General features: G+C 36.0%; 2 pseudogenes; both read left to right on the top strand.

Moving 5' to 3' along the window:
- The first annotated feature begins 13,570 nt into the window (after positions 1 to 13,570).
- Positions 13,571 to 14,112, top strand: LOC140639455 (ATP synthase subunit d, mitochondrial pseudogene; annotated as a pseudogene).
- A 35,872-nt stretch (positions 14,113 to 49,984) lies between these two features.
- LOC140640806 (U4 spliceosomal RNA) lies at positions 49,985 to 50,052 on the top strand (annotated as a pseudogene).
- Positions 50,053 to 72,089: the final 22,037 nt, after the last annotated feature.

Below are 72,089 nucleotides of genomic sequence, written 5' to 3'. Positions count from 1 at the left end.
TAAAAATGATTCTCACTCATTTTCTAGAATATTCTTTTGAATGACAGAGAAATACATGGAGTTACACATGAAATGTGCATACCACGAATATACTCATAGAAATATATTATTTTAGCATGTGTCTTATACAAAGCAAACAAAAGAAAAACCTGCTGAGGATCTGTAGTGTAAGGACTTTGATACTTGGTTGCAAAACTCTAGGACTGCTTTCCAGTTCTCACCCCAGCCAGTCTGTTTTCACCCTTGGCTTCCAGCAATCCCTCCTGCCTCTGTCTGGTCTCTCCTCTCAGCTATCTGGGAATGGCTTTATTTTGTTCTAGCTCTCTTGTTTTGCAAAGGAAGGGACAGCTTCTCTGTAGAGCTTCTCTGCTCCAGGAAGACCTAGGTAATACCCACCTCTGTGATACTACCAATATTGCTTACCAAAGATTCTTCTTCTATCTCTTGGAGATGGATCACTAACCATCTCCTCCAGGGGCCACAGTTCCAATTCAGTATATATTTGCAGAATCAAATTAAATCCAAAACCACCGGCAAATTTGTATTTTACTGTAGCTATTCCAGAAGAAAATAAAAGACTTTTTAGCACTTTCAAACCCCATCATTCCTTTCCTGTGCCGCCAATCATGGCTAGCCAAGTCTCCTAAAGAGTCACTAGAACTTTGTAGGAGGAGTGATTATCCCTTGACGGCAGTGCTAAGTTATTTAAGATTTCTCTTCAAGTGTTTATGCATAGCTTGGTCTCCAACAGTGTGTCAGAGAATAGTGGTCGCAGATTAAATTTTTAATTTCACAATTAAAGAGAAATAAAACCTTTGAAATACAGAAATAAAGTGCAGAGTAAAGCATGTGACTCCCAAGTGCAATGAGCAAGCCCCTACACCTCTCCTTTCTCTCTGACATATGGGACAGACTCTGCCCAACTTTCCTGACTCTTATATTGTGTATTCTGTATGTATTTTCTATACTCAGTCTGAAGTATAGTAATTTCGCATGTTTCTTTGTCAGTGCCCCCAAGTCAATTCCCACGTGTGGATTTTGTGTTTAGAAGAAACTCCTTCAAGAGCATGGACTTTCAATGTCCTCTTTTATTTCTCGTAGCACTTCATCTACTGCATACTGAGTGGATGGTCAGAAACTGCTTGTTAACCAGCTTTCTTACAGGCCCCTGCTGTGCACGGGGTAGGTACTGGGTAAATATTATTGACTGCCTGCCTGACTTTTGAAGCTAATTATTCTTTTACATCTCAGGTTAAGGCTCTCCCACATCCTGTGAAACTACAACCTTGATCCAAGGATGCACATCTTCAGGCATTCCACCATATAACAAAGAAACAACTATAATGGGGAGGTCTTAGAAACATGAACTTATCATGTTGTTTATATTTGAAGGTGGGAGCTACAGATTATTTGATATGCAATAGTAACACAGTGTCAGGTATTGCAGTAGGGTTCCAATAAATAATGTTTTTATGGATTTAAATTTTTACTGTGCCTCTTCGCATATATATCTATATTCGTGTGAGTGTTTGTAAATATCCAGTAAAGCATTTCTTCTCTGTCATTGCCTTCTTGAAGTCAGGACTGAAAACAGATGATTTAATTGAAAAGAGATGATCAAAACTTAAAATATTTTGTATATAATGGTGACTGGGCTACATTAGGGATATTGCAAATAATATTTTCCCTTATTTTCTATTTCTTTACTACTTTTGAAATAAAAATAATTACCACATTTATATGACATCACCTGCAAGTTTAGTTATGTCTTCATTAGATGGATCCATAGGGTCATTATTGTGTTACATGGTCTGTGTCTGTTTAGTAGAGACCCACAAGCTTCAATCCAGTTAACACATACAACTAAACATCTATATTAAAGTATGTTTTCAAAACACTTAAAAAATCCTCTGTATGTAACTTCCTGTTTGAAAACAGCATTATTTTCTGATGTGTGTGCTGTGTTATAGTAGTTGGATTGCTTTTATAGAACACTCTCTCCCATCCTCATAGACTGGAATCTCTGAGACTTTGGGACACTCTGCGGACTTGGCCGGGAGAAAGTTCTTGCCTATTCAGTTTTTGCCACTGCCTTTGGCACCTACAAGCCTCCTTCCTCTTCCCCTCCTGGGTTTCTGTATAATAAGTGTGTCTGGGTTTCTGTTGCACGGAACGTCCCAGAGCAAGAGACTCTGGGGCAGTCAAACAAAGGCAGGATTTCATTCACCTGGCACGCTGACCCCTTGGATCCTGGCTGGAAACTGGGCACCGGGGCCCCAGGGCTGAGAGCAGTGCCTTACATAAGTCCCAGTGCAAGCAGCTGCTGCCTGCCCCATCTGCGACAAGGGAACTGTTCTCTCACACTAGCCCATGGATTTCTCATTGTTAGCCAACATATTTCTTCATAATTCAAAATATCCACTGTCTTCTGCAGATAGTATTCTCTGTGTCCCTATACTGGTAATTTGCTCAAATAAGAGAGGAAAATGTACACGTTAATAGATTAATTAACTACTAGCAAAACTTCCTTAATAATAGTCTCAGATTTTTCTCTTCTGTGCAGCTGTGGCATGGTTAAAATAGCAACAGGACAAATTTCCTTTGAGTGTGTCCTAGAATCCATATCCTTGCTATGTACACATTCTCAGGTGACCCCTGAGATACTAGAATGAGAGCTGCGTGATCCCAGCCAAGATTCACCACTGAGCCTCAATCCTTGAACCTGAGGGGGGGAAATGAAATTTCAAACAATTGTTCCAATTACTGGTCATATGCATTGTATGACCAAATCTCCCCATCAGCTCCCTGAGTAGTTAGTTGTTTGTGTAAAGTACAACTCCTAAGGCCTTCTGAAAGGACGGTACCCATCTCCACTCTTGTATATTCCCAGGCAGAAGCAAAGTGGAGGCAAAAGGACTCTTATTGCCACCTGTAGAGGGAACATCCACACCAGCCAGATGTTTCCAGAGCTTTTTAATGTACTGGGGTATGGCTCTTTTCTTTTTGGAAACTGTGAAACTCCTTTTATAAACAAAACAAAACAAAAATAATTTAGGGTTATGAGTTATGAGAGAGGCAGAGACATTGGCAGAGGAAGAAGCAGGCTCCCTATGGGGAGTCTGATGAGGGACTGGATCCCAGGATCCCAGGATCACACCCTGAGCTGAAGGCAGACGCTCAACCACTGAGCCACCCAGGCATCCCTATATAACGTTTTAAGTTCACAGCAAAAGGATTTATATTCATCAGATACTTACTGTTTTTTTTTTTTTTTCTGGCTGTTGTTCATAGGCAGTTTGTGCATGTAATTTCAACACCCTGAATCCCACTTTTCAGTGGGTAACTTAGTCATGTGGTTTTTCCCTCCTGCTGTGGAATGAACTTTTAGCCTGACTAACATTGATGCAAGCTCCATAAGGCAGGTCAATTGGTTGAGAATTACTCTTTTGCCAATAGGTAGCTGAGTGAACTTGACATTTACCTTCAGGTTTAGTTTGCCTTGAACTTTACATTTTATGTTCCTGATTTGGGAACGGGCATTGAAATCAAGGGTGAATGACATGGTGACTTATTTCCTAAGAAGTTTGCTCTTCCTTAGTGGAGAATTAAAGTTGGGGGGTAGGGGAACCCACATAGCTCCAAACTGGAAATTCAAAGAGATCAAGTAAGTTTGCCACACTGGGAGGGGGTGGAGCAGGTCTCTGTTGGTGATGTTCACTTACAGTTCACATGTCTTTGATATATTAGCAAACCAGTGGGAAAGGTATCTGTGCTATGTTTAGAAAGCTTATTCATTGCTTATTTCCCCTTATTTCCACAAACACAAAGTTAGTTTTCAAGGAGACTGGCTCAGTGATTATCTGTTGGGATATGTGTATAGGAAGCAAAATCAAACTCCAAGTAAGAAGAGGGCATATTATTGTGCTCAGAGCACATATAGAATAGTAAAATCTAGTCCTCTGTCTCTGGTTAAGGAATAAGGTGGACCTTTCCAGGCCACTGGATGAGGTGCAGTCTAAAAATAAGAAGACTTTGAAGGGGAATGCTGCAATTGGGCCAAGAATCATGAGCTCAAGAATTGGCTTTTGCATCACCAAACACTCCCTTGGGACTCTAATGTTACCCATCCTGAGAGTAGTGGTGACCCACTATTTGCACAGTTCCAGCCCTGGTCATATTTTTGACTGTCTTCATTGTGGCCTTTGGAGTGCCTAGTTGCTCTCTCCACATTCTTGCTTTCTGTCTCTGTTACAGCAGTGGGTGTCAGCTAATTAAAAAAAAAAAAAAAAAAAGTCACTGCTTTGGGAAGTGGGGACTGTGGGCGAAAAGTCACTTCCTCAGGCAAACAGAGAAATATGGGAGGAGAAGAACTATGGAATTTGGTTGAGGAAAAAGAAAGAAAATAAGTTTATTCTAGTCCCCTGGGAGCTAAATTTGACAGACTCCTGACTTAATAAGGAAACCTAAGCCTCCCAATACTCAATATTATGTACATAAAAGAGAATAGTGTCTTAGGGAAAGGCCTTCCTGAAAACTTCGTGTAGGACAATTTGGCTATTCTTGATTTAATATTTTCTGTATTTCCCTGTCCAAGTGGATTCCTCATAAAGGAAAGGATTTTGAAAATGGAAAGAGCTCTTCTTTCTCTCAGCTATCTATGTCAAGGCCATAGATTTATGATTTTAGATCCTGGAGATGACAGATAACATTGAAATAAATAAATACCTTTATAAGAAGTCCAAAAATATCCGGAGAAATACACAGAGAAGCTTGTTTAATCTGTGGCTTTCCCAAATAACTTCTGGGTAATGAGATCAGTCTTATGCTAAGCGGAATTGATAGAACTCAACATCCTAGGATGTTTGAGCAACTAGATCTGTGACCTGAACAAGAGCAGAATCACAAGATGATGACAAAAATGGTCAAAGGGGATCACGTGTATCAGAGGCTATCGACCACCTCGCTTTCTTCTGCTCTTTGCCCCTGAAAATTGGATTTAAAAAAAAGAAAAACTTGGCCACAATTCATGGGAAGTGTGGACTTTATTTTGGCTGTGACCCCAAGAAAGGTGCTCATAAGTAAATCATTAATCCACTCCAGCCACAAATACACACACTGTCACGTTCTGACTCTTAATGTCCCTTGACCACTTGGAGAATTTTCATGCACCTCAATGCCTGCTACAATGGCAATGATAATTAATAACTTGTGTGAGTACAGGTTTTCAATTTGTTAAGGGCTTTCTTATTCGCCACTTATTTTGAGCCTCATAACAACCTTTTGAAATAGACACTGAATATTTCATTAGATTTTTTTTTTTTTTTTTTTTAGGGAAGGAGATTGAAATATCTGGAAGTTAATTGACTTGCCAAATATATTGCAGATGGGGAATAGCAGAGTCAGACCCAGACTCCAGGTTTCTTGATCCCTAGTCCAATGACTTCCTATAGTTCTTAGGGGCAATAGTATGTAAGTTGGGGAAATATCCAGGTCCTTCAGGGAGCTGTATTACACAGGCTTCTCCAGGTTCCATATAACAGAAAACCCAGCTCAAGTCCTTTAAAGGGAAGAGGAGGAATTCCTTTGTTCACATAACTAAGGAGTCTGAGGGGACTGGTTGACATAGCTGTATCCAAATCCTCAGATATCTTGTCTGAAATATATTATGTCATATCATAATATTCTGGTTTGAGTAAAGAACTGGACATTCTTTTCTCCTATGTGTGTTTAATTCTTAGGCAAGCTCTCCCTTTGTAATATAAAGATAGACAGTAGCAGCTCTCAGCAGTATAATCTTCCAGTTAAGCAGTATCAATGAAAGCAGGTCCTCTTCTTTTCAATGGTTACAGACAAAATCCTAAGATTGGTTTTTATTGGTCTGGTTTGGGTCATGTGCTAGGAAATGTGATGTCTGCTAGGGCAGTCCTGGTTCATGGGCCTTCCATCAAGACAGGAATAGAGCAGCTCTAACAACATAAATCCAGAATGGAGGAATAGTGGTTTCTCAAAGGAAAGTTAGGGTGCTGTTTTACAGAAGGGAGAATAGATACTTGGCAGGAAAAAAAATACCAGCGAATGCCCTCTTAGAGGTGCTATTTCCAACCCACATATCTGGCCCAAACTCTTTACTGAGAAAGGCAAGACTCAAGGGGCAGGTGGAGATGTATATGTGTGAACAAGCACCACAGTTGTCTTTCCAATTCCTCTTCTTTCTCTGAGCCACCAATATGTACCCTCAGATCATGCTATTCTTCAGTTGACTCACTTGCCTAGAATATTCTTTTTTTCTTATCCCCTGTACTTTTACTACTCATCTTTTTTTTTTTTTTTTAATTTTTATTTTTTATTTATTTATGATAGTCACAGAGAGAGAGAGAGAGAGAGGCAGAGACATAGGCAGAGGGAGAAGCAGGCTCCATGCACCGGGAGCCCGACGTGGGATTCGATCCCGGGTCTCCAGGATCACGCCCTGGGCCAAAGGCAGGCGCCAAACCGCTGCGCCACCCAGGGATCCCCTTTTACTACTCATCTTATAAACTGTAATTCAGATGACACCTCAGATACAATGCTGTCATGAACTGAATATATATGATCCTCCCCATTCCTGTGTGAAGCCCAAACTCCCAAAGTGATGGTAAGTGGGTTTAAATGAGGTCATGAGAGTAGGGCTCCCATGATGGGATTAGTGGAGAGGAAGAGACCAGAGTTTGGGCTCATTGCTTTCTTTCACTTGCTGTCTCTCTCTCTCTCTCTCTCTCTCTCCTTCCTATATAAGGACATACTAGAAGATGACTACCTGAATGCTAGAAAAAGGACTCTCACCAGATCCCTTCCATGCTGGTACCTTGATTTTGGAATTCTTGCCTCCAGAACTGTGAGAAAATAAATGTCTGCTGTATAAACCACCTAGTCTATGGTACTTTGTTATGGCGGTCTGAGCTGAATTAGACGTGTACTGTGGCTAAAGCTTGCATTCCACACTCACCTCCTCTAGCTCCTTACTATCCTTAGTGGATAGAAAATCTTACCAGAATTTTATTTTGCCCAAACTACCAATGTCTGATCATCAGTGTGGATCCTACTATAGACAAGTAAACAAATGTCATCCATTAAAGAGAATACTGATTTAAGCAGTTTCTGTTCAGCATTCCTGATGCTACTGAGGTTCTCCAGGACTAATGAAAATTCTGATTCCTAGGTTTCAGGTGTGACACTGTATTCCAAGTTTGTTCTAAGATCAACATTATAAACTTGTTGAAAAATTTCAAGAACTCCTGTACCATTTCAATGCTTCAAGTATCCAGGTGAAGCAAAGAAGGGGGAAAAAAAACAGATGAATTCAGAAGCTTCTGTCGTTTTCTTAGTTTACTGCTGAGTGCTGCTGGTATTTATCACATTCAAGATAAAATATGTGCATTCCATGAGGCACCCATTCCAAAAAAAAATAAAAGCAATTGCTTGAAGCCTTCCTGGGGCTACTCAATTTCTGCCATGCTGTACTTCCACAAAAGGCTCCACTGGTGAGCCTCTTCATCACCTAATAGAAATAGACATTTGGTGGCATTGACTCATGACTTTAAAGTATTTGGGCATTCTCAGGAATGAAAAGCAATTATTGAATTCTGAGTCTGTTTTAGCACTTTACAATGAACATATACCATTATTTCTTACCACTGACTCATCTCTTGGAACATTTGAGATGTGTGTTGGGACAAAATGCCACATGACACCAAGGTCCCATTGACTTAGTTCTTAATGACAATGCAATCTACTGCTGAAGGACAATACATTAGCACAAATTTAGAACCCATATTTCCCCACATTTCTATGTTTCCAAGACAGGGTTAACTTTAAGATCTTCATTAATAAAAATTAAAATTATCTACCCTTTCTCCCCCAAACTTTCAATTTTATCAATCATATGCTTTAAAACTGATGACAAGTTACAAGGAACAAAGATCTGACATTAAGTATGAAGCATCAAAATGGGTTGTCATCTCCTGCCCTCCACGTTATTTGTTTATGGTGGAATAGATACTGTGAAGAGCCACAGATTTGTATAGTATCTTTATTTTTATTTATTTTTTAATTGGAGTTCAATTTGCCAACTATAGCATCTTTTCTTGAGTGAAGCATTTGTTCAAATTAATTTCTGGCTTTATTTTTATTGAAAATTTCTGGAATTATTTCTAATAGAAAAAATTCTATAGATGAGTGTGGGAAGGCCAGGATCTGTGTGATGAGGACCTGTTTTCTATTAGAAGGAGTCAAGACACAACATGTACATACACACACGCACATACACTTACATACACCATTATAAAGAATTTTTTAATTTTGCAGAATCATGTCAGAAGAAAAACTTCCTAGTTGTACTAGACTCTTTCCGCAAATGGCTCGGTGTACTCAAAAGTTCACCTCGGGGTTTACTGCCATGAGTCATAGGCCTTTGCATGTGACAGGAAACATGCTGGCTGCCACTTATTACTGTTTCTGACCTCAAATGAGGATAAAAAAATTTGTAGACAAGCTTCTTGGGAGCTCCTTTTTATCTGCTAGTTGGGATGCTACATGATTCAGGAATTATTGAATAAAGCCAATTAGATCTTCAAATTAAGAAGAAATTATGGACAAGCTTCTTAATTGTCACCTCTGTTTCATTAGCCATCATATCATCATCAAATAAATGATCACTCCAAAAAAAAAAAAAAAACACACAAAAAAAACGGGACAGTAAACCAAGGGTGACTCAAAGCAAGTTGTAGAAAGAAATGAACCAATCTACTAGCTAAATTTCTCATTGAACATGTCTTTCAATGGCATTCAAATGATAATTATTCAACAATTATGGGTCTGACATATTTGCTTATAAACACCGTAAAGGATGCAGAAATAAGAATGAGGATGAGAGATTTGTAATTAAGAGAGCTTAGCTAAGGTTCAGATATTAAATTACATAGGTAGAGAATCAATCTTAGCTGTTCTGTTGCAACCCTGTGCAAAAATTCTCTCAGAGGTGCCTGGGCCGTACTTCTGATTCTTGGCCGGACCTCGATAAAAGGTACTCTTATAAACTGAATTTTTGTGTCCCCTCTCAAATTCATGTGTTGAAATCAATCCCATTGTGATGGCATTTGGAGGTGGAAACTTTTGGAAGTGATTAGGTGATAAGGGTAGGACCTCCCTAAATGGGAGCCTTCTAAAAGAGAAACAAGAGAGATCCCTCCCCACTTTATGCCATGTGAGGTTGTAGTGAAAAGACAGCCATCTATAAACTTGGAACCAGAAAGTAGATTCTCACCAGATGCCAAACCTGTTGGCATATAGATTGTGGACTTTTCAGCCTCCAGAACTGTGAGAAAGAAATGTTTGTTGTTTACAAACCACCCAGTTTATGGAATGCTACTGTAGCAATCCAAACAGACTATGATAGGCTAACTGGTAATTCAAAGTTTTGAGCTAGTATCTGAGACAGGCCAGGGATAACCTGTTCATAAAGTGTCCAGCCTGATGGTTTGTAGCTGGATTCTATTCTTTTTGTATTGCCTTTCAATAGACAGACTGTCAAGCAGTCTGTTTTGGATATGTGACCACAGGGATATGTAAGCTCCTTGGATACATCTGTGACTCTCACCTAATGCTGACAATATCCTTGTGATGTTGGTAGAACTGTCTTAATTTTATCTTCATTCAGCCACCAGTCTACAGTAGCAGGATTTGAACCCAGGTCTTCTTTTCTAAGATCACCCACTTCTATACTTTCATACCCTTTCCTGCTAAATTAACTTGCCTCAATTGTCTTTTTCAATTTAGCTGAGGACTAAAGGTAAAATAAAAATATATTCCAGAAGCAACTCAATATGAAACAGTTAGTCTTTGTTGAGATCAATCTCAATCATAATGATTGCTCTCTTGAAGGTCTACTAATGAAAGTTTCCTCTTCCCTTGCTTGCTTATTGACTCTATAGAACACAACTCTGCCATCCAAACATCCCTATTTAATAAACAGAACTATGCATCAAGAAAGAAATATTAATCTTCTTATAACCCTTGCCTCAAAGTTGGTAGGGAAACAGGAAAATTACACTACAGAAAGAAGCTAAAAATATAACACAGGATAATATTTCATTGTATCCTTAATATCATTTTCCCTAGCAAAGCTAAGTAGACTCATGGAAGGTTATCTATAGCATTAGTGCCAAGAGACCAATAGTATATTCATATATTATGTTTTCCTTGTTAGTTCAGATAAACTAAATTTAGCAGTTACTTACTGGATCCTCACTGAGTGGTTAGCATATTCTGGGAAGGGCCTTTATTAATCAAATTTTAACATGAGAAAAACTTTAAATATATTCTCCTTTGCTTCTATTTCTGCATCTTCTCTCTACTTTTCCAATTTTAAGGTGCCTAATTCTGGCTATATCCCCTCCACCCCAATGTGAAAATATGGTCCCAAGAAAGAATTTGACAGGTTCATACATATAGCCATATAAATCCATGGCCATTTTTGCTAGATAGTCTGCTTGCTCCTTCAGATTCTCTCTTTATTCCTTTTTTACCATTCACTCTGCCCCAGACAATCACATGTGTGAATTATACCAAAGAACTCTTTACTCCTCTGAATCTTGGTTTGGTTTGGCTAATGGAGGCTCCTGGCAAAAGACTAGAGGAAGGGAAGAGAATGAAGCAGAGTTATTTAATCCCATGATAGTTCCCTGCAGGGCACCTCAGGCTTGCTGTCTCCTTTCAATGAAAGTCACGTCTCCTTTCAAGGTGGTCCTTTTCCCACAATTTTTACCTTCTAGGGTCTGATAACTGCTCTCTCTCCTAAATCCTTTGGGCTTTGGAATAGTAATCATCTTGGGGTACTGTGTTATCTTGTGTGTGTGTGTGTGTGTGTGTGTGTACTCTGTCCACTCTTACAAATTAATGCCTTTACTAAAGTCTAATGAAGTTATTTTAATTCTATTGTGCCATATTTTCTTTCCTATATTTTCATTTTTCCATGTGATAGAACCAATGGTGTCATGTAGACTTTAAAGGGGCAATATATGAAGTCCCAGGAAACCAAACTTTATTTATGGAATTTTAGTATTGGCTAAAGAGAAAGAGCTCTAAGTTATATCAGTGATCTAATGCCATAGAAGTTTATTAATATACAATAATAAACAATCATTTAATTCATCAGTTTGTGGGGTTCTGCTGATGTTAGTAAACTGATAATCTTAACTGGACTGGTTCATGTATCTGCAGTTAGCTGCAGGTGTTCTAGGTGGTTCTGCTGATCTTGGTTGGGCTTACTCATGTCGTCTGAAGGCTGCTGGCAGATGGCCAATTTAAGCAGGCTTAGTCTGGGACAACTAGGCTATTTGGCTCTGATCCAAATGTCTTTTACCTTTCAGCTGATTAACCAGACATCTTCTTATAACAATAATAAGGATAAAGGGGGGAGAAAGCCAATTAAGCAAGTGCTTTTCAAGTCTCTCTTAACATCAGTATGCTAGCATTTCATTGACTAAGGCAAATATCATGGTAAGCTCTATAGTCAGAACAGAAACACACTATAAGGTTACATAGCAAAGAATGAGCACCCAGGAAGGGATGAGGTTTTAGGGCCATTGATGCAACCAATCAATTCCAAAGGTTTTTATAGCTTTCTGGTTCTTTACTCCACAAAGGAAGTGACATTTATAATGAGCCTTGAACAATAAGTAGACTGTCATGCAGTGGAGGAGTGAGATAGCCTTAGAAACATGAAAACACTTGATGGTATTAGGAAATGAAGAATAAACAAGAATGCTTTTTTTGCTTGTTTTACTTTATATTAATGGGTCATAAATTATGTTCTCTGATCTGGCTTTTTTCACCAAACATTAGGGAAGATGAAATATTATGAATATGTCCATTTTCCCTACTTTGACTTAAAATTAATGCAATACTAATCAAAATAATAGGATTCCTTTTTATAAATTAATCAACTAATTATAATGTTTGTAAGAAAGTCAGCTAAGAGAGAAAAACAATCTCGAAGTAGAACACAGTTGAATTATACTACCAGATATTTTCCAACCAAGAACATGGTATTTCCTAGTATTTATTTAAATCTTCTTTTAATAGGATTTTTGATTTAGGAGTTTTTTTGTTCATTTTAATTTTAATATATATCCCTTAAATAAAGATGCTAGATTCCTTACTTCTATTTCCTCAATGTGGCATACAACCAATAGATTTGTAAGAAGATGAAAATAGTTTTGTGGGTTTTTTTGTCTTTCTCATGTTCTTATTCAACTAGATAAAAGGACTCTATTTTGAAGGGAAGAGAGTTTGCAGAGATCATTAAACCATGGAGGGGCCACCTTGTGTTCAATGTCCTTCCAGGGAGTGAATTTGCCTATAGGGTTGAAATCCAAGATTTGGGAAGATTTGCAATGTTGTCTGGAAGTTTTTGAATACAGCAGCTCCACTGATGAATCCAAACCTTAGTGGTATGAGTATCTACCTGGTAGATCTCTTTCTCAATTTCCCGTAGTCCCCAAGTGACTTTGAGAATATTTTATGTTTTCTGAAGCTATGAGTAAAACCTAAATATTAGATAAGAGGGAAAACTAATATCTCATCCAGAAGATCACAGTGCAGAGTTGGGGCCTGTGTCATCTACATGGAGTAGATGAGGATATACTTGCATTTATTGGAATTTAGATGCCAAAAAGCTGCATAGGAGCCAATGGAGAAGTTCCAGATGGACCAGTTGCCACCTGCCAAACAAGCACTGGGTATCACCTAAGCTGGGAAACAGGATGAGGACTTTAACTACAGATGCCAGCATGACCACAGAGGCCAAAAAGTATGTTGCTTACTGTGCCATAGTGTAAAGGGAATTGTTGAATCACCCAGAGTTTTAGAACCAAGACCAAGAGGGGAGGGAAACAGAATACTTTGAAGGGACTGAGGAGGCAGAAAATCCTAAATTATATTCAGTTTCAGCTGAGAATGACTAAGTAATTACTGGACTGGAATAGAGAAAAACACAGAGGTGATTGAATTTACTTTGAAACTTCAAGGCTTAGACAGAATGCAAGTGGTCACTCAGGAACTAAGTTCAATTCAATTACAGGACAAAAAGAAAACTTTAAGTTTTCTATACTTGTGTTTTGTGGGCAGTAGAGACAGTCAATAGTGTGCCCATTTGAGATAGAGAAGTCAACAAGCTCAGCTTTTCAACAGCTTTGCCTTGGGATGCCTAGATTGCTCAGAGGTTGAGCATCTGCGTTTTGACTTAGGGCATGATCCCAGGGCTCCGGGATCGAGTCCCACATCAGGCTCCCTGCATAGAGCTTGCTTCTCCCTCTGCCTGTGTCTCTGCCTCTCTCTATGCGTATCTCATGAATAAATAAATAAAGTCTTAAAAAAATAAACAGCTTAGCCTCACAGAAAGGAGTTTGGATTTTGATGTGATCTATAGAATAAATATTTTCAAGCAGAGGAGTAACAGGGTCAGCTCTATTTTATAAATATTCTCCAGTAAGCTGTGGACTGTGGGCTGCCGGGGTTGGTGAAGGATCTCAAGATGGCTGGGCGAAAACTTGCTCTAAAAACCATTGACTAGGTAGCTTTTGGGGAGATCATACCCCGAAACCAAAAGGCCATTGCCAACTCCCTGAAATCCTGGAATAAGATGCTTACCTCCAGGTTGGCTACTCTTCCTGAGAAACCACCTGCTATCGACTGGGCTTACTACAAGGCCAATGTGGCAAAGGCTGGCTTGGTAGATGACTTTGAGAAGAAGTTTAATGCCCTGAAGGTTCCTGTGCCAGAGGATAAATACACTGTCCAGGTGGATGCTGAGGAAAAAGAAGATGTGAAAAGCTGTGCTGAGTTTTTGTCCCTCTCAAAGGCCAGGATTGAAGAATATGAAAAAGAGCTGGAGAAGATGAAGAACATAATTCCATTTGATCAGATGACCATTGAGGACCTGAATGAAGTCTTCCCAGAAACCAAATTAGACATGAAGAAGTATCCCTATTGGCCTCACAATCCAATTGAAAATTTATAAACTTGAGTTGAGGAGAAAGCCCTAGCCCTCATATTATAAACATTGGACATTAAAAATAATGATACAGTAAAAAAAAATATTCTCCAGTAGGAATATGAGGTATGAATTGAAGAAGAATGACGTTTATAGCACATCATACAGAAGTTTTATAGAAATCCAAGCAAGTGATGATGAAGGTTTAAATCAGAGCCTTGACAATGAGGATGGAACAGTAGGGTAGAAGTTATTTATCATGGCATGGCCAGAAGATGAGAAACAAGAAAAGGGTCAGGTGTAGGGACAGAAACATTGGATTCAGTTTGTACATGGATTTGAGGTGCCTTTGTAATAAATACTGAAGTGAAGATTTGTTTTTTGTTTTTTTAAGATTTTAAAGAGAGAGAGGGGCAGAGACACAGGCAGAGGGAGAAGCAGACTCCATGTGGGGAGCCCGATGTGGGACTCGATCCCAGGACTCCAGGATCATGCCCTGGGCCGAAAGCAGGCGCTAAACTGCCAAACCACTCAGAGATCCCTGAAGTGAAGATTTGTAGTGATTAGTTAATTATGTAAGTCAGGATCTTAGGGTAGTTGGAAGGCTAGGGAAGAAGATATGATTAATTTTCATGTGCCAAGAACTTCCTTAAGGACAGTTTTGGAAGAAAGAACATAGAAAGTCTCTAGTCATTTCTGTTCTCCTGCATTGTGTGAGGAGGTAGTAACTTGTAGGGCCCTCTGATATTTTTTGCCACCAATATACAATCCAGATGCCTAAAGTCTCACTGCTAAAAATGTACTCCTTTGTTTCAAAATTGTCTTTCATATGATCCATTTTTTAAATGCAAATAATTGTATAAATGATACACCTTTGAAATCCCTCATGTCTTAATAAAAATTGTTTTGGAAGGAGGAAAATACTATAAAAGAAAGTGAGACATGAGTGGATGGCTACAATTATACCTCTTTTTCATATTTTGGTAAAGTTTGCTCTGTGAATAAATCTTGGCACTACACCTCAGAGTCAAAGGTCCTTTCATGGAAATCTACAATGTCTGGGATTTCAGTCACTATTTCAAACTTGCGTATTTTTATCTTATGATGTGGGTTTTTTTCAGTATAAACTCAGCTACATCTCTGGCTCGTTTTTTTCTGAAATACCCCTTGAAGGCACATCCTTAGTATGTTATATATACACTACCACTTTGATATATAGCCACATCTTTGGAGGCTCATTGTTGGTCACTTACAGAAAGCTACAGAGCATTTGAATATGAAACCAAGTGCAGTAATGACCTTGCTCAATTGACCTGAAAGAAGTCGAGCTTTGGAGAGACAAAATAGCTATAAACTCTAGATTATTCCAGAATTTTGTTACTGAAGCACAAAAAAATTATTCAGTTTCCTTAGAGACTCAACAAACTCTTCTTAAAAATCCCAGCTTATCTCATTTATCATAGCTATGAGAACTTGAGTTGTCTCTGTGCCACAGTTTCTAAATATATGAAATGAGGATAATAGAGTTAATTTTATAAGGTTGTTTCAAGAATTCAATAGCATAACATCAGATTAGCTATATGCTTAACATTTTATATGCAAGAGCTCTATGAATGGTGAGTGTATAATGCTTATAGTGAATACTCCAAAATAATGAATCTCTGAACTTCATTCTTGTGCCAAGTTCTCTGACACACACTTCCTTCCAAATGTCTCTGGATAAAAGGATGGGACTCAAAAGAAGGCACACGTGAAAAAGAAGAGATAGTTACATGAATCTGAAATGTTTGGAAGCAAGGAGGATGGAGACATGTACTAACTGGATAATTATGCATCTTCATATCATTCCTTCTTACTGCTCAGCCAGTTGCACATCTGACAGAGCCCCACTAGAAGTGGAAAAAGATGAATCATTGCACACTGTGTCAGAGGGGGGATAAATACAGACAGTGGCTGAAATTTCATATTGAAAATGACTTACTTAGGTCTCACAGTGGGCTTTGTGATTTTCTTGGGCAGCATCCTTAGTAGACCATGTCATATGTGAAGCATATCATCTCATTCCCATCAGTGAAATAACATTCCCTGGTGGTGTTTTGGGAAGGATGTGTAGATGTTAACCAAAACCACAAAGAAAGGATGTTGTCACTTCCCCGTGGCATGTAAGAAAAACATGGATGTTTTGATGTGTCATTACATGCAAACTCAGCATAGCTAAGGAAAAGATCAGATTTCAAAGTGCTACTGCATTGAGTAAGTGAGGTATGACTACAAAGAAAGTAATACATTATGTTTTCAAGTGAAACAGGTCACATCTGCTGGGTGTATGTATGTGTGTGTTTCTGTGCGTCTTTTTCAAGCACTTTTGCCTACCACTCAATTTAATATTGAAGTAGTTTGATGGTTTACAAAAACAACTTCCACATGTTAATACTATGTTTTTAAATATCTTATTGCTTGATTCCAAGTTGTTCATAAATGAGCATCTAGAAAACAGAATATCTGATCATAATAAATACATACATTTACATGCTTCATAAAATAGTGTCTGCAACGGGCATTAGAAGCTAAAACTTTGTACTCTAATTTCTGGAACCTCACAGTATCAACATCTCTTTTGAGGAATGACTTACTGAAGCTGTCTCTTTTATGAACATTTCATATTCATAAAGGGATGACTTTCTTCTGGCAGGCCTTTTCCCCACTCAGCTGAACTGGAAGTCATTTTTCTGAAGAGAGTCCCACTATTGGAACAAACTGAACAAGAACTCACATCACCATAAAAAGCTTTTGGAAGAGACCTGGGATTGGCTCTGGAGTGGACATAATTCAAATGCAAATGCATTTCATCAGTGGTTTGCTTTGGTTGCCAAATTTTGGGTCAAAAGAACTAACTACTGATCATTTGCTCTTTTCTACCAATCAACAGGATGCCAACAACAGAACTAATACTCTTTTTTCAAACCAATGTTATAGGGAGACTTGCAGAGAACCTTGTAATGCCTAATCTACCTTTATAGAAAGACATTACCAATGATACCCCTATTGGTATTGCTCAGTGATTCAAACTTACACAATTAAGGATAAAAAATTCACAATATTCACATATTATAAAAATTAAAATCTACAATAAAAAGGATAAAATAACTTGTATCTAAAAATAATACTATTAAATTTTTTAATGTATTTCCTTCTAGGTTTTTTGTTATTGTATTTTATTTTTTACTGAGTATTGTTTACATTGTTGGGTTTAGCAACCAGCTTTTTTTTTTTTTTTAATATACATTGTTGGGTTTAGCAACCAGCTTTTTTTTTTTTTTTAATATACATTGTTGGGTTTAGCAAGCAGCTTTTTTTTTTTTTTTTTTAATATACATTGTTGGGTTTAGCAACCAGCTTTTTTTTTTTATACTCAATATCAGAGAAATCTCTTCTTAACAATATCTTTTATAATATTTGCATAATATTCCATAATGTAACTATGCTCAAATTTACTTACCTGTTTCTTCAGGGAAATTTAGACATTTAGGTAGTTAAAAAATAGAACTTTTTCTGATTATTTCCTTATGATAGATTCCCTAGAAGTTTGATTAATAGCTCAAAGTTATGAACATTTGTTAAGGCTTTTGATAAAGATTGTCAAGTGGCTTCACTCCCCAAAGTAGTGTGTACAAGTGTCTGTTTCTACAAAACCTCACCATACCTCTTAGTTTTTTCTAATTTCCCCAAACCAATAGTTTTCAAGTGGATATGATTACTGCCCCTTCCCATAGGAGACGTTTGACAAATTTGGAGACACTTTGTTTTACACAACAAGGAAAGTGCTACTGGGGCTAAATATCCTACAGTTGTGCTCTCCACAACAAGGAATTATCTGGCCTAAAATGTCATGACTCCTTTCTTCATACCTCCAGTTTAAAATTAATTGTCTTGATTATTTCAGTATTACTTCAGGAAAAGCCTGGTTGAAAATAAATGCCAAGAAAGATTTTCCAAGAGAAGGGAGCTGTATGAAAAAACAAAACAAAACAAAACAAAACAAAACAAAAAACGCCTGTTTGTCAGAAAGCATAAGATATATAATAAACAACTAAACATATCTCCAGACATTGTCAAATGTGCTTAAAGGATAAAATAGCTACCAGCTAAGAACTATTGGTTTATATTGATCAAAATGCCTTGATCTTAGTTGGCATTTACTGAATAATTATTGCTAAATGTATGAATTATTTCAATTATGATTTTTTAAAAAGATTATTTATTTATTCATGAGAGACACAGAGAGAGAGGCAGAGACATAGGCAGAGGGAGAAGCAGGCTTTCCTCAAGGAGCCCAATGTGGAACCTGATCCCAGACCCCAGGATCACACCCTGAGCCAAAGGCAGACGCCCAATCACTGAGCCACACAAGGGTCCTTCAATTATGATTTCATTGAGATATTAGCTCCTTCCTTTTCCCTAAAATAGTAGCTTACAAATTGAAATGCAATTTGTCTATTTAGATGAAAACTGAGCAATAAAAAAAACCCTCAAATTATTGAAAAGCACAGAAATTAGTAAGTGGTGAAATCATCCAGCATTCCTGGTAGACAAATAAATGGGTTTTTTCCAGAAAGAAAAGCTGAAGTTCAAAAATATGATCACACAACTTCCATGCTGGAACTAAATAAAACTTTCTCAGTGAGGACACAGGTAGAGAGATCTTCACATTTATCGTTTCACCAGTATCTTTTCCCCACAGCTATATTTCCTGCCATAGAAAAGTCCTACTGAGAACAAGGACTGGATCCCACATCCACGTGGATCTTCCATGGTGCCAAGCACTGGAGAATGAGTATGAAATGTTTAAATGAGTGGTAGAACAAATGTGATTTAAATGAATAATATTTCTATTTACTCAGGATCTAGTTTCCTTTGTATGTCTAATCAGAATCCTTATCTTTCAGCTGCCATAGATCACAGTCATCATTAACCATGATGGAGATTAGCCAAGGCTCTAGATTTATGGTTCTGGGAGTCAACAAGGTACAAGTTTCTGTCTGCACTCCAGATGGGGTTTTGGATGGATACTCCATGAAGTTGTTATTTAGTAGCCTGGCAGCATCCTTTGCAAAGTGGGGAGTCACAGTTGGCATTCCTCTTTTTAGCATTTTGTTGCCTAATAGATGGTCTCAAATTAATTATGTGCCAGGGTCTGGGCAGCAATAATGGAGACCAGCCTTGCCCCAACAGGCTTTGGTGAGACTACTTGGCTGACTGTCTGTTTCCTTGATATTCAAGTCAATAAATATTTATTGAGGCTATACTCTGTGTAAGGCACTTGGCTAGGCACAGTAAGAGATAGGGCCATGGTATAAGATATATCGCCAAGCGTTAAATGGAACTCAAAAGCTTGAAAGGGAGAGAAGTACATAAATTAGTATGAATCAAAGGCAGACTGTAATTAGAGGTATGAGTATGGACTTGTGAGAACAGGAAGGAGAAAGATCAAGACCAGTTGAGGAATTAGGAAACACAAAGAAAGAACTGGCCTTTGATCTGGGCATTGAAGGATGGATGAGTTTTTGATAGGTAAAGAGAAATTCAAGACGCATGATGAGCAAATCTATAAAGATTAGGAGGCATAGGACATGTCCAGCATGTAATAATAAAATAATAATAGTAATAATAATAATATAATAATAGTAATAATAATGTGATAGTTAATATGCATTAAGATCTTACAGTTTTTAAGTATAATTTCTAAACTTTATATTTTTTATGTTAAAAATGGAACAAGGTTCAATTTATCCAATAAGTACAGTGTGTAGGGCCCACAGTACTTTTAGTGGCCCATGAAAATGTTTTAATTTCTTTTTCACAATTAGAAGGAAAAATAATATAATCCATCCTGGGTTATATTTGTCTTTATACCAATGCAGTCATAAAGTATAATTTTTTAATATTATTTTCATGGTGGAAGAGCCCACAACAGACATAATGTGGTATTGAATGGAACTATCCTAGATGCCTTTCATTTGTTTAGACTTCCAAACTACTTCCAAATCTTTCCTTTTTCTTCATTTCCATTGTTTCAGTCAAAGACAAACCCGTATAAAACCTCTTGTAAGGATTACAATATGAGCTCCTAACCAGTTCTTTGCTTTTACTCTTCTCTTATAAAACCTACTTTCTACACAGCTTCCTGGGAAGCTGTGGTCATTCCTCTGCTTAAAAAGTTCCAGGGCTTCATATTACACATAAAATACAACTTCATCTTTTTATCTTAGCCAAAGGTCCTTGGCTATCTGTTTGAACTCAATCTGTATTATCTTCACCATGATCACTGTCATGGTGACCTAGCTGCACTGGCCTTTTCTCTGCTCACAGAACACATTTGCCTCAGGGGCTCTTCACATAAGATCCTTCAATCTGTAATATTTCCACATTCCTAGTTTTATATGATTTTTATTTTCCAATATTTAGATTTTATTTTATTTTATTTTTTCCAATATTTAGATTTTAGTTCATATGTGACTCCTTTAGAAAGTTCTCCATGGCCACAAAATCAGATGCTTCTGTATATTACCCCATTTTAATTTTTAAAATTGCATTTAATAATATATGAAATTCAAATGTTTAATTTATTTGTACTTTTGTTTATCATCTGTCTTCCTTGACCAGAAGGTAAATTTCATGAGAAGAACAATCACAGTATCCTCAGAGTTTAGAAAAGTACCAGGCATAGAGTAGACACTAAATAATATAATTATCTAGTGGATATAAATTTCATGTCTACCATGTACATAGTTTTGAGTTTCAGTGTGGAATAAAACAAATTTGGTTTCTGCCCTCATGGAGCTTATACTCTAGTGGGATTTACACTGCTTATCTAAATAAGTCCTCAAAAGACACAACATAGAAACTAATAAATTCCATTTTCCCCAAGGCTGACACTGGGGTTAGAGAAATTAATTACAGTGTTTACCTGAGATTTGAACCCAAGTAGCTCATCTTCAGAATTTTTCTCCTGAACACAACATTAAATTCCTGTCAGTAATAAGCATACTTGTCCCAAGTTTAGGTAATGGTTAGATAGTGTAAAGACAGAAGTTCTGAAGTGCCTTGGATACCAGTTTGAGAAAATTGTTCTTAAGTCAGAAGACAATGGATAGTTGTTGAAAGTTTTAAACAGAAATGGGCCTTAGAAAGAATGCCCTGAGAGTAGTAGGGCAGGTCAACAAAAGCAAGGGAGACTGGGGATAGAAGAGTTAGAAGGCTATTGCCATGGCCTGTCAACCACTCACCATATTTTAGGAACTTAATAGCAGTTCAAAATTGTATGTTGTTTGCACACATTTCCCTAATAACAGCTGCTGGATGAAGGAAGGTTCATTTTATGCATTTATTGAGGACAACGCTCAGGCAGAAAACTCTCCAATTCTATTCTGGAAACATCTATTTCAGATATTTTCAAATGAAAATTACCAGTAGCCTCTGTACCCAAAGATGATTATAGCTATTCTTTATAACAATTATCAACTTGTGGCCACAGATTATGTTAACTATATCCTTGCTGTCTTGAAAGGGCTTTGTATTCCCTGCTCCAGACTGATTACAACTGCTCAACATTTATTCATTCATTTCTTAATTCACTAATCACACATTCATTGAGCACCCTGTGTGTTCAGGAATGCTAAGCTCATGGTGTAAAGAGGGAAATAGACCTATTCACTGATGAAGGAAATTCTCTTGAATCTATATTCACTGTACCTACAATAAGAAACTTCTCCCCCTCTCCACTTACTACCACTCTGACCATCTCTTCTCACTTGGTTTCTCCTAGTAGCCTTACTATTAATCTTTCTGCTTTTACATTTCTCCCCTATTCTCAACATAGCAACCAAGATGACTCATAAAATGTAAGATCATGTACTACTCTGTTCGAAACTTGCATTGGCTACCCATTACATTCAAAGAAGTAGTCAGCAAAAAAACAAAAACAAAAACAAAGAAGTAGACCTTAAAGAGGCCTACCAGGCCCCATGTAATCATGGGCCTTATCGCCTACTGCTTTGCCCCCACATACCCATCCCATTCATTCTGCTCCAGCCATAGGGACCTCTTTATTACCCCTCAAACATCCCATGCATGTTCTCATCTTAGGGCATTTGCACTACTAATGTTTCCTAGCATCTACCAACTCCTAACATCCTACATAATTTACTTTTTATAATACATAGTCTGTCTCCCTCACCTATGCATCCCTCCACAAGGTCAAGGTCTTCCTCTGTTTTGTTTGCGGCTGATTTTTCAGCATCCAGAAGAGTATTGACACTTAGCAGATTGGATGAATAAATAAATATGCACATTTTCAATGCCACATGGTGACGTCAAGGAACAAACTGTTCATGAGAATAGATCAAAGAACAGAGACTCAACTGGAAAGAATTGTGGAGAGAATTCTGAGAAAAATACCCATGTTAAACCAAATATCCAATACTCTGATTCACTGAGATGCATCCGAAGGTAAGAGTGATCTTTAAGGTTGTTGAATATTCCCACATCGAAGAGAGGAGAAGGCCCCTTAGACTAGACAAATTCCAACACTGTTCACTACCTGCTGTTCTTCTATGTGCACACCAACTCCACAGTTCTTTCATGTTCTCTAAACAATGGAGGCTTATTTTCCATTGGGAATAAACAGAAATTTGGCTTACTGTACTGATGATTATTTGTTCATCATCCTCAGTGTATATTAGTTATGACTTAGGTTAGAGCTGGCCTAATGTATGGACTGGAAGGTAATACATAGGACCCAGTAATTTGCTTCCTTACTTTCCAATATTCTCCTTATCTACATTATATAGAACCTTAAAGTATTATTAGTAGAACAAGTTTTTTTTTTTTTTTTGGCCTCTGTTTAAATGTAAATACTCTGGTAAGAGTAGTATGAATTTACTAATTTTTTGGAGGGAATATTTTATTAAGTCTTTTCAATCACAAATTGAGAGAGAAGGTACTGGTGGAGTAAGGAAGATGAGATGGAAGAGAGGTAGAGTAAGGAGTCCTAATTGAAAATGACTACATTTCAAGGAATATCAAAATAAAGTGTGTATGTGTATGTGTGTGTGTGTGTGTGTGTGTGTGTATGTTGGGGGGAGGGAGGGAAGTGGGAGAATACAGGGCTAGGCTAAGAGATGTCAGTGAGTCCAAATGAGGAGAAGAGTTCTCAAATGGGTGGGAAATAGTGGTGACACTGAAGATAATTCTCACCTACTCACAAATTAGTTTGGTTCCAGCCTTGTCCTAGGCCTGGAGTGCAAGGAGCTTCATAGTGGAATGGACAGAGCACTGGGCACTCAGACTTTGTCCTTAGCTTCACCCCTTTCTGTTTTTGTCACCTTGGATTATGGTTTCTTCATCTACATAACAGAGATAATAATGTCTATCTTCCTCTCCAAATGTTAGGATCAAATGCACTAAGCAAAGAAAAAACTATGTAAAACATCTAGAAATTTAAGAAGGTGCTTCCTAAAGGAGAGGAAGAAAAAATGTCAGGGCTGCCCAAAGGGTGTTTTCACATGACCAAGACCCAAATCTCCCCCCCCAACACTTTGATTTTTTTTTAAGTTTCTTTATCTATTTTTAATTTTTAAAAGTATTTATGTATTTATTTAAGATTTTATTTATTCATGAGAGCACACAGAGAGAGGCAGAGATATAGGCAGAGGGAGAAGCAGGCTCCCTTTGGGGAGCCTGATGTAAGACTCGATCCCACGACCTCATGACCTGAGCCAAAGACAGATGCTCAACCACTGAGCCACTCAGGGGTCCCTAAAAATCTTTTATGATAGATTTCAAATATATATAAAAGCAGAAGTAATACTGTAATAACTTCCCATTACCTATAATTTAGCTTTATCAATTATCAGTATATTGTTAACTTGATTCATCTATATCTCCCTACTATCTACTCTTGCTGTTTATTAATTTTTATAGCTTTACTGATGCAAAATTTACATAACATAAATGCATACATTTTAAGTGTATAACTCAATGAGTTTTTGTAAATATTTAAAATTATGCAGCCATCACCAGAATATAGTTTTAGAACATTTCTATCACCCAAACAAGTTCTCTCTTGTCTGAATGTAATCAATTCCTGCTGCCACTCCCTTTATCAGGCTCCCTTTCTGTTACTACTTTGTTGTAAGTCTTATCATGGATGACAGTTTAATTTTGCCAAATGAATTTTTATATATCTATTGGGATGATCATTTTTTCCTTCATTTTATTAGTTATTATTTACTACAACAACTGGTTTTTAGAAAGTTAAACCAAATTTACAGTACTGACATAAATCCCATTTAGTCTTAATGGATAATTCTTTTTCAATACATTACTATTTTTTTAAAAGAATTTTTGCATCTCTGTGTAAGAAGGATGTTGGCTTCACAGAATGAGTTGGAAATTGTACCTTCCTCCTACATTCAGAAGGCATTTGTAAATGTTTGGTATTATTTATTATTTTCTTTCTTTCTTCTTTTTTTTTTAGTATTATTTATTCTTAAAATATTCATTGGAAATCACCAGTGAAAGCCATCTGGGCTTGGGCTTTTCTTTTAGGGAAGTTTGTTTAAATTTTTATTTAAATTCCAGTTAACATACAGTGTAATATTAGTTTCAGGTATACAATTTAGTGATTCAATTCAATAGTGATTATAGACAACACCCCGTGATCATCCTAACACTTCTTAATCTCCATCACCTATGGTTACCTCTAGTAACCATCAATTTGTTCTCTATAGTTAAGAGTCTATTTCTTGGTTGCTTCTCTCTCTCTTCCCTGTGCTCCATTGTTGTTTCTAAGTGGCTTTGCCATTTCCATGGATAGTTGTCTCTCTCTGCCTCAGTAATTGGCAATACTTCAGATGGCAGCTGTTCTGAGATTTTTCATTATTAATTGTGTTTCTTCTTTGTTATTGTTACATGCCCATTTATTTTATAATTCTAATTAAGTTGTGGTTGTTTGTATCTTTTTATAAATCTTTCCTTTTCATCTAAGTTGAAAATGTGTTATTATAAAGTTGTTCATAGTATTTCCTTTTAATCTTAGTATCTGTAGGATTGGTAGTGATGCCTCCTCCAAAGGCTTTCCTAAAAAAAAAAAAAAAAAAAAAAGAGGCTTTCCTGATTTTGTTAAGGTCTGTGTCTCTCTCTCTCTCTCTCTCTCTCTCTCTCTCTCTTTTTTTTTTTCTTGTCAAAAGAAGGTTTGTAGACTTTGTTAATTTTTTTAAAAACATCTTTGGTTTCATTTATTTTCTCCACAACTGTATTGTTTATCTACCTTGATTTCTGATTTTACCCTTATTTGCTTCTTTCTTCTTGCTTTGGGTAGAGTTTACTCTTCCTTTTCTAATTTTCTAAGATGCAATCTTAAGTTATTGGCTTAATACATTTATTCTTTCCAATATAGGTGTTTAAAACTACAAATAGCCTCTAAGAAGTGCTTCAGCTTCATCCAAAAAAAATTAGTATACTGTGTTTTCATTTTTAGCTATTCAAAATAATTCTATTTTCCCTTAATAATTTTTTTCTTTGATCCTTGTATTATTTAGGAATATTATGCTTAATTTCTATATGTTTGGGGATTTCCAACATTTGGATTATTTATTTCTAATTTACTTTTTATTGTCATTGGATAACATACTTTGTGTAATTTTAATTTTTTAAAAAAATTTTTTAAAAATTTTAAAGACTTATTTCATTTATAGAGTGCAGAGCCTGATGCAGGGCTCAATCTCCTGACCCATGAGATCATGACCTGAGCCAAAACCAAGAGTTGGACACTTAACTGTCTGCATTATCCAGTGACCCTAGTTCTTTAAAATTTATTGAGACTTGTATAGCCAACAATATGATTTATCTGAGAAATCTCAGAGAATGTTCCATGTGTTCACGAAAAAATATCTATTCTGCTGTTTTTTGGTGGAATTTTTTATAAATCTCAGTTGTTAATCTATTTGATAATATTGCTCAAGTCTTCTCTGTCCTTGCTAATTTTCCAACTTATTATTCTATCAAATATGGAAAATGGTCTATTTGTCCCTAAAGTTTTTGTGGAGTAGTCTATTTCTTCTTTCATTTCTATCAATTGTTATTTCATGTACAGACATAGGTCATTTAATTGCACTTTGCTTTATTGTGCTTTGCAGATATTACATTTTTTATAAGTGGAAGATTTGTAGCAACACTGCATTAAACAAGTCAATTGTGCCATTTTTCCAACAGTATTTTCTCACTGCATGTTTTGGTTCACATTCTGGTTAATTCTTGCAATACTTTTATTATTTTATTAAATTTTATTATTACTGTTGTTGTTATATTTATATGGTGATCAGTGACAGTGCTTTTTGATATTACTATTGTAACTTTTATATGCACTGGGAAACCAAAAACTTCATTTGATTTACTATGTTGCAGTATACTCTATTACAGTGGTCTGAAAACAAACCCACAATATCTCTAAGTACATCTATATATTTTAGAGCTGTGTTTTAGGTGTATTTACATTTATAATTGTTTACTTTTCTGATGATAAATCATTTATATCATTATTACATGTCTGTCATTGTAGGGACATTTTGAGTGAGTTAAATTTTGTTATATAGCCACTCCAGCTCTCTTATAATTACTGTTTCATGGTCTTTTTTTTTTTTTATTTTTTTGTCTTTTTACTTTCAAACTATTTGTATCTTGGAACCTAAAGTGTATCTCTTATAGGCAGCAAATAATTGTGGAGTTTGTTTTTTTCGTTTTGTTTGTTTGTTTGTTTTGGTTAATCTGTTCTGATGACTTCTACCTTTTAGTTTGTATGTTTAACCTACTAACATTTAATGTAATTATTGACAGAATCATATTTACATATGGCATTTTGCCATTTGCCTTTAATATGCCTTATGCCTTGTCTCCTATTTCTTTGCTCCTTCTTTATGTTTTCTTTTTTGTTAGATAGACATTTTTCCCATGTATATTATAATTATTTCATTGATTTTATCACTAAATTTTTAAATTCTTTTTTTGATGATATCTTTAGAGATTACAATGTTCGTGTTAATTTATCAAAGTCTACTTCAGATTAATATGAATGTAATCCTAGTAAAATACAGATATTTTTGTCTGATACAACCCACTTCATCCCTACTTCTTTCAGCTATTATTGTTACATAAATGTTATAAAGACAACAGTACAGGTATAGTGTTAAAATTATTGTTTTATGAAATTTTAACACTGTTTTTCACACAGTTAAACAGTCTTTAATATTTATGCCTTTACATAGTCTTTAATATTTATGCCTATATTACCTTTTCCACTGCTTTGTATGTCTTGGAGTAGATACCTCATGGAAATATTTCCTTTTATTCAGCCTGAAAAAAAATTTTTTTAGTGTTTCTTGTAAGGCAAAGCTCCTAACAAAAATTTCCTTCATTCTTTGTTTGCTTTAGATTGTCTATGTATTACTTAAACTTTTGTTTAAAAGATTTTATCATTTATTTGAGAGAGAATGAGAGAGACAGAGAAAGAGAGCAGGGAGGGGGCAGAGGGAGAGAGAGAGGGAGAGAAGCAAACTCCCTGCTGAGCAGGGAGTCCAACATAGGTCTCTACCTCAGGATCCTGAGATCATGACCTGAGCCAAAGGCAGACACTTAACTCACTGAGTCACCCAGGCTCCCTTCTTTTAATTATTTAAACAGAATTTCATTAGTTCTTTGAACACAGATATATAAAACAACTCCTTGGAAGTCTTTATCTGAGTCCAAAATGTGGGCCTCCTCAGACAGTTTCTTTTCTTTCTCTCTCTCTCTCTTTTTTTTTTCTGAAAATGACAAATACTTTTTGGTTCTTTCCATGTTTTGTATTTTTTGTTGTTGTTGAAAATTGAGCATTTAAAAAATCTAATACTTTACATAACATATTGTAGAATCTCTGGATTATAATTCCACCCAAAAGTTGTTGCTGCTGTTGCTTATTTGTTTAGTAACTTGCCTGGACTATACTGTGGGATTTGTTTTTCCATGTTGTGTGGCTATTGGTATCTCTGCTCAGTTTTCTTTTTTGATTCTTATTTTTTTTAATTTTAAGTCTAACTTATTAGGGGGCATGTTTATATTTCTGCATATCTTAGTAGTCAGCCTATGATTGGTAGGAGGTCATGCTCAAACATCTCAAGACAGTTTCCGTCTTGTGTTAGTGGATATGTTTGTGTTAGTAAGTGCATTCAAAGTTCAAGCAATTTTAAAATTTGCCCATATTTCACTTTTCCCTGAGCTTTCTAATGTATCCTGTATAGTTTGATGTACTATTAAGATCACCCAAAGATGTGTGGGTAACTTAGGCTCTCTACTCTCTCCTGTGCAAATATGTGGAGAGGTTATCAAGACACTATGGATGCCTTATTTCCAGTATCTCCCTGTAAAATTTCTGGCTAGTTTGCTGTTTGTCCCAGAGAGGAATGCAGCCTCAGGTGAACTGAGCCTCAAGTCTTCCCAATTCGTTTGCCACTGAAATTTATTTGCTTCCCAATTCACAACTGTTATAAACCCATTGGCTTTGGGATCTTTCTGTATTCTGATCCAAATGAAGGCATTCCTCTCCAGCAACAAAGTTGCTTATATTATACATGGCTTTGCATTGGTAGACTCACTCTGCAGATTGAGCTGGGAAAAGAGATGGAAGTAGTCCCAGGGAGAATGTCACAGATCCCCACTGTCATTATACAAAGTTCACTTTTTTCTTTTTAAAAAGAATATCCACTTCTCAGTTTGGTGTATTATTTTGGTCAATTTCCATAACCCCGAAATTTTTTTCCAGTTTTATAATTTTTTTTGGTTGGAATAAAATTTACTGAGAATTTTATTCTCCTGTACCAGAGTCTAGCCTCTAGATTTTTATATGCCTCTCTTCTCTATTTTGAACCATTGCTAGTATGAGCAATTCTTGCTGACTGAGATGTTCCTTATCCTTAAAATTTGGTTCAAGTGAGCAAAATACGTAATCATATGTGTGGAGTTATAGCCTTAGAAGAGACATTTTTAGGAGGGAAAATCCTTGCATGGATCTGGATAGCACAAATATACACACATGAATGTACTTTCTTCTATACCCTCCTTACCACCTAGATTCTACTAATTTCTCCTTTATATTTTCAAAATATATATAGAATGGTAAAGAAATTAAGTAAGTAAAGAGGTGAAAAAACATTGTCCTTTAAAATACTTTTTTCAATCTAGTGTGACCAATCTTAATGGTTTGCACAGAAATAAAAGTACGCTAAAATTTCTACTTCTTAGGAAATCCCTCAGTTCCAGACACATTGGAAGAGCTAATCACTCAGAGTCCAGAATATTCTTTTACAAGAGTACTAACCAAATTGTATCAGTATTTTTTTTCTTGCTTTCCAGTTGTCTCAGCTAGCTATTTGCTGGCAAGCTATTACATAACAAACAACCACAAACAAAACCATACATACAAAATCAAGCCTTTATTTCTCACCTAAGTGTCTGATGGTTAACTGGAGTTCAGTTAATTTAGACTGGGTTCACAAGGCTTGACTTCAGGTCCTAAGTTACATTCAGATCTGGGGCCAGTGGACTACTTGCGTATGTTCTTCTCATGGTGTTGGAAAAAAATATAAGAGCATTAGCTCAATTGTCCAATCAATTCCAAACTTTTGCTGATATCATATCTGCAACTATTTCACTGGCCAAAGCAAATAACATGGCCAGACACAACATTCATGTGATGGAAGAATATACCATGCTTCTAGTCTGAGGATTAGCAAAGTTACATGACTGAGGGTATAGATACAGAAGTGGTAAAGTAGTAGGAACAATAGCATAAACTTCCAGTTTCCCTCAAATCAGCCTGAGCACAGAAACCATGCTCTGTGCCTAGGTTATAGAGTTGGCTTAGGCATTTGTAGCCATGTGCCCTTGGGCAAGTTACTTTTCAACTTTATATCTAAGTTTTTCAGGTGATTATCCAGGTGATTTCCATGTGATTTCCAGGTGATTATCCAGGTGAAGCACTTAGTGTTGTGCCTCAGATGAAGCCTCACACCTCCTGGCATAGAATAGGAAGTACAAAAATATTTGTTGATTGAGTGAAGAGATATGAAATGGAAAAGAATCTTAGAAATATGCAAGTGAGTATTTTAAATTGTTGGGAGAGTATACAATTTAGACTTGGGAAGGGATTGGGAAACCAACTGGGAGAGTGAATGAGGGCTTAGTTGTAAAAGAAAGCATATTGGATGTTTGCCCCTGGAGAGAATTAAGGCATCTATCCAATTAATCAGACTTTATAATAAATAATTTCATTTAACAAGGATAAGTTCTAAATATTGGCCAGTATCAGTTGCAGTAAGGGCTCGTCGTGTTGCTGCTGTAGTGCAGTTCCCTGCTTACTTAGCTTACCTCAAGTGTATATCACGTGCCTTTCTGTTTCTCTTTGAGAGCCTTTTACAACATCATGGGAACACACCCCAGAAGTAAGGGGAGTTATTGCTGATGGGACAATCCTCAACCAATGGGGATAAGAGTCCATGGATAAATGTTTCAGCCTCCCATACTTGAGAAGATATTTCATAAGATAATCAGGATGTACAACAGAATTGGTCCCCAGGTGTAGAAAGCATCCCCATATAGGCCTTTCTTCCTTCCTTTTCTCATTCTTTCTCTGAAACACTCTCATAACTCCTAGGATTTGTCATAATTTCATAATTTCTAGGATTATTCCTAATTAAACTAAGTGTATACTATCTCAGGTTCTACTTTCAGGGAAATCCAAACAGAAGCACACATATATTTTACCTTTTTTTTTTTTAAACCACAGTCTGCACCTCCCAAAATCTGTCTTGTGCTCTCACTTGAGATAAATACCTTATTTAAGAGTCAAAGTCTATTCAGTCTATTTTACCTACCAAAATTTTGTTGATGTTCAACTGGCAACATCTTGTGTTATGAAAACCAAAGAGTTTATTTTTGCTTTCAAAATGTAAATCAAATTATACTATGAAAATTATAGTATCTAAAAGATTTTTCAAGTTATAAAGGCACCTTAGGAATGCTGATATTCTCTTCAAGAAAATGTCTTCTCCCTGGTTAAGGTTTAGCAATCTATATGATCAAATTTATACCTTTCTGAAAACATTGTCCCAGAGCACAAGAAAAATACTTTCATGTTTTCTGGCAAATTGTTGACCTTGAGGAATACATAGCTATAGAAAGCACTAAATGAAATAATATTTTAAAAATAGAATCCTTTCTGCAAACATATTTCAATAATCTTTCTGGTAAAAGTTCAAAATTCTGTCTTTAGTTTTCATTGTGGTCTTTGCATAATGGATTAGTCCATGGAAATTCTATAACTGGAAGCCAATCTATAATGAATTTTTTAATGAATAAATAAGGAAACTGAAAAGGAAATAATTTCCTTGAGAAATTATCTTGAGAAGAAACGGTTTCCCAAAGCTCCTTAACTAATTGTAATTAGAATCCCAGACTCTGAACTCTTTATCTGGTTTATCTTCCATATTTTCCCAATTGACTTTGTGCCATAAATATTCTCAATTTAAGGTGAAGTTGCACAAAAGACACTCTCTTTATGTAATCATGCTTTAGAAACTATTTTGTCTACTATAAAATTTTCTCTTTATATTTTGCACTGAGTCTCTTGCTAACCTATTGGGTTTTCAACTGCTTTGATTCCTGAGTCCACTCTCAGCTGGGATGTTGCACTTAATGCCATCCAGCCCCTCTCCACACCACGCCTAGCTTTGCCTTCTGAAACTCTAGGTAGCCCCAGTGCCTTAGCCCCTAAATAAGAACCTTACTTAGTTCATATTTCTTGATTATCTAAGGAAATAAAAAAGTAAAATGTCTCTTTTTTTCCATCTTTGATGTTTTGCTTCAGATTCTAACCTGAAAATCTTCTATAGATACAACTCTTAATTTTCTCCTCCTTTCTTCATTTCTGCTCATAGACAAAGAGACTCTTTCCTGATTGACCAGTTTAGAATGAGATAAAAATATTACCATGCTCCTTAATCTCCCTACCCTCTCACCCAGGAGTCTGTCTACTTGTAGGATGCCTGCGTTCTGTCTTACTCTTTTATTATGAGAGAGGCCCATCTCTGCTCACTGCTGCCAGTGGCTTTGATTGAGAAAGTTTGGATAATTCTGAGAAGATGTATCAGGAAACCTCTCATTGATCCACATTGGAACTATGTTCTCCAATTGTTTTATCAGCAACAGAGGGGATGTCTTGACCTCTATCTACTGATTCATGCCCTTATTGATAACTTGTTTCTAAAATCAGTGAAAAATCCCAGTGAAATCCCCTAAAATCTCAACATGGTAAATGAAGAAAGAGCTTCTTAAAAAATAAAAAACTTAGGAACACAATAACTTCAACAAAGACAATAGTCATTGGAATTATTAATAAAATAATAATTTATTAATAAAACAGTAAATGATTAATGCAAATCCAAAGTTGCAATAACAGTTTGATGAGGAGTTAGGAAAATTATAGTATCTTGTACGTTAAAGGTATAATGGGAAAATACAGTTATTGAAGTGAGAAGAGATGGAAATGATCCAGATAACTCAATATCATACACTATTATTTCAGTACTTAATATTAAAAGATACCATAGTATGTACTTTAAAGCACTCATTTGCTGAAGTGTTGAGTCTTTTAATTCTCACCACATTCTCAAAAGTAATCTTAGTTCTTTCAAAAATTCTTTGATTCTACAAATTAACAAGTATCTTGTTTCTTCATGTTATAAAATAGCACTTTGATTTCTGCAACTCATGTTGCAATATGAAATGGCAGAACTGGTCTCATGACTGTCCAACTAACTGCATGTATTGATAGAATTGAAGTGGGTGGGGACTGACTTGAGCTTAGTTTGCAGTTATTTTTGAACTAGGTCACTGATGTGAATACATTATAAAGTTCCCAAACATTTTGAATGTTTGCTTGTTTATTTTAATTCAGGTGTTATTTTTATTATTGATTTACTTTAATCAAGTTTAGCTAGAGAATATGATTTATTATGTTTTTCCTTGGAATTTATTAAATCCCATTGGCAGTAATTTTTGTAAATATTACACAAGTACCTGAAAATAATGTATATTTTGTTTATAGATTTAAAGCTCTATTAAAAATCTTTTTAGAAAAAAAAATCTTTTAGATCAGTCATTAATTTTATTATTCTAATTTGCTATACTAATTTTTGTTGGTTTAATGTGCTGGTTTCTGAGAGAAGTAGTATAATCCCAACCTCCTCCCCACTTGGTTGTGGGTTTGTCAATTTCTCTATGTAATTATGTCAATTTTTGCTTTACATATTTTGATCTTAAATTAGTGCATAAAAATCTGTGATAATTAAACCTTCTTGGATTTTTCTTCCATCACTATTATTGATTTATACCTTAAATTCCAACGTTTTTTTGCTATTATCACAGCCACATCAACTTTATTTCGATTAGAACTTGCCTGATATAACTTTTAATATCCTTATGATTTTAACTTGTCTGTGTGTTTTTTTAAATAAAAAAAATAAAAGTTTATTTTATTATTCTGTTTTCTGACCTACAGATTAATGTATTATAATCACTAATGTGTTTTCAGTTACCTACTCCCTTAACTCAAGCTTACTCTTTATTCATCCTTTTTTTAAAGATTTATTTATTTATTCATGAGAGACACAGACTGAGAGAGAGAGGCAAAGACATAGGCAGAGGGAGAAGCAGGCTCCTCACAGGGAGCCTGATGTGAGACTCGATCCTGGATCCTGGGATCACGACCTGAGCCGAAGGCAGGTGCCCAGCCGCAGAGCCATCCAGGCATCCCTATTCATCCTTTTCTTTACCTTTACTTTTTTCTGTCCTTGTTTCTCTTGGAATAATAATTTACAAAAATTCTCTTAATTTCCTCTGCATATTTTCTTTGCATAGGAGTTGTAATGTTTCTACTCTATTAATGGTTGTCTTATTTTTTACACATATTTATATAATTTGTCTTACATCTAAAGATACCCACATATTTCCATTCTACTCCTTGACAAGGAACTTAAAACTCTTTAAAATTACATAGATTATCATTTTCTCATATTGTTATTAATATCTAGAGTGTTGTTGTCATTTACTACTAAGTACTGGAGTAAATTTTCATCTGAGGAATAATGTTTTACTCAATTTCAGAAAAAATTCTGGAAAAAGTTCCGATCTCTACAAATATCACTTTCCAGTCATTTCTTTAGAGATTCTTGATCAAGCTTTCTTGCCTCCTTCTTTTACTTTTATGTATATACCTTTGACTCTTCATGTTAAGTTCTCAGTGAATTCCTTTAAAGTATATTCTAATTTATCCTTTCTCAGAGACAATGAAAGTCAGCAATGTATTACAGATGGATAATATTTTCATTCCTAAGTAAGCAAGAGCAAATAAGCCCTTTCTATACAAAGTCACTCTATAGCTGTAATAATGGGTGACAATTATTTCTTCTGTTATTGTTCTTTTCTTACCAGTGATAGCCCAGTGGTGCTTAGTTTCTCCCACCTTGTGAACAAATATATTACTGATTGACTCAAATGCTGAATTGCTAGCTCATCCTCCTTTTTAACAGTATTCAACTCAGAGGTCTTCCCCACTTTCCTAACCCTTTTTGGAATAATCCAGGGAATACCCAAACATATTTTCAATTCCCCTTACTGAGATTCTTATAGGGTGCATTCTCCTTTGTCCACAGAGTGCACGGAGTGCACAGAGCAAGCTAAATAAATCAAACTTTGCCTATATGTGTGTTTCTGATTACTTGACTATAGGTATGTTACTGATTTGCTGATAGTCTTTGGATGGTAGGTTTCAAAGCATCCAGTGTAGATTTCTATGGATATGTTTTTATCTCCAAAATTTCTAATTCTTTTTTTGGTCTCTTGTTACATTTTTCCTATTTTTGTTTCATATTTCTTACAAGTTTAATGTAAATTATTTTTCCTTTTATTACTTTAAGCACCCTAAAACAGGTAGCCTTTCTCAATCTACCCCAGAAATTATTTTTGTGAGGGGAAGAGAATTTGTGTATTGATTACTAATTTTGTTGGCTTTCTCATGTTTACCACTTCCTTACACCTATCCATGTATACAGATTTGGCATTCTTTAATACTCTCTACCTAGAACCCTAAACACCTAAAGTCAGAAGATGATGGAGTATAGTTTCTGTAATGTTCCTGCCAGAGGGCATAATCCAAATCTAATTATGAGGAAACATCATTCATTCATAAACTGAGAGATATATGCAAAATACCTGGTCTGTGTTCTTCAGGAATCTTGATGTCATTAAGTTCAAATTAAAAAAGAAAGATTAATTCAAGGAATGAAAATGACATGGAAACTAAATAAAATGTTGATCCTGAAGCTTATTTCTTTCTTATTTGCTATAAAGGATAGTACTGAGACAATAATTAAAGTTTGCATAAGTTTTGTAGATATAAAATAGCATTGAATCAATGCTATTTTTCTGATTTTTATCATTGTACCATGGTTATGGAAATGTAAGGACTTAAGGGTAGAAAGATAAATTCTGCAACTTTCTCGGAAATGGTTAAAAATAGTGATCATATTTACATACATACATATATATTTATTGACATACATATGATTACAGATATATCTATACATATATATTATATTTACATATATACCTTTACATACAGTTACATACAGATTATGAATACATATACAAATCAAATGTAGTAAAAATGTTAAGAATTCAGGCATCTAAATGAGGTGTATATAAGCATTCTTTCTACTTCTTTTGTAATTTTCCTGTAAACTGAAACTATCTCAAAATAAAGTTACCTGCCTCCTCACAAAAAAGCCAATGCAGCAACGCAGCCATTGCCTCCCTGTTCCCACTCCATGCACAACTATGCTTTTCCCAGATGAAGAAAGGCACCCTCCCCTGGCTTCAAACATTGATCTTGACCCATCTCCTGACTCTTATAGGCTACTCTCCATCAGTAGTAATCTGTAGGATCCAGATCTCTGGCTCAGTCTGCTTTTGGCCATAAACCCCAGGAGTCTTGAGTTCTCCCTCACTTATGAGTTTACTTGTCTCTTTTTATGTTTTAAATGTCACTGCTAAGTATTGAAGCTTGAAATTATGGAACCGTTTTGACCAAAAGTTTCATTAGGTGGCTTTAACAAAAGCTACAATCACTGTTGGACAATTAGCAACAGATATTTTACATATAACTAAGGATATTCAGAATTCTGATCATTGGAATACATCTTTTTTTTGAAAATCCAGATTCAGTGAATTTATTGGTTCAGCAGTATAATCCACTGGGAAGTTACAGTGTCTGTGATGACTGCAGTGCCTATGAACAACTAACAAAAACCCAAACAAGCTGAAAATAATTCGTGCACGTATGATGTTTGATTTTCAAATCTGATGCTAACCCATTTGAAACACACATGCAGGATTCACCCAACAAATATTTTGAGTGCTTACTATGTGCAATAATAAATCACAGTTACTATAGCTCCCAGGACCTTTTATTCTGATAGAAAGATAAGCTATCAATAAATGACCAAGATAGACATAAACGAAAAGGCTCTTACGAGTTCAAAGAAATAAGAAATGAATTCTAGCTCTAAGAGATTAAAAAAAAGTCTACCAAGAAGGCTTTTGGGCCATGTCTTAAAAAAATAGGATTTTTGTAACTTATGGAACAGGTTAAAGTTTAGGCTTGGGACAGGCAGTTTTCCTTAATGGTAGGGCAGCATTAGGAAGGAAGTATTTTTATTGCAGACAGGTGAATTATAGTGATCTTTGACCATTTCACATGCTCATGATGGCTAAGTTTTCCACCCATTTTTCCCCCCTCATCATCTATTATCTTCTAACTAGCTTGTGGTTTTTAAGAATCTATTAGATTTTCTTTTGCCAGCCCCTTGCATAGCCATGGTTGTTAAAGGGTTAAGGATCTGCTACAAGCAAATCTCAGTCACAAGAGGTAAAAAAAACAACAAGTTTTGGTGATCATTTTAAATGTTTAGTTAGCCCTTTCTAATAATAAAAAAAAAGAAAACCCTTTAAAAATGTTTATTGCGCTCAAGGAGACAATGCAATAGTTTGTGTTTATTTCAGCATCTCCTCCTCTGTAATTACACTCCGTATGCTATGGCAATGTAGCATAATGGACACGTGCATTGGAATTCTGCTAATTTGGATACAAATCCTTAGTTTGCTGCATACTAGCTGTATCTTCAGTGTCACATTTCCCCAATTTGCAAAAAATTGAGCTATTTCTGTAAACCTTTCAGGTTTGTGGAGACAATGAAACAGGTTAAAGGAGTCAATGTATCTTAACTAGTTCACATAGGACTTAACCCATAAGGGCCACTGTTCTTTCTCTCACTGCCCTTGTCAAGCTCTTCCCTCAGTCTTGTATGCCCTCCTATTCTTCCCTAACCTCTTTCTCTATTTACAAAAATCCAATTCATCATTCAAGACCAATAGTATCTTCTATATGTCCCTTTTTATTTTTTTTTATTTTTTTATTTTTTTTATATGTCCCTTTTTAAATGCCATCAGTGACAATTATTTAAACTGTATTTTGTGCTCCAGCAACTTGTGGACTGAAAACTTCCATTTAGCATTTATAGTGAAGTCACATTGCTCAAGACATCAGTTACAATATCCAACTCAAGGCATTTGGCAGTGATGCTATTGCATCATCTATATGAATAGGTAATTAATGCAGTCAAACCCCAAAGAGTCAATGTCTGTCAGTGAATCCCCTGGAAAGAATGTACGAATAGAACTAAGAGTTCTCTGCCATAACTGAGATGTGTTCCACTTGTTTAAGTGGTCCAGCAAGTTGTTGGTGATACCAATATTGAGAATTAATTTAGGCCATAAAGAAACACTAGATAATAAATGGTTAAAAAAGATCTTACATATACAGAACTAGAGTTTATGGGCACTTGAAAGTCCTGAGGGTAATTTTGACAGTACACAACTTCTGTCTTGTGTGTTCCCTTTAGAATCAAATGTTGTAAGACATGTCTTCTTTGTTATTTCCTTCCTTCATATTTCTTTATCTCTTTTTAAAACTACATTGTAACCTCTTGAGGATCAGAATTATACCTGGAATGTAACACATGTTTAATGAATATTTAACAAAATTAAAATTGAAAGAGGATATATTGAAATCAAGTGGTAGCAGAAGAAGGCAGAAAGAAATCAGCGGGGAACCTGGCACATGGTAAGCACTTTGAACAATCATAGCTAATCTTTTATTAAAGGCATTACTTACATTGTGTCCTTTAATCCAGTCCTACTTGATAAAAACAGCTATGACTCCTACCTTACAGAGAAAGCAACTGAGGGTAAGAAAGAGCTTAGGTAACTTGTTTGAGATCAGTCTCTGGCAAGTGGAAGAGATAGGTTTCAAGTGTAAATCTAAAACTCAATTGAGGATCCATGATCCTGAATCTTCAGCCATATTATGTTCCAAAAGTCCATTCTCACCTTCTTTCCCTTCTAATGTAGAGGACTAGAGCATTCTTCCTGCAATGACAATAATTATTTTCTAACCAATAATAATTATTTTCTTTTATTGTTCATTAAAGTAAACCAAATGCAGTAGACACAGACCTACTGAAATTTGAAAGATACACTACGTGAGGCACAATTGCTATTTTCACTTATGTTGGAAAAATCATGTTCTCCATAGCAATAAATGACATCTAAAGGTGTGCTTAGGACCTTACTTAGGATGGTGTGTTATCCATCCTTCTAGAGAGGCTTAGGAAAGAATCAACCAAGAACAGATTTTGTTTCCTCATGGATTTATGAGGATAGCTGATTTTTTACTGCAAAATTACCTCACGTTCAATATTTTATGATTCACTTAGGTTAACCTGATGGGGTAAAAGCATGGAGATTTCAAGAAGAAATGTTTTTGACAAAGGCTTCTCTGGCCGAATTAGTTTTCCCTGTTCCCACAATACATGAATAGACACATAGAATGTTCTCTTGTGAAAGAGGTGAGGTGCTTTGCTCAAAGAAAGATAGAAGGTGAAAGGGAAGAAGAGAAGACCAACAGAGGCTAACTCCTTTGAAAAGAACTTGTTAAAAGAGTTTTTTTTTTGCCCAGGAAAATGTTGGCTTTGGCTGCTCTCTAGTGGTGGGCAGTGTACACTGTCAGCAATTCTTTCTATAGGGATTCCAAGTTGAAGGGCAAGATGGAAAGATCCAAGCATTTGCTCTGACACTTACAGTGTGCAGACACACCCATGCACACCCATGCATATGCCTGTGAATGTCTAACAGTCCTCGGGGAGAAGGTATGAAGGTAGCTTTCTCTGAGTGGGAAATGAGAAAGGAGACAAGAAGATGGAGTCTTCTGCTGAAGCTAAAGAAATGTGAGGAGGAGAAACAAATTCTGTGTTCACAGTCTTAAACTTATGACCACTGTGCCCACTTTCCTCTTTGCATAACTATGGGAAGCAGCTATAAAAGGACTCCGCTTCATCACTGATGTCCAATCCGAATTTAGATCCTGGTATTTTCCCCAATTGGCATGTGTTGGCTCCAGAATTTTAGCTGATACTTAAGAGCTGGCTTCTTGAAGAGCCCTCCAGAGAAGGTGGAAAGAATGAAAAACATAGCTCTTGCCACCTGTTTTTACCCTCATTGAGGAGGAAATACATAGACTCCTATTCTTTGTTCTACTCTGTATTACCCAGCAAAAGTGGAGATATGACAGGAGGTAGTGGACCTCTGGTGCCACTCACCCATTTTCCCCTTTATCCAATTTTATAGACAACTAAACTGCTATTTTGTTTCATAAGCACTTAGAGAAAATACAATTAAGTAAACCGGTTTGGGGTTTTGTTTTATTCTGCTTTGTTTGGTCCATGGTTAACTTCTAACTTGCATCTGGTTCTGCCCCTGCACTGATTTTCTATGAACATTTCTGTGCTCACTTAATTCCTTCAGGTCTCAGTTACTACATCCGTAAAATGGTAGTGGCAGTGGAGGGAGGTTGGTTGATATTCTAGGCTCCTTTTATCTCTGATATTCTCTGAATATTATAAATAGTCAAAGATATCTGTTGAAGATAACTAAGAAAGTGTCTTGGGTTTTGTGGGAAACCATGGGAGTCACAGCCAGCTGAGCAGTGGTTCATAGAGGGAGGAATACTCAGCACAGAAGGATACTAGGCAAGTGCATAGTGGTGACCTGAAGACAAGTACTTTCAGAAGAGTAGCAATAAGATTGTAGCCCTGAGCAGAATAAGGGTCCTTCACAGAAAGCCCTTTGGTTATTCCATTTTCTAGATCTGCTTTCTTTGTGTTTGTATCTCTAAATGTAAAGCCAAGTGAAGAATTAAAGCAATTATTTGGATAATTCAAGCAGAAAGAAAGTCCACAACACCCACATAGGCTGCAATTATCTAGACATTTCAGGCAGAAGTGGAGCTTGAGCCCAAATTATCAGGATAGTGCTTCAGTTCTGAAAAACAGCAATGCTAATTGCATGACACATTCAATGTTGTATCACAGAGGAGAGACAAGAGAACAAAATTCTTGCTTGACATGACTGAAAACAAGAGCGTGGAGTAAAATTATTCCCCATCAGTTAAAACCTGATAGAAAAAGATAAAGGTAGTGAAATGACTAGTGGTAAAATGGGTTGTGGAGTGCAAAAGAAGGCTTGTATAAATATGCCCAGGGAAATAGAGAGATGAGGGAAATTAAGGCTGCTAATCAGAGAGGATGGGTATGAAATTGATGATGATTCTAAAATGGCTGAGAGAGCAAACTCATTCTTTGAATCTAGTTTTAACAGGAAAAATGAAGCAAACAAATTTGGACTATTAGGATATAATGAAAACCTTGCCAAATAGCTATTGGCAACAATCAGGTGAGGGAATACAGAACTTGGAAAATTTGCACATTTATAAATCAGCTAGACAGGCACCTAAGATTATTAAGGGAATTGGCTTATATAAAGTACTTCTAAACAGCTCACACTTACTTTTAAAAAAAGAAAAAAAAAAAAAGCCTATATAGCTGTGAAGATAGTAAATGTCCTTTAAAAAAAAGATACCACAGAACTCTCTTTCTGAAAGTTGTGTTATGTCCTGAAAGAACATTCTTCTTTCAAATAGTTCAAATAGTAAACACAAAATGGACAAAATATCATTTATTTTTGTTTAAACCATGGCTCCCTTTCTAGCCAGTTCTGTCAAGAGATACTTAATAATGACAGTAAAGGTAATAATAATAATAAATTAATGATAAATAGAATAATAACAATAAAAATGAGGAAAATCAAATAAGACAGAACACGAGTGGCCTGCATGTTCTATAATCAGTCAACATTAGAATCCAGGAGGCCAGTGTTGTCAAACAAGGCTGGAAGAATTTCACAATATGATATAATGTAAAGAGCATTTTTTTTTTTATTAGCTGTGTGACCCTGACCAATTTACTTAACCTCACCATGTCTTTGTGTTGGTACCTTTTGACAGGCCATGGAATTCTCTATTTTCCTGAGGTTCAAATGAGCACACAATGTGAGTACAATATCTAAAATTGGTCTGGTCCTTTGTAAATATTACTTCCCTTATCTTTTCATTAAAACTTACCTGCCTTGGCTTTTAGTAGATGAAATTTGGAGATTTTTCTGTATAGCATTTCAGTTAATTGTAGAAAGACACTTTAGAAATAATCTTGGCTATCCTATTTTGTAGATGAAAATATTGAGACTAACAGATACATCATGGCCTACTGAAAGTCATGCAGACAGTTCATTTCAGTTAGGTCCACAGTACAGGATCCAGACTTTTGTTTTCAAACTTCTTTTCTTTTGTCATGATACAGTGATCGATCACAATGACATTGCAGAGAAAGAGGAGATCCTAAGGGAGAAAGAACTTTTTAGAGAATAACTTCTTCACTATATGAAGTACTCTGAAACATATAAGAGAGGTCAAAGATAGGAAAGGTAATTTGGAGCCCTGGGAACTCCAAATCATCGAGGAATGATTCTTAGTTTTAAGATTATTGGTACACCAACAAAATACATTTAGAATCATAGAATTTGAGGAGGGAGAAGAACCTTAGAGATTATTTAACACTGCAATTTCTTCCGGAAGACCTTAACTAATATTCTGTGCAAAGTGTTCTCCAATTCCTGATAAATTATCCCACCTGTGATGAAAAGCTTATTACCTGTCAAGATAATTCATTCCATCTTTGGGCAACTCTGCTTACATAAAGCTCTTCTTCTTGACTAGTAAAATCTTTCTGCTTAACTAAATCATTTAACTTCTGACCATTATTTTTATTTTATTTTATTGGTTACCAAACCAATCTAAACTTTTCCCATGTCTCTCAAATCCTTAGAGACACTCATTCTATTGTCCCTAATGTTACTCCCCAGTTTAATTATTCCTGATTACTAAGATGATTTGACTCAGCTATCCTCATTACTCCGATTGATCTCTTGAAGTTCAGAGCCCCAAACTGAACATAAGCTTCTTGGTATTATGTAGTCAATGCAAATACCAGAACACTCACACTGGTCATCATTTGCATTTGGCTGGAGCTGATATGACCCAAGATTCCATGAGTTTCCCAAAAAGGGACTGCAGTGCAATACCCATCTTGTGAATTGTGTGAGAAATGGATTCTGTGTTTACATGGGCTTAGGAAACACTGCACTGGCCTTCTACTGTTGGAGATTACCCATGTACAAGAGTATTTTAAAGACTGAGAAACTCTGCAGTTAAAAAAAAAATCAAATTTGTTTAGCACAGTATTTCCTAAGCATATTTGGTAACAGCATTTTTGTTGATTTTATTTTTTTATATAACACTTGGAAAAGTTTTTTTTCTTTTTTAATAATAAGGAAAATTTCAAACTTATGCAAAAGTAGAGATAATTGAATAACGAGTCCTATGTATCCATGATTAAGATAGAATTGTGACTAATTTGTGATCAATTTTGTTCAAACATACCTTCATACACTTATCCTTCTCCTGGACTACTAAGGTAAATTCTTGATAAGTATAGCATTTTATATTTAAATGTTTTAGTAGGTTGATATAATAAATGATTTGTACTTTGCTTTTTTTTTCAGAGTACAAATTTTTTTTCTGCATATTTAAATTGGCACTATCATACAACAAAAAAACCCAGAAATTCCTCAATATTGTCAAATACCCAGTGTTTACATTTCCCCAAATATAATTTTTTTGGTCACTTTGTTATTGAATCAGAATCCCAATAAGGCTCACCCTATACATTGTGATTAGTTGATAAGTTTCTTTAAATATATAGTTACAGACTGTGAGGTAGAGACAGAACCAAGATGGTGGCATAGGAGGCTCCTGAATTTCCCTCTTCCCATGGACACAATGAATATACAGCTACATATGAAACAATTGTCTCTGAAAGAAATCTGGAACCTAGTTGAGTGATTTCTACACATCAGGTAACTGAGAAAATATTCATATTAAAATTAGTAAAACAAAAAGGCAATGTATGGAATGGGAAAATATATCTGCAAACCACATCTCCAATAAAAGGTTAATATCTGAAATACACAAGGAACTCATCTACTCAATAGCAAAAACTCAATCAATGAATCGATTAATTAAAATAATTTAAAATAGGCAAAGGACTTGAATAGAAATGTTTCAAAAGAAAACATACAAATTACAAAAGGCCAACAGACACATGAAAAAATATTCAGTATCATCAGGGAAATGCAAATCAAAACAATAAGATTTCACATCACACCTGTTAGGATATCCATTATGAAAAAAGTAAATGCTGTCAAGGATGTAGAGGAAAGGGAACACATGTGGATTGTTGATGGGAGTGTAAACTGGTATAGCCACTATAGAAAACAATATGAAGGTTCCTCAAGAAATTGAAAATAGAACTACCACGGGGTCTAGCAATCCTGCTCCTGGGTGTAAATCCAAAGGAAACAAAATCATTACTAAGAAGGGTTATCTGTACTCCCAAGTTTTATGTAGCTTTATTTACAGTAACCAGGACTTGGAAACAACTTAAATGCTCATTTGTGGATGAATATATAAAGGAAATGTGGTGTTTCTCTGCATATATATACATGTACACAATGGAATGTTATTCAGACTCAAAACAGAAGGAAATCTGCCATTTGCAACAACATGGATAAATCTGTAGAGTATTATACTAAGTGAAATAAATCATAAGGAGAAAGATAGGTACTTCATGATATCACTTCTGTGAAATCTAAAAAAGAAAAAAAGTCAAACTCAAATAAACAGAGAGCAAAAAAGTGGTTGTCAGAACAAAAAAGTGAGTATGTGGAAAATAGAAGATGGTAAAGGGTATAAGCTTTCCAGTATAAGATGAATAAGGCCTGAGGATCTGATATATAACACAATAGCTGTATTTGACAGTACTATGTTATATAATTGAAATTAATTTGCTAAGAGAGTAGAACTTAAGTGTTCTCACCAAAATAATTAAATAAATAAATAAATAAATAAATAAATAAATAAATAAATAAATACTGAAGTAATGGATGTGTTAATTAACTCAATGGTTGGGATCTTTTCACAGAACATACATAAATCAAACCACCATGGTGTACATTTTAAATATATTACAATTTCATTTGTGAAAAAAAGAATAATGCAGAACCATGTTCATGACATAAAAATATAGGAATGAATATATCATTGCTGTTTCACCTCCTCCTGATTAAATGAATGAATGAATTAACTATTTAAGTGTTATTGTTGTGTAGAGCAAACTGGGTTGTTTCCAAGAGCCTGAGTTTGGCTGATTGTATCCCTGTGGTGCCAGCCCCCTTCATTTCCTAAAGATTGGTAGTAAACAGAAAGTCTTGAGGGTTTTTGTTTTTCTTTAGAGTAATTATGAATTCAAAATTCATGATTCCTTTCAAAAGAAAGCCTCATAGGCTTGGATAACATCCTGTCTTTGAGATGATGAAGATGAAGTCAGTTCCATGCCTGACTTTTGCCGTTCCTGCTCCAGACCTGGAAACTATCATTTTCCCTAGAAACTTTGATTTCCTTTTGTGGCTGCTAGGGATGCTCAGCACTACTGCACTTGTCATTGTTTTTAGGCTACTACAGTAGAAAGAGAGAAAAATATGTTTTGAATTTTTGTTACAACTTTATTAATTTACAATTAAAAGACAATAAATTCCAAATCTTTAGGAAGTACACTTTGATCAGTTTTGACATGTGGAAACACCTGCAAAAGTGTAATAGATTTTTTATCACTCCCATAGGTTTCCTCCTGCCTGTTTGTAATCTATCCTTCCTTCCTCTTAACTCTTCAAGCAACCACTGACCTGCTTACCATCACTATTAATTAGTCTGCATTTTCTAGAATTTTATATGAATGAAATAATATCTAACATACTCTTTTGTCGAATGTCTTTCACTTAGCATAATTATTTTGAGATTTATCCATGTTCTTGTGTATATCAATAGTTTCGTTCTATTGGTGGGTAATATTCCATTACCACATTTGGTTAATTCATCCACCCATTGATGGACATATGGGTAGTTCCAATTTGGGACTATTAAAGATCTATAAATATTTGTGTAATAGTTCTTTGGTGAATATATTTTTTATTTATGTTGGGTAAATTCTTGGGAGTGGAATGCCTTGATCATATGACAATTATGTTTAAATTCTTAAGAAACTACCAACCTGTTATACCATTTTATATTTTATACCATTTTACATATCCTCTAACAGTTTTGGTTCTAGTTTATACTGTGGTTTAACTTGGGTTACTCTGATTACTAATGATGTTAAGTCTCTTCCATGCATACTTTTGGCTATGTAGCTATCTTATATTGTGAAGTATGTTTATATATTTTGCTTATATTCCTATTACATTTTTTGACTAATTATTTAGTTATGGGAATTCTTTTTTTTTAAGATTTTATTTATTTATTTATTTATTTATTTATTTATTTATTTATGATAGAGAGAGAGAGAGAGAGAGAGAGAGACAGAGGCAGAGACGCATGCAGAGGGAGAAGCAGGGTCCATGTAGGGAGCCTGATGTGGGACTCAATCTCGGATCCCAGGATCACACCCTGAGCCAAAGGCAGACGCTCAACTGCTGAGCCACCCAGGCATCCCACTACAAATACTTTGATATTTGTGTTATAAGTATTTTCTTTCTGTGGCTTGGTATTTTAGAAGAGTAAATATTTTTAAAAAATTTTTGCAAATGTTTTAAATCTTGATGAATTAAGCTTAGAGTACTCTTTTATGGTTTGTGGTTTTGATTTTTAATCTAAGAATATTTTGCATACCACAAGGTTGTAAAAATCTTTTATGCTTTTTTATAGAAATTTTGTAGTTTTAGATTTTTGCAACTAGATCTATAATCAATTTCAAATTAATTTTTGTGAATCATGTAAAATAAGAGTCAATATCTACTTTTTATTATTTATTTATTTGAGAGAGAGAGAGAGCATGTGTGAGCAGAGGAAGGGCAGAGGGAGAGGGAAAGAGAATCTCAAGAAGACTCACTACTGAGCAGGAAGTAGGTGTGGCGCTCGATCTCAAGACCCTGAAATCATGACCTGAGCTGAAACCAAGAATCATATGCTTAACCCAGTGAGCTTCCCAGGTGCCCCTTTTTTTATTATTTAAATATATAGTTTATCCAGAATTATTTGTTGAAATTTCCTTTCCTCATAGATTGCCTTGAAACTCTTGTTGAAACTCAATTGTTCCCATTTGTGAGCATTCTATTTTTTTTATGTTTTACACATCTATGCATTTCTCTGCCTTTTTTTTTAAACCAATGCTTAATGGTGTTGATTAGTAATTATGTATTTAAGTCTTAGAATTAGATACTTTAAGTTCTCAAACTGTGTTCTTTAAAAAAAAAAAAAAAAACAAATGCTTTGGTTATTCTGTGTTCTTTAAATTTCCACCAAGGTTTAGAATCAGTTTGGCTGTTTCTATAAAAATGGCTGTTGGAATTTTTATTGGTAATGAATTAAATCAATAGGTCATTTGGGGGCAAATTGTAACCTTGATATTGAGTCTTATAATCCATGAAGATGACATATCTCTTTATTTATTTAGGTCATCTTTATTTTTTTCAATAGTGTTATATAGCATTCAGTGTAGAGGTCTTAAGTACCGTTTTCAAATTTATTTGTGTCATGTTTTATGGCACTACAAAATATAATTTTTAATATTTCATATTTAATTTTTATTATTTTTAAAAACATAATTGATTTTTGTATATTAAACTTGTATCCTATGACATTGCTACATTTATTCTAGCAAAGATTTAGGACATTTCCTGTGATTTTCTATGTGAATAATCATTTATTTTGTAAATAGAAACAATTCCGTTTTTTTTTTTTCTTATATTTTTGCCTCTTTTTTTAACCTTATTGTAGTGGCTAGGCCCTCCATTATAATGTTGAGCAGAACTGAAGAAAGTGAGCTCTCTTACCTTGTTTCTGCTCTCGAGGGGAAACATTCAATGTTTTACCATTCAGTGTGATGTTGATTTTGGCTGTAGGTTTTTGTACTCTCTATAGCTTGAAAAAGTTCTCTGCTATTCTTAGAGTACAAAAGTTCATTGATATGGCTTCAGACTCCACATTGCCACTTTGTGTCCCATGAAAAAAGTGGCTTGTTCACCTGGTAACTCAAACAATTACACAAGTGCCTTCCTTAAGGCAATCACCACACTTGAGTATACGACAGAAGTGCTATGTGAGCACATCTTATTTTGTCACCTAGCATAAGAAAAATATCTGTAAACAAGAGTTGAGGTTAAACAAAATTAATTACTTCAACAGCTTCATCAAGAACATGCATAATTGAAACTTGCCTTTTTTTAACTACACATGCATTGAGGTGAAGAATATAATTACTAATTAATACAACTTTGTGCTACTGCTAAATCATCAGTAACTTTACCAACAATTGCTTTTGTACTTTTAGTGTAAATGTCAATATAGTGAAAATTAATGTCTTATTATTACTATAAAATAATAATAAATATGTATTTGTGTAAAATTAATATTTAAAATTTTAAATGTTTATTTAAAAATAAATATTATTACAAAATAAATATTATTATAAAAATGATTTTGATGTCACAGCCCCCTTGAAAGGGTCTCAGGTTTCCCCAGGGTTCTACAGATCATACTTTGAGAGCTATTGCTCGTGTTTAGTTTAGCCCTCCAAATAAAGTATGCCATTTTGAAATCTATACTAAATAACCTGAATCTTCAGTGAGGTTTTTTTTCACTTTAGTGGGCCAAAATTTAAAAAGTCTCATACCTTATGTGGGCTCTGGGAATTGTTTTGATCATGGTGGTTCTTTGACTGGACTCATGGAGTTTTACCTTCAATTCAGTATTCAGCAAAGAATAGGAGTCAAGTAGACTCCTCTGTATTTTCTGGAACTATTCCTCATATCTAGCCATTTGGCACACAAATTCTAACTGTCTCTGCTTTTCAACTCAATTCAATTTTGCTCTTCCTGCCATGGTCTGAAAACTGCCTTATGGAAGAAATCTGAGGAAATCATCAAGCTCATATCATTTGTTTCCCCTCTCTCAGATGTCATAGTTCTTTGCTGCCTGTTGCCAAATGTCTAATAAGAGTGTAAGTATGACTTTCATTTGAGTTTTCTAATTGTTCGCCATTAAAAGGAAAAATTAATTCCATTTATTACATCATGCCCAGATAGAGACATCAATTTATTATTTTTTTAGCCTAATACTCCCAGTAGGCTTTTCTTCAATGATTTTGTTTTCTTGGTTTATAATGATTATATTTTCCCTTATCTCCTATCATAAAATTCAGGTTCATTTTTCTTCTAATACTTTTACTTGAGATGGTATACACATAATCCAATTCCTTGCGTGCTTTTGGAGGTAGTCGTATTGCTCTGTGTTTATTTTATCCTGGGAATTTATGTTCCTTTGGCGCATGAGCTACTCTGATTGCTAGTGTGAGTTGGAGAAGAACTTAGGGCAAACTTTCATCTGTATTAGGGACTCCTGGGTGGCTCACTGGTTGAGTGTCTCCCTTCAGCTCAGGGCGTGATCCTGGGGTTCTAGGATGGAGTTCCACATCAGGCTCCTTGCGGGGATCCTGCTTCTCCCTCTTCCTGTGTCTCTGCCTCTCTCTCTGTGTCTCTCATGAATGAATAAATAAAAAATAATCTGTGTTACAGCCTAATGAGTGTAAGGACTTGAAAATGCCTTGTAGTAGAGATCCCTTGTTTACTGCTTTCATTTGCTGTCACTCTACCATGCAATTCTTCTGGTCATGGTTTCATCTTCTAAATCTTGGACAACGAGTAAAAGGAGGCAGTTTCCTTATAGTTTAACACCCTTGAAGGTTTTGATTTGAAGAGAATGAGAAGTGGATACTTGAGAAGTGGTTAGCTGTACCTATTTTAATCAATTCCTTATTCATTCAGGGCTTTGGAATAATCCTACTGTTAGCCCTCTGAATCAGCATCTGATTCACTTCTGTAGGTTTCTTCCACTATGTTGGCAACCACTGATCATCTTAAGGCACCACAAGCAAACAGCATGAAACATCCATCTCTGTCCCAGTCTTTATTTTCTAGATTTGCTAGCCAAAAATAGCCCTGGAGTTTTCCAAAGGTTTTTGATATCTCTATTATTGTTGTCAGTTGCTGGAATCCATGTCTTCCTTTTATTTCTAAGATTTCTCCAACATTTAAAAAAGAGCAGTTGGAGTAAGCCATCATGGCTATTTTGCTGTTTAACTATAATCAAAAATCACTAAGTCTCTTTTCCTCATTTACAATGGGGGTAATAGCTTTGTGCAGTGGCAGTATTGTAGCCAATGAGGTTTATCTGAGGCACGATTATTGCTAATTAAAATGGGGGTAATATTAACATCTATCTTCAAAGTTTTGAGGAGGTTGAATAAGAAAGCACACATAACCTGGTGTCATCTGGACCAATGTAAGAACTCAGTAAAAGTTAGGTGTTACTATTGTTATTAGAGTGATCACTTATTACAAGACATTAAACAAAACGGATCTGAAAATTACATTACATAAGAGACCCTTTCTGCATTTATATCAATCTGTTGTCATTTAGCAAGTGCGTTTATTAAATAGATTACTGAGCCACCTGATTGAACTTTTATCCAGTCATATTTTCTCCATCTTGTCCACAAGCATTTCATGGGAGGTATCTTGTCGATGCTGTGCTAAAATACAGAAACATTACTTCTAGACAAGGCTCTGCACTAGTTTACCAGGATAGAAAATATCCAAAAAATGAAATGAAGTAAATCTGGTATGAGTTTTTCACTGTGAATTTATGTTTAAAAATGGAGCAATGATCACTCTGAGCAGAGTGCTCATAAACCACCTTTTAAGTGAATAAATTGTCCCAAATTGACAATAATCTCACGAGACAATCATTCACAGCACCACATTTGCTCCTCTTCTCTCCCACACTATCCTTTTAATCATGGTTCTTCAGAAACTAGTGTGAAAGGTTTAGCACTATCATAAATAAGGGCTCTCAGTCATCAGGAAAAATCATTTATTTTGGTCAGGAGATTTAAACTCATTGAGTGAAGCTAGTTATTTCTTACATTTCCTATCCTGATTTAGGCTTTTTTACAGTGTAAGGGAAATTACCATTGGCTTGAGTACCTTAGAGAGCCATGGTTCTCTAAGTCACTGTCATCCCAGGGCAATTGTGAACAGAGGGTCTTTGATTTTACTGGAACCAGCCTTATGACCCTATGGGTCACTGCTAAACTCAGCTGCTTAGTCTAGAATTCCTCTCCCTCTCACATGGTATCCTTTCTTGCCTGGAGTCATTCTTTAGGTTCATGCTAGTCTACAATCCTCCTTCACTAAACACACACACACACACACACACACACACACACAAGTTTTGGCTCTACCTTTCCTTCCAGAAAGTCCTGGTCTATTTATATATATTATTACACCCTATCCTGAGCTCTTCCTTCCAGGAGGAAACTGAATTCATCTTTATCAAGCCACAAAAATCCTTTGTGATCCTTTTCCTTTAGGACAGTAGGTACCTCTTGGCCTTGCATTTACATAGATAGCCTAGTGTGACCCCCTTGAGTATTTTCTTTCACTGTGATTGTCATCATCAATATGCTTATAAGTGAGTTGTTGTGTCCACATGTGGGCATGTAAGCAGCTGGACACTTTTAAGAGCACCCTCTCTTGAGGCATTCCATTAGGGACTTTACCACTTGGTTATGTGACATTCCTTCAATCCTTTGATACTGAGCTGACCACCAGCAGGCCTGTTTCTCAGCCACCTTGATCTCTTTAGATTTCTCTCTTTGTTCAGAATTAAATTCAGAAGAACAGTTCTGCTTTTTTGCTCCTTCCTTCCCCCTTTCTCCCTCCTCCCTCCACCTCTCTTCCCACCTCTCTCTCTGAGATGAGGCATACTCATAGATAACAATAGAATCTACTTGCTTGTCTTTCTAAACAGGTATCTTTTTTTTTTTCAGTCACCTCCCAATTATATGCTTATTTAGCTCCCTTTATTAGAATATCACTCACCATTCCCTCTTTCTGTCCTTAAACATATTGCAAGAAACCACGTGATTATTTCTGCATTTTCCAAAGAATAAAATTATTTCCACGTTGTTATTTGTATTGTATTCATTTATTTGGTGGAGTGCAGGGATAATAGCCAGATAGAAGGATTAACTCAAGTTGTTCCAGGACTGGTGACTCCTTGATGTGACCATTAACCTGTACTAAAATAAATACATATATACATCCCTTTTTCCTTCTGTGAGGGATTAATCAGTTCAGAAATAATGAAAAGCACTTCTAAAATATACAATCTACATAGACAGCAAAGCCCACAGATAATGCACTGAGGAAACTAAAATAAAATGAAGATGTCTCTCATTTATTTTGTCTCTCTCTGTCTCTCTCACACACACATACACACACACAGACATGCATACATGCACACTCTGTATTTATTCTAAAGATCCTAATTTTACAAATACATTATTTTCATACTATAGGGTCTGTTGGCCTCTTTATTTTATTATTTTATTTTATTTTTTAAAATAAGAGGTCAGTTTTTGAATAACAGTATGGGATAGACTGGGAAGGTACCAGAGCCCATAGTGATGAACTTCCCAGGAATAGACAAAGGCAGACAAGCAAACAGACAGAGGGACAGGGAAATAAAGCCAAATGGCTGACAGACCCAGGCTCAGCCTCAGCAGCTGTGCCTGGGCCGCACATCTAGTTCTGCCCTGAGAATCTGAGGGATGAGCAGGACCCACAGGCGCCTCAGATCTTGTAAGGCTCCCTTCTCCTTACTCCTGCCTGTCCTCTGCCAGCAGGCTGGAGGAACGAATGCTAACCATTTCCTTTAGCCACTGTATTGCAGAAATCAAACTTCTAGTAAATCCAGTCACCAGAAAATAGAATTCTTTATTAAAGTGAATTGTGGAGGAGCTTAATTAGTCAAATATATAGAAGGTCTCAATTTCGTGTCTTTGGGAGACAATAATGCTAATTCATGTGACTTTTTTTATTTTTAAATTTTTATATTTGTTTTGATTAGAGTTGACATCCAATATTACATTAGTTTCAGGTGTCCAATTTAGTGATTTGACAAGTTTACGCATTATGCTATGCTCACCATAAATGTAGCTATCATCTGTCTCATTACAGTACTATTATATCATTGACTATATTCCTTATGCTGTGCCTTTTATTCCCATGACTTATTCATTCATAACTGGAGGCCTGTATCTCCTTTTCTTCCTCACCCATTTTGTTCACACACCCCCCCCCCATGCCCCACTCCTCTGGGAACCATCAATTTGTCCTCTGTATTTATAGTGCTGATTCTGCTCTTTGTTTGCCTGTTTATTTATTATTAGATTCCATTTAGGAGTGGAATCATATGGTATTTGTCTTTCTCAGTCTGACTTATTTCACTTAGCATAATACCCTCTAGGTCCATCCACATTGTTATATCTATCTATCATCTATCTATCTGTATCTATATCTCATTTACATATATATATAAACACGTTTTCCTTATCCCATTTGTTATATGCTATAAATATAGGGGTGCATATATCTTTTTGAATTAGTGTTTTCATATTCTTTGGGTAAATGCCCAGTATAGGAATTACTGAATCATATGGTAATTGTTTTTAACTTTTTGAGGAACCTCAACACTGTCTTCAAGTGGGTGCACCAGTTTGCATTCCCACCAACAGTGCAGGAGGATTGCTTTTTTCTACATCCTCACGAACACTTGTTGTTTCTTGTCTTCTTGATTTTAGCCATTCTTACAGGTGTTAGGTGATACCATATCATAGTTTTGATTTGCATTTCTCTGATGATTAGTGATGTTAAGCATCTTTTCATGTATCTGTTAGCCATCTGTATGTCTTCTTTGGAAAAAATGTCTATTCAGGTCGTCTTCCCATTCTTTTAATCAGATTGTTTGGGGCTTTTTGGTATTAAGTAGTGTAAGTTCTTTATATATTTTGGATATTAACCACTTATTGGATATATCACTTCCAAGTATCTACTCTTATTTAGTAGATTTTCCTTTTGTTTTGTTTATGGTTACCTTTGCTGTGCAAAAGCTTAATTCACGGTTTTGCCCTCAAGAATTTATTGGGAGAAAAGCATATGCTTGTGTACCTAATTCTAAAATGAGACCCACCATGGTTAATACTTGAGTGGAGATATAAGGGTTATGGAGTGATAGACTGCGATGGTCAGCTTATGTGTCAACCTGGCTGGTCTATCAACCTGTTATTCATTAAACACTAATCCACATGTTGGGGTGAAGTTAATTTTGTATATATAATTAACGTTCACAATCAGTTGACGTCAGGTAGAGTCTATTACCTATCTATTCTAGATAATCTTTTTTTTTTAAAGATTTTATTTATTTATGAGAGAGAGAGAGGCAGAGAAACAGGCAGAGGTAGAAGCAGGCTCCATGCGGGGAGCCCGATGTGGGACTCAGTTCTGGGACTTCAGGATCATGCCCTGGGAAGAAGGCAGGCACTAAACCACTGAGCTACCCAGGTGTCCCTATTCTAGATAATCTAAGTGAACCTGATTCAGTCAGTGAAGACTGTAAGAGAAGAGCTGTGGTTTCCAGGAAGAGAAATACTGCCTGTGGACTGCAGCTTCAGTTCATACTGGAGGGCTTCTGTCTTCTGGTCCTGATGGCTTATCCCTAAACTTCTGACTTGCCTAGAAATCACCAAAAATTGAATAAGCCAATTCCTTGCAATAAATCTCATAATCTATATATCTATATCTATATATCTGTTATTATTTGGACCATGAGAGATACAGGGGTTAATTCTGGATTTTTGGCAGTGGAGATTTTGAGCTATATCTTGAACAATGATTGGGATATAACAAGTAAGTCAAGGCTACTGGGTGGAAAGACATGGAAATTCTTATACTCTGAACTCCAGTATTATTGCTCCACTCCTTCAAATATCCAGCATGTCCCTACTTCCTCTTTTTTGCACTATCATTTCAATTCACTGCTTATCATAATGCTAATATTTACCATTTGAGCACCTACTATGTGCTACAATTATGTGCATTTTTTCCTAATTCCCCAGAAATGATTTTTTTTTAATTTTATGAATGAGGAATTGGGTTTCAGATAGTTTAAGTATATCTGTAAGCACTGCTTCATGTCTTTGTAGTCTTGTTAGTTCTATTTCCACTGGAGATAGGCATCCTGATATCAGTAAGAGATGATGACTATGAGCCTGAGCAGAAAGGCAGAAAAATCTCAGAAATAGCTACAGAACACTGTGTTGAAAATGAATGCTCACAATAGCATCTCTATGTAGTAAAGGAAAAGTGTTCAAATCAGTATTTTATATTTAAGAAAGAAACAGAAATAAATATGTGATCACATTTGGTATTTTTCAGGGTTGTCCAGAGAAACATGGTAAGATACATACATACATGTATATGTATGTATAGATACAGAAATAGAAATAGAAATAGAGATTTAATATGAGGAATGGGAGGAATTGGGTCACTTAATTATGGAAACTGACAAGTCCCATGATAGCTGCCTGAAAGCTGGGGATCTAGTTCAGCCTCCAAGCCCAAGAACAAGGAGAGCTGATGGGGTCTGAGTTGGAGGGCAAGAGAAGACATGTTCAGCTTAAACAGTCAAGCAGAGTGGAAATTTGTCCTTCTGCAATTGTATTCTATCCAGGCCTTCAGTGGGTTGGATGATGCCCAACCACACCGAGGACAATCTACTTTTACTCAGTCTACCGTTTCAAATGCTCACCCAGAACACTAGTTCTTTCCCATAAGCAGTCTGAGAGCAGGGTCTTTAAGGGAAGAGGAGGAAGGAATTCTAATGAGGATATGGGATTAGGGTGGGAAAGGAAGATGGGCCAAGAAAATAAAAGAGCCAAGCTTGTGAGCTAAATATAATGATTGCCTATTTTATGATATTGTGTAGAGATCACAGCTTTGTGGAATGGAGAGCAGGCTCGAGCAAGGAGCATGGAACGTGGGTTCTTTAGAGTCGTAAGACTTCCTAATCCTGCTGCTTTTTTAGCTGGCTGACCTAAAACTATGTAAATATTAGTTATCTTTTGTGCCTGGCTCTGCTGATGCCCACAGTGTATGTTACTGTTTCTTCATTGCTGTCTGTGGTTATTGGCTAGAAGCCCTTACACAGAGACAGGAGTCCAGCCCCCAGCATACTGGTCTGGCCTGCCAGGGTCTGCTGGCTGTGGGAGTTTCCTGGTGGCCTCAGGCACCACTTCATCTCATCGAGGGAGGTAGTCTCTGTGAATCCTCAAGTGTAGCCTCTGTTTGCCCTGCCTGCAGTTTCCATATCTTGGCTCACAGCGCAGCTGTCCTGCAAAGAGCTCCCCTCCAGCCTGCCACAAGGAAGACGCTGCCCTTTCTACTTGTCATTTCATGCTCTCCATCCCATCCAACTCCTCAGACCACACAGAGACCAGTAACAACTCACAAAGAATCATCCAACAGCTCTGGAGCAGGAAAGGAGTGGGATGGGGTTTTGCCTCCCCTCTTCAGTCTCCCATGCTGCCTTCAGGATACTCCTCTTCATTTGCAAACCCAAGACACAGGGAGACCAAGCTCTGGAGGCTACAGATAAGGCTTCTCCTGATTTTTTATGTTATGATTCCCATACAACAAAATACTTTATGAGGCCCATGGAGTTTGATATAAAGGAAATTATATGGAGCATACCTGTTTCTCTTTCTGCCAAAGGGAGCAGAATGAAATACCCTTCCCACTGTGGCGGCACAGGCAAGACACAGGACATCAACAGTGCTCAAGTACACCTGGGGCCTTCTGGAAACTAGTCAGATGAGTAATTTATAGCAGTTATTTTATAAAGGTATTGGCTGGAATTAAAATATTCCTTTCAAAAGAGTGGATAAAGCCCTGCTACTTGAAATTTGATCTTAGACTAGTTCATATTAAGGATATTAAGGATAAAAGTCCTGATGTAAAAAAGTGACATCCTAGAACAAGTTGTTGTGAGACAGGGACTATAAGGATCAACAGGACTTGGGTGGTGCACAATGAGAAATTTAGACTAGACTAGAAATGATATTCTTAGGAATACCTAGGAAGTGTTCAAGGGCCCCCTAACTAAGAGAAATGGAAATTTTCTATCAGAACTCCAGTGGATACCATTTTATATTTTTCTTAAATAGAATTAAGCATAAAATAATAGCTAATTACAGAGATTTAGCCTTGTTTTCTCATAGCATAGATTGGTATTTTTAATTAATACTTTTCCTATCTTTAGAAAGATTCAGATTAAATAACTCTATCAAGTTATTATTATAGATAGGACATGCACAGGGAAGATCTCACCTGTTATTGCCCTCAAGGTTAATTAATTAATTAAGTCATTTATTCAGCAAATATTTAACAACTACATGTTACAACTTTTCTAAGTATTTGATATGTATCAGTGAACAAAACGTATTTTAAAAAACCCCTGCCCTCATGGCAGAGTCAGGTTAGTTATATTCTATAGAGAAGGATAGTGTGACAAAGCCTGTTTCTGCCAGGATAGAAAACCAAAGAGAGAGAGAGAGAGAGAGAGATCATATAAAAATGAAAGGGGACAATTCCTTAGTCTTACTTACATGTGGCAGCCCAGCTTCTAACACTACTCCATTGATGCAATCAGATATTAGATATTAAGTGGGGATAGAAAGATAGGTACTTGTGTGTTATCTGCTCTCAAATCCAATAATTACAGTGGCTTTAATCAGGAAAATGTGAGGTTCATTGGGCACAATTGTGTATTATTTCCATCATGAGTTAATTCTTCCGGAAAAAGGAGGGGGAGTGAAAAAGGGTTGGGCAGGGAAAGTGAAAGGTAGGGAATTGGTGGGAAAGAAACAAGTTTGAGAAACATGATCTAGAGTCTAAAAGAAAAACCTGCAAAGTAATTTATTAGCGTCATGGTGCTTTCTATATTTCAGGCCAGACTATGGTAATGATGTTTTGTTTTCTTTTTTTCCTTCTCTCCCCTTTCAAGCCCTCAATTAGGCCTTGAGAAAGGAGTCAGCACACCTTTAAAACTTTCCGTTTAATCACCTATAGCGAATGCTCATTTAATGATTGTCTTTTTGTACCAAACAAGAAGTAACAATGCTTTTAGCAAAAGAAATGGAATGGGAAAGAAATTGCCTAATCAGCCCTGCTCATGCAGTGCTTTGTGAGAAAGATTATTGAATTTTCAGTCCCTGCAGAATTTTAATGAAGCTCCATCTTGCTGGAAAATCCAGCCCTTTGTCAATAGAGTTCAATAACTCGACCACCCATGTAATAAGATGTACCAGTTGAAATCTTTCACTCTGCCAAAACCAGAGGCATGCTAGAAGTACCCTGGAAATATGGAAGCACATTCTGTGTCTGTCACCATTGATAAAGTCTGGAGGTCCATGCTAAAAATGCTATTATATAGTTTGTCTGACTATATAGTGGGCCCACTTTATATCATCTCCTTAGATAAATAACATTTGTAGGGGCAGCCCCGGTGGCGCAGCGGTTTAGCTCCGCCTGCAGTCCGGGGCGTGATCCTGGAGACCCGGGGTCGAGTCCCACGTCAGGCTCCCTGCATGGAGCCTGCTTCTCCCTCTGCCTGTGTCTCTGCCTCTCTCTCTCTCTCTCTCTCTGTGTGACTATCATAAATAAAATTAAAATTAAAAAATAAAAAAAATAACATTTGTAAGGACACAATAATGTTAGCCACAGTTATGATGTGTCAGGTGCTCTGCTAAGAGCTCTATGTACACTTCCTCCCCCTGTAACAATTCTGGGGGGCAGTTACTCTCATTATTTCTGCTTTGCATATGAGAAAACAGAGGTTTAGTGTAGTAGATAGAATCCAAAATTATCAGTGTCCTGGTCTTTGAAACCTATGAGTATGTTACCTTACACAGCAAAAGGGAATTTGCAAATGTACTTAAGCTAAGGATCTTCAGATGGAGAGAGTATCTGGCTTTATCCAGGTGTGCTTGATGTAATCACAAAGGTCTTTATAAGAGGGAAGCTGTAGAGTCAAGAGGCACAGAGTAGAAGAGGTGATTATGGAAGTAGAGGTTGAAGGAATGCAGGAAAGGGCCATGATCCAGGTAACCTCTAGAAGGAAAAGGGAAGAGAACAAGCTCTCAATTCCTTTCCCATTCCATTTCTTTTGTTAAAGGCATTATTACTTCTTGTTTGGTACAAAATGACAAACATTTTATGAACGTTTGCTATATGTGATTAAGCAAAACAATGCTCCATTTGAGAACAAGAGCCTTTAAGGCATGAGGATGAAAAGTATAAAGTCCCTCAGTGGGTGATTGTAAGTAACTTTAAGTAACTTTACCTGCTGCCACTCCTTGGGTTTTGGACCTATTTATGTTTACCTGCTGGGGACACCATATGATATAAAGGTCTTTGATATAGTGCACATATTTCCTCCTAGAATGACTCCCCATTCTTCCTGAGTGGTGTCTCTGAGCTGATGTTTTGGATGTGCTTTAGTGGGCTATTCCATCAGTCTGGCACTTTACGAGTGGTGAAAACTACCTGGTGACGCCTTTCCTAGGACAGCTATGGTAACTGAGCAAGATGAAGGTATAAATTGGGTGTCATGATTTTTATTGATAAATCTGACTATTATACATGTTGTGCATTTCAAATAAATCTCACTTTTAAGTGAGATCTCTCTTTTCCTCATGGGCTTTAGTCATCTATATACTTGGCAATGCTCTAAGTAAAACCCTTTTGCATGGACTCTACCCATCTTTGAAATCTCAGTTTGGTATACTCCCTTCCCTTTATACAATATCAGCTAGTCACATCTTTCTTACCTCCTTCTACTTCCTTCAGCCAAAACACTTCTGCTATTCTCTACCTAACCTCTTTTTATCCATATATCAAGATTTAGAGCAAGGCATAGCTGTTCCAAAAAAGCCAATTTTGAGCCTACTATGGACTCTCTTATCTCACCTTCACAGGTGACTTGTGGCACTTATATTTGCACCATATACTTGTATACTTGGCTTTGGATTGCCTTTTATTTTCTGCCTCTTATTTTTGTTTGCCAGGCTATTGCAAGCTCCCTTTGATGGAGAAACTTCACTATTCCTATTCCTTGGAATGCCTAACGTAGTGCTATGGTCTACAGCTCAGGTTTTCTTTGTTATTGAGATTCACATTTGTTTAAAATTATACAGAAGCTTTATTAATTTTTACAAACATTTGTTTTCATAGTTAGGGTTCATTACAGTTAATTTTATATGGCATTGCCTTTTTACTTTGTAATTTCTTAAATGAATATAAATAGCATTTTTCAAAAGAAGAAAACACATGAAAAAACTAGGACTATGCTGGGGTAATTCATTAGACTGGCTGCTGTGGAGTTTTGTATTTATGAAAAACAGGAACAAGGTCTTAGGAGTTTGGTTCCATTACTACCAGTTTATTGTTCTCTGTAAATCAGAATAGCACATGGTACTGACTCCTTCTAGTAATTCCCAGAAGTTCAGTAGCAAATATATTACATCAGAGATACAAAATCCATGCTGGAAACTGGAATACCTCAGATTCAAACGTTAAGGATCAATTTGGATTCAAATTTCTGCAAATAATATAGTTTTAGTTTTCATTACTTTTGAAAATATCTTGCAAATAATGTTTCATATACATCTTTTAAATTAACTTGTTAGCTACAAATCACTAATGTTTTTCAGCACATTGTTAGTATGATCAAATGACACCTTAGGAAAATTACTATTATGAAGTGTTACAATAGACTAAAGACTAGAAAAAGAGAGGCGAATCTCAAGGGAGGAGGTATTATAATACTCTGGTGTGAAGTGAATATGACCTGAACCATGATGGCACCACCAGAGAGATTACCATAAGACACTTATAAGACTGGTGATTTGTGGATATAGGGAGTGAAAGACTCCCAGTTTTCAAGCCTAGGAAGGTAGAAGAATAATAGTGGCACTATTAAAAATTGGAGAAAGAGGAAGAAAAAGAGGAGTTTCTGGTTGAAATATAAAGTCCCTGCTTTACATTAACCCAAAGGTTGTAGGTCACTGGGAATATACAAGCCTGATGTATTTGTCAAAAGCTTTTGTATTCAAGGTGGTCACACTGGCATATTTTTATCTCTTCAGCAGATATATATGTTGGATGCTAACTAACTCTGTACTTTGATATCTTTCAGAAGACCTGATACATCTGGTTAAATGATAAATGGATTAGAATATAATGGAACAAATCTAATACAGTATTGTTCTAAATGAGCACTAATTCAATTTGGGTCGATTAATGACTTATACATTTCAGTAACAGAAGTTTCCTGAGGTTAAGGTAATATATTCAGAAAAATCTTCTATTAAAAATCAAATAAGACCTTAGAGAGTAATATTATCAGCCATTTATATGGTAAGTTGAATATGCTAATAAAAATGGAGTAGAGGAGTAAGAGTCTAAGAAATACACCAACATCTCAGCTTCAACACAGTTTAGCATTGACCAGTCTAGATGAAGATGCTTTTTCAACTGTGATAAATAAATGTTGAAAAAGGAAAGACTAAGTTTGTGAAGTTTGGTCTTCAATGGAAAAAAATACTTAATATGAGCAGTGATCAATAATGTGCTGAGAGTAGATACGTAGGTAAAGATTTGCTGAGGTTCTTCAATGGAAGGATATAATTATTCATATCCTGTTTTCTTGAAACCAAACCATCAGGTCTTCTTATTCAGCTTCCATTGTGAAAAGTCACAGTTTTCTCAAAAGAAAGGGACAAAGAATCACTGCTTCAGTAAACGGTGTTATCCAACTGTCTTGGTTTGCTCCAGAGTGAAAGGATTCCTGAGATATGGGAGTTTCATTTTTAAAACCAGGATAATCTTGGTCAAGCTGGGAGGAATTGGTCACTGAAGAACCTCAATGTGAAAAACAGGCTAAGTTCTAGGAGCCATATATATGAACTTGGCTGCTGAAGAACATGGGCATCTTGTTCTGAAATAGTTCTTATGGTTCCTGGTGGTCTGGCTGCCAGCTAGAGACTGACATTGGGTATAAGTTTTCAGATAGAAATGGTGACCTTAAATAGAAACATGGTTTCTTTGTCAAATGATCTGTGATGTGTTTCCATAAGTAGTTTAATTATACACAAAATCTAGGTGATTTGCTACTTGATTTATAACTCCGTTATTTCTCCTTAAGAGAAATAAACTTGCATGCAATGAGAAGTACAGATGAAAGGGCTGTTATCTTTCCAATAGTAAGTGATAAAAAGTCCATTCTGGCTGGCTAGGAAAAAAGACAATTTATATGGCAGGTCACTAGGATATTTTGTTTATCCCTACAACAGGAAAGCTAGAAGTACAATTATATTTCACAAGCAGCTGGAACTCAACCTTCCAGGGTTCTTCCTTGGTCTCTCATGTCTGCTGTTCAATGCACACCATGTCATCCTGTGCCCTACAGTCTACATTTCACCACATGAAAGAAATTTCAAATCTTGGGATTAATACAGCAGAAAGATTCTGAAATGTTCAGTTTTAAGTTAAAAAAAAATCCCAGGGAAATGCTTTGCTTAGCATTAAAACAGTTGTATATGGCCAACATGCATATGAGAAAATGCTCTGCATCACTTGCCATCAGGGAAATACAAATCAAAACCACAATGAGATACCACCTCACACCAGTGAGAATGGGGCAAATTAACAAGGCAGGAAACAACAAATGTTGGAGGGGATGCGGAGAAAAGGGAACCCTCATACACTGTTGGTGGGAATGTGAACTGGTGCAGCCACTCTGGAAAACTGTGTGGAGGTTCCTCCAAGAGTTAAAAATAGACCTGCCCTACGACCCAGCAATTGCACTATTGGGGATTTACCCCAAAGATACAGATGCACTGAAACGCCGGGACACCTGCACCCCGATGTTTATAGCAGCAATGGCCACGATAGCCAAACTGTGGAAGGAGCCTCGGTGTCCAACGAAAGATGAATGGATAAAGAAGATGTGGTTTATGTATACAATGGAATATTACTCAGCCATTAGAAATGACAAATACCCACCATTTGCTTCAACATGGATGGAACTGGAGGGTATTATGCTGAGTGAAGTAAGTCAGTCGGAGAAGGACAAACATTTTTTTTTTTAATTTATTATGATAGTCACAGAGAGAGAGAGAGGCAGAGACACAGGCAGAGGGAGAAGCAGGCTCCATGCAGCGGGAGCCCGACGTGGGATTCGATCCTGGGTCTCCAGGATCGCGCCCTGGGCCAAAGGCAGGCGCTAAACCGCTGCGCCACCCAGGGATCCCGGAGAAGGACAAACATTATATGTTCTCATTCATGTGGGGAATATAAATAATAGTGAAAGGGAATATAAGGGAAGGGAGAAGAAATGTGTGGGAAATATCAGAAAGGGAGACAGAATGTAAAGACTGCTAACTCTGGGAAACGAACTAGGGGTGGTAGAAGGGGAGGAGGGCGGGGGGTGGGAGTGAATGGGTGACGGGCACTGGGGGTTATTCTGTATGTTAGTAAATTGAACACCAATAAAAAATTAAAAACAAAAAAACAAAAAAACAAAAACAAAACAAAACAAAAAACAAAGAGTTAAAAAAAAAAAAACAGTTGTATAGTTTTTACACAAGCCACCTATGATGATGGTCTATAGTATCATACCAATACTGTGGAGGCTGCATGGTTGGAGTTTCTGGAAAGTGTGGCACAATGGGAGAAGTGGTAGTAAGGAGGGAAAAAAAAAGTGTCTACTAATCTCAAAGGTGTGAGCCTGGCAAAGGATAGTATGTTAGTATTTCACAGAGTATAGTCTATAGACCATAAGCATTAGCACCACCGAGGAACATGTCAGACATACAAATCCTTGATCTCACTTTATAAGTAGTGATCAGAAATTCTGGGGATGGGGCCCACCAATCTGTTTTAACAAACCTTTTGGTGATTCTGATGTACTCCAAATTTTGTACCTTACAATATAGGAAAGCTACTCTAGAATAATTGAAAACCTTTATAAGAAGTTTTTTCATACTTAACATAGAAGATAAAAGAAACCTAATTGGGATGCCTGGGTGGCTCAGCGGTTGAGCATCTGCCTTCGGCTCAGGGCATGATCCTGGAGTTCCAGAATCCTGTCCCATATCAGGCTCCCTGCATGGAGCCTGCTTCTCCCTCTGCCTATGTCTCGGCCTCTCTGTGTCTCTCATGAATAAATAAATAAAATCTTTCACAACAATAACAAAAAACTCATTCATTCAACAAAACCTCTCCCCTAACCAGCCCCTTGTCAGAAAAGAGTATACTTTAAAATTCTATTCTGAGATTGATAGCTTACTATCCCGTTCTCTGTCACTGAGTAACACAGCAAAGCCTAAATTAACTGAGATGCCCCATAAGTAAGTTGCCCTATCTAATGAATTTTCTGGGTAACTAAGAGTTAAGCAACCACAACCAAAGTAATAAAAAAGAACCCCAAATAAAATACACATTAGATATTTTCTTCAAAATTCAAACAAAAGTGTTTGATTGTATTTGCTCACTTGCTTTAATGTATCAGCAAAGAAAAGTGAACCTAAGTAAACTTTTTTGGATAAACAAATATTGTTGATCTTCTCATATTATACTAAGAATTACTGATTATTTCATAGTACCTTCATAGTACCTTAGTACCTAGTACTAAGAATTACTTCATTATTTCATAGTAATGAAGGAGCATTTGCTAGAAAGATGGTGTTTTAATAAATTCTGTCCTTTTTTTTCTATTTTTTTTCCTTTTTGCTCAGAGCCAAACATCAAAACAATACAAGTCATTTGAATGTCCTGATTAAGATGGTCTGTGGTTGATCAAACTCTGCAAGCAAAGTTGCTCAAGTGCCCTTGCACTTGAAGCATTGGTAGATCAATGATTATTATTTTATGTGCTTAAATAGCCCTTTTGGGCATTTAAAAACTGAGGTAGAAATTTAATGCCAATTTTATTCACAAAGGGCTTGAGAAATTTACTTTGTTTCTGCCTCAGTATTTCATATAAATTTTATTTTCATTCTCATAATATTCGATATTTCCCCAACATTTATATTATGGAATTGGGGCTAGACTGCCTGACTTAAATTCTGATTCCACCACTTTTTAACTGTGAAATTAGGCAGATTATTTATCTTTAAATCCTAGTAAGGTCTCCAATAAGTGCTAGTGATTATTAACTATTTCCTTTGAAGGATATTGCCTCACTTTCTCTTTCATCAGTAAGTCCAGTCAAAGAGCCAGCCAATTTCATTTGCAGCTTGTGAAAAAGAAAATAAATATCTAGGAATAAAGAAAGGTGTTGAGAAGTCTTGCAGTTTACCAAATTATCTAGTTAATAAATGGCACTCAGTAAAGTAAATTAAAATTTTATAATTCTAGGAATTAATAAACCTATTCTGGTCTGAAAACAGCAACAATAAAACTATGATGCTACTAAGAACCACCTATAACAGGCGTCATGATGCCTTATACAATGGGTTTAGGATCACTGGTTAAGCAATAATGAGAAGTGTTTCATCACCAGAGTATACATTTTTGTTGTTATTAAAGAAACTAAACTAGAGGATCTTTACAGAAAATTCTGACTTTTTTCTTTGCTGATAAAGATGATGAAGAATGAGATCCTAATGGTGATTTTGAACATGTCTATGCTATGTTGCCGCATGTTACTCTTTCTAACATTGAGATTCTGTAACTCCAATTGATAAATTCTTTTGGCATCAAAATTCCTGGGTCTTGGAAAACTAAGAAGGAATCTCTAAGTCTTATCTGCCCAAGTACTCATTCAAAGAATTTTGTATAGAGACATTTTAGTTGCTCAAACTGGGAGAAAGTAGAAGTGAGTCAAATATAGCAGCTGTTTTATTGCTGTACAATGATGCCACATAATACTTCAGCTAAGCAGGATACAAAACCTGATTCCAGTTATCAGTGCTTTGGGAATTTCAGGTAGACTGAATGTAATTACTTTCTTTGGAGTTAGGCCAAGGTGTCTGGGTTATGAGCATCTCGTTTTGGGCAATTTGTGCTGTGGGACCATTAATAACTAAACATGCTCAGTGCCCAAATTCTTGATATTTCATAGCAGCAAGCAAGAAAAGAAAAAACTTGAGGAGATTAGCTTATTCATCATTCTGTTTCCAAATAGAGCAGGACATAGCTTAGAGTGCTTTTTATAGGAGTTGATATGATCTGTGGAACTTTTGAGATATTGAGACAATGAGTATTAGCAGATGTAGCATTAATATTCACTTCTTGTCCTTCACCTATGTTCAAAGGGACTTATATAGCAACTTACAGATTCAAACAGTGCAAAATAAGACATTTGAATATAAAAGAGAGTAGAAAGAATAGATACTTTAGGGCATCAGGATTAAGTAGATTACACCATTTTGGAAAGGAATTTGGCTTTTGTTTTGTGTCTGCTAAGCCAAAGATAAACATACACCAATATATGTGATTTTCTCTTATTTTTCTTTTGCTGAACTGAGCTCATAATAGGTGATTACAATGTTGGGAGCAGAGGATGAGTGAACAGATACATCTGCAATGACTTACTTCCTGATTACAGAAATCAGGTAAAGACCCACTGGGCAGTTCTTACATTACCGTAGTTGACAATTTAAACAAAAACCATAGACATGATTCTACACAAGAGATTATTCAAATAATTCATATTCAAATCAATAATTTGATTATTCAAATAAGCCAGCATCCTTTAGCTTTTATAATGTTCCTTATACAAGTCCAAAATTCAGATATATATAGGAATACCTTAAAAATCTGGAAAAGGAATCAACATAAATATTTAATTCAACAGTTTAATGAGAGCTGCCATTGTTCTAAAGATAGGTAAAGCCCAGCTCTTGCTTTGAAGAAGAAACAATCCAGAAAGGAAATTTACAAATGTAAGTCACCCTTGAGAAATAAAAACCAAAAAATCAACAAACAAAATCTGATCTTCCAGGTAAAATATTAAAAATATCATACAGAATATAAAATGCTTTGGAATGGAGGTATAATGGTTTAAAGGAAGAGGAACTCAGTTAGTGTTTGGAGATTAGGAACAGTGAGTAAACCTCAAGCGACAGGTTGGATTTCCATTGTAGGAGGTAGGAGACAGGCTATCATTTCAGATAGAGACCAAAAGCAAAATGATCTGGAACATTCAGGTAGTAGAGAAAGGTAGCATTTGTTTGAATCATTTGAAGACTACATGTAGCAATATTTTATGAATGATTGGGACTATGTTTTGGATGATCTTAAATGTCAAAATAAAGTCATGGAAGTTTGTGGGGACATACTATAGACTGAAGAGTAAAGAACTTGGAATTAAATAGATTTGAGTTTTTCAGATAATAAGAAATATGGGCCCAGATTTGAGTACTTTTAGTGGGAGTATTAGGAAGGCTTTCTGGTTGAGTTTTGATATTAATTGAAATAATGAAGCCTATTTTTAGCTTTGACTTTCCTTGTTGTTGTTAATAAAATAGTACATCTACCCTGACAATTCTCATAAGGGAGATGTGCTCATTGCTTCTACTATATCATTTAGATAGTAAGGGATGAAATTACTGGTAACATTTTTTTCAAAACCTTATGGTTATGAAAATAATTGGGTTTGTAAGCTTAAGGTATCTTTCATATTATGATTTGTTTTCATCCAACTTTCATTTGACCTGTCTCCTTTTATGTTTTAGTTTCTGAGCTCTGTTTTACTCTTGTGATTTTTAGTATGAGTTTTTTTTTAATCAATAGGCAGTATGATTAGTAAAAGAGCCATCAATTTCATGAGCAGAAATCCATGAGATGTCTTGGTAGGGGTTTTAGTTTAAGAGTCCATGCTGGTATCTTTTTAAAATTTTGTCTTTAATTATTATTATTTTTTTAACCAACTCAAACTTTTCATCAAAATGAAACTATGGAATACTCAAAAATTAATTCGTGTTTCTTAAACTCCTACACTTAGCACTATGCTGGGTGATATAAAAGTGGAGCTCCATGGAAAACAGTAAAATGGAAAAGGAAAAGAAAAAGGGCCAGTGGAGCCAAATATGTACTTCTTAAATATATACCTGAGTCTAAGAATACTATACATGCTCTCCCTCTGTGTAAATAAAGGGAAGATAACAAAGTAAAATAGCCATATTCCATAGCAGTAGAAACTTTTCAAATATACTTTCTGTTTTTAGTGGTTGGGGGGGGGTAGTTGATTTTGGTTGGGATGGTTGGGATGATTATTTAATCAGAACAATACTATGTCATAGGTTAGTTAGAAGTCACTTCATGCAAGGAAAGGATAAAGGCCATTAAGTGAATTCTCAGGTACTTACTATGCCAAGGGCTTGATGAGTATCACTTCATTTTATCTTTACAATTACTTTAGGAAGTGTGGTGAAAGTTATTTAAATAAAATTGAAAAATGCAGTTTAGTTTTTAAAATTTAATAACCGCTCATTCAACATTTATATAAAAATAAAATTATTTGTACTTTCCAGGGCTCAATACATTTCAATGCTTATGTAAAGGGGTGATGTGCCTCTTAATGCAATTTGATTAGACAGTGCTATATCAGAAGCTAGTGAGATGTTACTTCATGGAGGGAGATGATAAACACCGTGACTAAAGTCCTACCATCTTTCACTATGCTAAGGGCTTTATGGCATTATTTCATATCATTTTTACCATCATTTTGGGAAGTGTTATCATTCTGATTTTACAGATGAGGAAATTAAAACTCCAAGAGTTTTAATGCTAGAGATCACTCATTCAACCCCATTCATAGAAATTGTAGGATCTGGGCAAGGGTACAAAGTGTTTTGTGCCATGTGGTGACATACTTAATTGTTACAATTTAAACTATCACAGTGGTAAATAAGTATATCCCATTCTTGTACCTTGACACATGTACTTTTATAAAACAAAATTGAAAATATAGGTGGAAAGCTATCTTTTTTGTATTGCTGATAGTTGACAAAATATTAAAGATGATTACATTTAATTATTGTATATTTTTGGGTATTCTGTCTCTGAACTAAAAATGTTTGAATGAATAACAACATGATAAAATGAATATTATATATATATATATTCCTTAAAATATAGTTTTATTTTCACTTCAGCACAATAATTATACTGTTATAAACAAGATTTTTCACATAATTTGGGTCAATCGGTTATAGCATTCTGAAGGATTAATAAAGCATAATTGTATCAAAAGTATGTAGCATATGAATATATTTTATCAAAACTCAAGTAGTGAGTATCAAATATATTTTTGTCAAACCTGTAAATTAAAGTAAATATAAAGGATCAAAACATTGTTCCAAATTCATTTTAAATTTATCTTCTTCTAAAATATTTTAAATTATTAAAGAGCCATATATAAGGTATATTTGAAAAATATTAAAATAATTAAAATAATACTAGGTTTTAATTTTTGAAATTTAATAAAATTTTACTTCTTTCTTTCTTTCTTTCTTTCTTTCTTTCTTTCTTTCTTTCTTTCTTAATAAAGCCATTCTCAGGCATCTGGGTGGCTCAGTCAGTTAAGTTGTCTGACTCTTGGTTTGGTTCAGGTCATGATCTCAGGGTCCTGGGGTGGAACCCTGTGTCAACCTCTGTGCTCAGTGTGGAATCCACTTGAGATTGTCTTCCTCTGCCCGTCCCTCCCCTCTCTCTCTCTAAAATAAATCTTGAAAAAAATGAATAAAACCATTCTCACTTCTAGCATTCCTAAACACTGATGTAAAGAGCTGGCACCATACTTCTCACATGTTACCTCTCAACATACACACATATATGTACAAATTGAATGTATATGAATTGTTTAATGCTTAATAGGACAGAATGTTCCTCTGACACTATATACAACTGTTAGAGAAACTACTCTAATTAGTGGACGCCTTTGAGCCATTTGTTTCAGTACAACTTGGAAATGACACTTCATTATGTAAGAATTTATTGCATTTATGCTATCTGAGAGGAAGTTTTGACAAGTTAATTAATTTGTCTTTTATCTAAACGCCTCTGCTGCAGCTCCAATCCTCCCTGCACTCAAAAGCAGTGTTCTCCTTTGTTGTTCCCAGCCGCACAACCAGCAAACCTTCCTGGTGTTGAGATGAAGTGACTTTCCTTTTGAAGACCGAGGGCAAGAGGTGTGGAAAAGCATTTCTCTGGGTCCTGAAGTGTGTTAATCACGAAAACAGATTTGAGGGTGCTGTGCCTGTGATGAACACAGATCCCAGAGGACTGAAGCCACCTGGGGTTCTTTGGTGAAGGTAGTTGTATGTTTCAATACGCAAAAAAGTCCACAGAGCCCAGGACAGGGGCCCTCTTTTCTGGATTTACAAATGGTCATGACACACTACATGGTGGAGCAACTGATGTTCTAATCAAGATATCACTGACTCAAAAGCCTACATTTTCATCATCCCGCTGCTTTCTTAACAACCTCATGTGTTATCCATTTTGGGCCTGACAGAGGAAGACTGGGAGAAAGAGAACATTCTGCTTCTGTTGCAAACAATAAGAAAATGGGGCATCAAAGCACCCAGTAACCTTTTCTCCAAGCCTTTCTCAAAAACAAAGGACTAGGGGTGCCTGGATGGCTCAGTTAGTTAAAGTCTGACTCTTGATTTTGGCTCAGGTCATGATCTCAGGGTCCTGGGATAGAGCCCCACATTGGACTCTGGAATCTGTTTTTCTCTCTCTCCCTCTGCCCCTCCCCTGCATGCTCCCACATCATCTTTCTTTTTCTCACTCTCTGTCTCTACATACATACATAAACAAATCTTTAAAAAAATAAGGGCTAGCATGTAGAGATAAATCATATTTCTGCAAATAGGTTCTCAATTTCCTTTTACATTGAGTTTATTTAAAAAAATAATAAAGTAGGAAGTTTTTTCATTTATTTTTAAGACTATCATTTAGCCAAAAAGCTACTTTGAAAAATTGATTCTCCTTTCCCTAAGTAAAAGGTGTTTCTGGAGCTAGTTTGGAGAAAACAGTGTGGAACTGGTTTCTGATGTAGAGGGGAACCTCGTCATCACTCTTCTCAAACAAAAGAAAGCCTTCCCCAAGGCTGCTGCATCCCTCTCTGTGACGCACAGTTCTGTAATGAAGACAAAGGTACAAAAAGCCCTTCTGTCCTCTAAAGAGGCTGTGAGTTTCAAGTGCAAATGAAGGAGGTGAATTAAAAGTAAGTGGTGGTGGCTCCTCTGAGCAGAGTTTTCATAGCCTTAAGAATTTTTCTCTTCTGTAGCTGCCAAATTTCCAGAACACACACACACACACACCACTGAGAATGAAGATGTCAGTATTAATTAGAGATAAAATTCTTTTCTCCCCCCCTCATCCTCCCAATGTGTCTGTATAGCACATTTCTAAAGTAGGCACATTTTCCTGGTGATAGAAATATCATACAACAATTATAATAGATTATTTTTATGGGATGGATGAGGGGTGACCCCTGACTCTATGATGTTCTCCCAGATATTTTCCTTATTCAAGTTATCTCAAGGGTTCCTTTGCTTTCACCAGATTCTATACTGTACATGATAAGAATTCAGCTAAGGAGTGTAGCAAATATTCTCCAAACAAACAAAAATATTCACCTGCAGCTCTTTTCATGCCCCTGGCAACTTCCCATTTTAGTTGAGGTAATGCTTTAAAAAAATAATATCATTCCATTATAAGTCTCTCAACCTTAGCTGTGCCACTCCAGATCCCATGCAGTTTGCATGAATTCTGTTGTGGACAGTTTGCATTGCCCTTTGTGTATCTGTGTATTTTTATGAAATAAAGAAATTTTCATTTGCCTTTACCTTCCTCAATAGTGAGGGAATTTGTGGAATGTTTGAGAAGAGAGCAACTTTTCATGTCATCTGGTCTAACTCGTAGAATAAGAGATAGAGACCAGAGAGGCAATGTGCCTTTCTAGGATACATGCTGAGCTAGAATCACTTATGGAATAAAAATGTCACATCTAAGACTATGAAGAAGTGAACTGAAAACTCCCACCAGCCTTTGTAGAGCTTCTTCTTTCCCCCAGGTAATTATTTTTCTCTATACCATATGCCCAAAGCCTTCACATGATTCTTCTAATTACATGGGTTCCATAAGAGGTTTTCCCCCACCCTTTCTAGGCACCCCCTTGCTTTGAGACTATTTTCCCACATTCTTTCCCATATACTCATCAACACCTACCTAAGCAGTATTCCATACCTGCCCAAATCATGATTACCTCTGGAAATATAGGAAGGACACGAACACTAATAACTGAGTGAGGGTCTCA

Source organism: Canis lupus, chromosome 9, assembly GCF_048164855.1.
Source record: "Canis lupus baileyi chromosome 9, mCanLup2.hap1, whole genome shotgun sequence".
Taxonomy (NCBI): domain Eukaryota; kingdom Metazoa; phylum Chordata; class Mammalia; order Carnivora; family Canidae; genus Canis; species Canis lupus.
The sequence above is the reverse complement of the archived record's forward strand: the minus strand, read 5'-3'. Positions and strand labels throughout refer to the sequence as shown.